The sequence below is a fragment of the Astyanax mexicanus genome, chromosome 20 (assembly GCF_023375975.1).
Source record: "Astyanax mexicanus isolate ESR-SI-001 chromosome 20, AstMex3_surface, whole genome shotgun sequence".
NCBI classification, from domain to species: domain Eukaryota; kingdom Metazoa; phylum Chordata; class Actinopteri; order Characiformes; family Acestrorhamphidae; genus Astyanax; species Astyanax mexicanus.
This window is the reverse complement of record NC_064427.1, coordinates 8565006-8637094: the sequence shown is the minus strand read 5'-3', so window position 1 is coordinate 8637094 and position 72089 is coordinate 8565006.

Below are 72089 nucleotides of genomic sequence, written 5' to 3'. Positions count from 1 at the left end.
ACTGAATGTACCCTTTGGCTGGTTAAATGGTACAAATTTGTACTTATTGCTGTTAGAAATGACTTTGTACTTCAGAGGGAACAAATCTGACCCCGTAAAGACCAGTATTGTACCTTTGAGGGTACAATTATAAAGAGTGTACCTTCGAGTACAAAAAAGTACTCATATCGTACCTCTGTTTTTTAGAGTGTACCAGACCTGTAGAATCAAGAAATTACTTAAATAGACATGTTTGTCTGGTTTTAGTTTAAGCAGACTGTGTTTGTCTATTGTTGTGACTTTAATGACCAATTTTTTAAGAAATCCAAGTAATCCCAAAGGGTTCACATACTTTTTCTTGCAACTGTATATATATATATATATATATATAATAGCACTACACTAATGCACTGCTTTCATTTTTTAAAATCTGATTTTTCTGCTCCACTGTACGTACAGACTCTCCAAGTACACCGAGCTCACGCTGAGACAAAAAATAGCTGCTAATAAGCAAGAGCTGAATGCAGTGCGGTGGCCTGCCAGCTAGGCCTTTTCATCTTCTAGGTCCAAGCCATGTTCGCGTGTCGTGCTGAGTTCCTTCCATATGCCCAGCCATGGTGCCATGCTTTGTTAGCTCAGCTAGCATGTCGCGTTGCGTTAGCGCTCTGCTGGTGTGCCATGTTTTGTTAGCGCTCTTGTGCTTGCGCTGTGGCGTCAGGGGACTGCGAGAGCGACTGGGAGAGCTGTGCTAGCCCGCTACGCTACACACTACCTTTCTGGACAGCTCTTTTGCTGCACAAGCAAACTGGGACACAAATCATCGATTATCTGGTGCACTGGCACGACGCCGGGCGAGCGGCGCGGACGCTACTTCCTCCTGTCTGTCTGTCTGTTATCAGCAGCAGGAGCTGAAGTGAGTGAATTAGTGCAATCACGGACACACAGGCAGCCACACATGACGGCCGTCACACTCTCGCGCTCATGCACACAAACACACTCGTGCGCAAACACACTCACACACACACACACACACACACACTCTCGCTGTGGGCGTCTGTTGACTGTGGCACTGACCTCCTGCAAGTGAGTGTTTTGTTTTTCGTGTTTTTTTTTTGTGTGTTTCTGCTCTCGCGCTCAGCTTTTCCAGTTCGCATAAGACTGCAGCCCTGCTATCGCGCAGGTTCTGTGTTCAGCTTTGAGGCAGTCTTGCTTTTCTCACAACGCACTATCGACTGTGTGTCATTATCAGAATTATCAGAATTATCATTTTGATTATCGTTTTTATTATGAAGACTTCAGACTACATGAAATCATATCATGTTTTCTACCTTAATCCCTTTTTATTTTATTTTTTTCATTTTTATTTATGATCCGTACTGCCATGACAGCATTGGACAATTTTAGTTTTTTAGTATAAGACTATTTTAACAACTGGCATTCAAAAAAAAAAAAGTAACACTTTACTTGGATGGTCCATTTGATGGCCTCTTTGATGCTCAACTGACATTCAACTAACATTCAACTACATGTCTATTAAATGCAAATGAACTGAAATGTGAAAGTTAATGATTCTCTAGTGAATATAACCCTACATTCATCTCTAATACAAACGCTTATCTTAATATTTTAGGATTGGGTTTAGGTTTAGATTTTAATTTTAGATTAAGGTTAAGGTTAGGGTTAGGTGTAGGGTTAGATTTTAGGATTGATTCAGGGTTAAGGTTAGGGTTAGGTGTAGGGTTAGATTTTAGGATTGATTCAGGGTTAAGGTTAGGGTTAGGTGTAGGGTTCGATTTTAGGGTTGATTCAGGGTTAAGGTTAGGGTTAGGTGTAGGGTTAGATTTTAGGATTGATTCAGGGTTAAGGTTAGGGTTAGGTGTAGGGTTAGATTTTAGGATTGATTCAGGGTTAGGGTTAGGGTTAGGTGTAGGGTTAGATTTTAGGGTTGATTAAGGGTTAAGGTTAGGGTTAGGTGTAGGTTTAGATTTTATGGTTGATTAAGGGTTAAGGTTAGGGTTAGGTGTAGGGTTAGATTTTAGGGTTGATTAAGGGTTAAGGTTAGGGTTAGGTGTAGGTTTAGATTTTAGGATTGATTAAGGGTTAAGGTTAGGGTTAGGTGTAGGGTTTGATTTTATGGTTGATTAAGAGTTAAGGTTAGGGTTAGGTGTAGGGTTTGATTTTATGGTTGATTAAGGGTTAAGGTTAGGGTTAGGTGTAGAGTTAGATTTTAGGGTTGATTCATGGTTAGGGTTAGGGTTAGGTGTAGGGTTAGATTTTAGGGTTGATTAAGGGTTAAGGTTAGGGTTAGGTGTAGGTTTAGATTTTATGGTTGATTAAGAGTTAAGGTTAGGGTTAGGTGTAGGGTTTGAGTTTATGGTTGATTAAGGGTTAAGGTTAGGGTTAGGTGTAGAGTTAGATTTTAGGGTTGATTCATGGTTAGGGTTAGGGTTAGGTGTAGGGTTAGATTTTAGGATTGATTAAGGGTTAAGGTTAGGGTTAGGTGTAGGTTTAGATTTTATGGTTGATTAAGAGTTAAGGTTAGGGTTAGGTGTAGGGTTTGATTTTATGGTTGATTAAGGGTTAAGGTTAGGGTTAGGTGTAGGGTTAGATTTTAGGGTTGATTAAGGGTTAAGGTTAGGGTTAGGTGTAGGGTTAGATTTTAGGATTGATTAAGGGTTAAGGTTAGGGTTAGGTGTAGGGTTTGATTTTATGGTTGATTAAGGGTTAAGGTTAGGGTTAGGTGTACAGTTAGGTTCTGTTTTGAATCATTTACATTCAACATAGGGTTAAGTTAAATTAAATGGACATTCAATTCGGTGTTAGTTGAATGTCAGTTGAGCATCAACGAGGCCATAAAATGGACCATCCAAGTAAAGTGTTACTGAAAAAAACAAACAAAAAAAACGATTTCACACCAGCACTATTTGGTTAAAAATAGATTCTATTTTAATTGTATGCTTAATATGGTTTAATAGAGCAGGTGTGAAAGACCAAGACCATCTAGTGGAGGTGGTCTCGGTCTGGTCCCAAACGAACTCTGAACGGTTTGCTTGTGGTGAGAACGTGATCCGACCTCAATCAAGTATGCTCCTTTTATTTAAGCTAAACTGCTTTTAATCTGATATATTAGCCAGATAATGCTTATTACCACAGCTATGAACAAATGCTGTCCCTGCTCCATGCTGTTTACACACACGTTATGTGCAGCGTTCACTGTTCTGTGTTAAAGCAGCTTCACACTACACAGATATACACATTAAAACACAGAATCTTTATGCTGTATTTACTTTCTTACTTCCGTGCAAGAGAGCTCTGACCAATCAGAGAAGACAAGGTGCTCTCATGGTTTATAGGTGCGCATTTTGTGTTGAGTTTGTGTTAAGGTTTATGCCTGTGTGAAACCAAACCAAACACAGGGGGGGGAAAAAAACTCAAAGTAAACAAACTCATCAACATATTCAGACCATAGAAACCAACTACAGGTGTGAAAACGCCCTTAAAAAGTGTTAAACAAATCAAAATACCATGTAAAGCATCTTTATGTCTTAAGGTCTTAGCTCTTGATCTTCCTTTTTCACGAAAATCCTGATGAGAGCCAGTTCCATCTTAATATTTTTGATGGACTGTTGATGTTTTGTAAGATTTTTTCTTCTTTACTTAGTTGAGTAGTTCTTGCCATAATATAATGGATTAGAACATTAATCAAATATGGCTGAGCTATTCACTGTATACCTGTGACTCTACCTCTTCCCAACTTTACAACTGATGCTCTCAAACATTAAAAACATTAAACGGCAATTAATTCAAGTAATTAACTCTTGACGAGTTCAGCACAGCTGTTAACTGAAAGCCTGAATTCCAGGTGACTCTACTTCATAAAACTGACTGAGAAAAAACAGCCAAGATGTGCAAAACTGTCTCTATCTAAGCAAGAGGTGCAACTTTGAAGTATCTACTTTTCTGTTTACTAAACAATTCCATTCGTTTTTTTTTTTTTTTTTTTTTCATATTTGATGACTTTGGTATAAATCGCTGCATTTAAGGTGTGTCCAAACTGTTTTTTTTTTTTTTGTATAATTTCTTTGACTAGTACTATATATTAAAAATGCATAAAAACAACAACTATTATGTAAAAGAAAACTGTATGAAGTGTACAAAAAGTGCATTAAAGTGAATTGATTGATTACACATCCTCTATAACTGTTTAAACATGTTTATTCTTATTCTCATGTTTGTACATGATTTAAACAACCATCCTGAGAACACAAAAGGCGCATTATATTTTGATATTGACCCGTACCTTTTTCATCTTTTTGTTATTTATTTCTTCGAGAGCTAATATTATCCAAGAGAAAAGCAACTCACTTCCTGATACTTTCCCTTTTTTATTGATCGCCTTGATAATTGCTTTCATATTTTTCTTATCTCCTCATCTTCCTCCCCGTCGAACTCTCGCCCGCTATTTTCTTCTTGTTTTCTTTTTACCGTCCGTGGAATAGAGCCAGAGAGAGCGTTGAAGAGCTTTTTTTTTTTCTTCTCCTTTTTCATGCAAAAAAAAAAAAATGCGCGCCATCCAATTCAGACTGCATTATGCAGTAATATATAAGCAGGAAGCCACCGCTTACACAGGCTACACAACAGGTTATTATTATGAGGGCCGGTACTCTCTTATGATTTCCCATGCTTTCTGACATTTTTCAAACGTAACGTGCATATTCTCACGCACAGCGCCGCGCTCTTAGTGAGAAATCGCTTTAATAGTCAATGCAAAGCAGCAAAAAGTAATGAGAGAGTGTGTATTCATGATTTTCTCATATCGCACAGTGTGTGTGTGTGTTTTTTTTCTGTGTGTGTGTGTTCAGAAAAAAAAAAAAAAAAAAGTTTGACTAGGCGAGGCGCTCTGCGGCTAGAGCTTCGTAACTGATGCCTTTGTCTCAGATCCTGTTTTGCTGCTAATAAGGCCTGGAATGTAATGAATATGGTGAATATGCGGCGCGATTGATGACTACACTGCAAAGGAATGAATTACAAAGTGTTGAACCAGGATTGTTGGAGCAAATTAATGTGCACTTTTCATGTTCAGACAGCCCGAATCAGATTTTCGGAATATCCAGACTTATTTTGATAGTGTGGACAGACAGAAACCAAAATAAATCAGGCTACAAACCACATTTGGAGGCACAATGCTCATGGCACAATATAGAATTTTGTGGCTGACTGTTGACTGCTGTCAGGGTTTTAATCAGTCAGTGGCGCACCTGTATTTCCCACCAGCAAAACAGAAAAAAAAAACATGTTTAGATTTATTTTTATAGTCTGGACAGTCAGAAACCAAATTAAATCAGGCTACAAACCACATTTGGAGGCGCAATACACAGGGCACAACATAGGATTGGGTGGCTGACTGCTGACAGTTGTCAGGGCTTTAATCAGTCAGTGATGCACCTGTATTTCCCACCAGCAAAATAGAAAAAAAAAATGTTTAAATTTATTTTGATAGTCTGAACAGTCAGAAACCAAACTAAATTATGCTACAAACCACATTTGGCTGCACAATACACACAGCACAACATAGGATTGGGCGGCTGACTGTTGAATGTTGTCAGGGTTTTAATAAGTCAGTGGCGCACCTGTATTTCCCATCGGCAAAATAGAAACATGCCAGCTATATTGTATTTAGATTGTATCTACTATTTTGGTAGTGTGGACAGCCAGAAAGCAAATTAAATCAGGCTGCAAACCGCATTTGGAGGTGACCTAAAATGTGATTACAATCAATTCTGGAACATGATCAAAGAAAAAAATGTAAAAGTTTGAGAAAATAGAGAGTATAATAAATAATAAAATTAAATAATATACATACTTCAGATGTTCACAAAAACATTCACACAGTTCAAAAATGACATAACACTCACGGTAGCCAGGTTCGCAGAGCAATGCTAACTGGCTAACTGTGAAATCAGGACAGGACCATGACATTAGATATCTAACAGCAGTAACTCATAGTCATAGTTATCATGAGACACTTCCTGGTCCTGATTCAACTCGACAGCTAAGATACTTAGAGGCAGGACTGGCTGTCCAGAACAGTCACTGCTAGTTTATCACTGGTTAAATGTGCTAGAAACATTTTCTTCCTTCTTGCCTTAATGAAGAAACCCCCAACAGATGTGTCTCAGTTTGGATCAAAGTTCACCAACTGGGCAAAATGTATTTTAATGCATTGTAGAGGCATGACTACCAATCTCCCACAAAGAGGTACACCACCCAATAGTCCCTTAATAGAACCTTAGAACCTTAAAATAGGTACTAAGGACCTTCGTAAAAAAGATTAGATGCTTTAAATAAATGTAGTAGAATTTTTGTCATATTTTAAATTTGTCAAAAAATAATCAGTAAGGTTTCCTAACTCTCACACACTTCCATAGTTCCAAACATAGTTCTCTATGGATCAGAAAAAAAAGAAATGTTCTTCTATAGCATCGCTCAACAAAACATTTATTCAAACGATGGAATTGATTTCTGCTGTTAAAACAATGTATTCATGTATGCAAGAGTCTTGAGGGAGTGCCTCTGCATCTGTGCAAGGCTGACCAGAAGGGGGCACTGTAGCACCGCTCTCTCTCTCACCACTCACAGGAAATGGAGAGGGGGAGAAAAGAAAAAAAGGATAAGCAAGGCCTGGCATAATTGAAGTGGGAGGACTATTAGTGTTGCGTATAAAACAGAATCGAAACTTCTGACATCGACTGAACTCGCTCACATTATTATCAAACCATGACTGACAGACAGCCAAAAGCCCGGGACCCAAAGAGCTCCTCTATATGATGATTGTATGCGGCGAAAAAGTGGCAGGGCTGCAAGGTTCACAGCGTCCAACAAATGACTTTTGCCTTCCCGAGTTATGTATCGCTTTTAAAAAAACAGCGCTCTCTGGAGAAGTAGCTCTTTTTCTTTGATCCGGTCTTGCTGTAGGCATCAACTAGACCAAATAAAAAGCGAATGCGAGTTTGTATAGAACGAATGTCTATAGATATTCAATACAATAAGAAAAGTAAAGCGCCCGCTGATTGCGTTCAGTTGATGTTACACGCCGTCAACTTGCAATTTCATACAAAGGAATGTTGGGGTGCCATTGAGCGGTCAGCTAGACGAGCACTGGTGTACGGCTGCCAAATTGCTGAGAAAAATTATTTGAACATTGCAATCAATGAATGATTTCTGCTGTTAGATGAATGCTTTCTGTCACTATTGTATATGTGTTTGTGTGTATATATATATATATATATATATATATATATATATATATATATATTGTGGCGTGAGGAGGCGGGGGAACCGTGGGTCCGCCCCACGCCGGAACTCACAGCCATGTCTGTCCCAGCCGGTGGGCATTCAGGACTGATTAAGCCGCCAGCTGGGACAGGCATAAAAACTCTGCCTCAGCTCACACTCGAGAGAGACTTGGACTTGGGAGGAGTGAGCCGAGGCCGCACGGACCTTTAAACGACCACTAAGTGATTTATACAGACTCTAGAGCCCCATTGGGCCGAGTTATGTTTATTTAAGTTTGTTTTTGGGTGTGGTGGAGGGCATTTTCGAAAATAAAGGTACGTTTTGAGTTAATTTAATCCCCGTGTCTGTGTATCTCTGTGTGCTTCCTCCTTCCGGGTCACAGTGGTCACGCCCCTAACCCCAGGGGCCTACCACAATATAAATATATATATATATATATATATATATATATATATATATATATATATATGTGTGTACATATATGTTTAAACATTGAAGCTACTAATCCAAGTCACAGTACATTTCCTTTTTTTGTCATTTTTTTGCCTTAGTAAAAATATATTGTAGCATCCAGCTGGACGTGATGAAATGATGGACGAGAAGGACGTTTAAAGTCATTGCTTTATTGCTGGAACATGCTGGAATGTTGTGGGCAGCTTCTGAATTTAACTTATAAAGTAACATTTAATTAATTAATTAACTTAGTTACATTAAAGGTCAAAATCAAGTATTGTAATCCATAATGTAACATAAAGTTTTTTTTTTTTTTTTTTTTTTTTTAAGAAACTATACCATCACTGGCCTGAGTGAGCAGCAAGGCCCTTCTAACCCTTCAATAGGGGTGACAATAGGTGCATGTAAATCATTACTAATATTTAATCAGGAAATATATATTATAGTTGTTCTAACCTATAAGAATATATTTTATAAATTAACTAAATAAAAAAAAAAGACACTAATTCAAAGCATTAGCATAGCAAAGCATAGTTTTTCCGTTGCCACGGGACTCTTATCTGACTGACAGCGGTTCTAACCAATCAAAAGTTTTTTTAAAATGGCCTCTGCCTCCTTGTGTTGAGAAGGGTGTAGTAATGAGTCTGTTAGCAAAGTCGCAGGACAATCTAACCAATCAGATTCATGATTTTCACTCTGGGGGCGGGGCCATGGCTGTCTAACCCCTTCTCAGCGCTGTGCTGAAGGGGTTACATGCATTGCTTGGTGTTAAACGGAGCTCATGCTGCATTAATTCAATAGTTAGTGAACTATCATGGAATTGCAATGGTAAATCAGACAAATATTGTCATATCATCATATTAAAAAGCCTTTTTAAAGGCTGCCCTTCAATGTGAAACTAGTTCACAATAATAGGCCGTCTGACTGGTGAGTTTTTGTGTGTACTTAATGTTTTGGCTGACCTGGCGTCTTGTAGGCATACAAATGAGTGATCTTTGTTGGCCGGCTGTACTTGTAGGAAAATGAAGCATTGATTTTGTCGTTTGTAGTTGTATTTTTGGGCTGTTAATGTGCATTTAACTCATATAAGTAAGTTGAGAGAGTGTAAATGTAGTTCTAATATAAATGTATGTGTAGGTCGGCGGTTGAAGGGGGCGGGGGGGGGGGGGGTGTTGCAGAAGGGGTACCCACTATATTAACTGCACACCATATATATATATATACTCACACATAATTTTTTTGATGTGTTGTTTTTATACTTGTTGCATGTTTAACAGACACAGTCTATCACCAAGAAGTACAATACCTAAAAGCACTTTTTTACAATCAGTGTCTAATCAGACCACATACTCGTAATTGGTAACTGCCTGAGACTATATATATATACTCACACACATATGCACGCACGCACACACACACACACACACACACACATTAATTGTTACAGTAACAGTATCCTGCTTTGGTTGGTGTAACTGTGTCTACTGAATCCATTCTACTAAGCTGTTGGAGAATTGCTATGATGATTAGCCAGGATGCTAACCAGCCAAACCAATACACGGCCACATTCAACAACACGAGTGGCCTCAAACACACTCACAAAATACGAAACAAACCATTTGTTGCCTATTTTCTTTATTGCATGTCTATCAGACAACAGTTTCTCAAAAAGTGGAACACTACCCAAAAGTAGCTTTCGAGTGCCCTTATATAAAGCCACAGCCAAAGTACATTTTACCCCCAGTGTCTAGTCAGACCATACATATATTACACTATATGGACACTAAAAGTACTTGTACACATTCAAATTCTTTGCTTAATAGTAAGAGTATTAAGTTTATTCTGAATTTGTTGGTGTAAGTGTGTCTACTCTCCAGGTGTGTGATCATTTAGGAACATTGCTAGCAGACAACAGTCTCTCACCAAGAGGTACACTACCCGAAAGTAGCTTTTGAGGGCCCTCATTATCTTGTTTTCACTGGAGTAACTGTTTTTATTGTCCAGGATGCTACTACTTTTTGGAGCATTGCTTTGAGGATTAGCCAGCATGCTAACCAATCACATCAATACATGCCCACACATGACAACCTGAGCAGCCTACTTCTGGACACGTATTACAATACATCTCTACTGTCCAGGGGAGGGGTTCTACTTGTTTTTGAAGCATTTTCTGTGAGGATTTGATTGGATTCATTGATTATTGAGCATAAGTCATGTTTAGGACAACCCATCCCAAATTTATTTGGATGAAGCACCATCATTCTAGAGAACACAGTTATTTCCACTGCTTCACACCTCAGTGATCACGGCCTTTCTAACCTCTAGCTCATGCCCAGCATTAGAGATGGCACCAATAGGTTCATGGTTATCAGCTCAAGAGAATAGTTTTGCTTATTTTATTTTCAGTACAGAGGTCTTCTTTCCCAAACCTCAAATATAACCTGAGTTTGTTGCTAAAGACAATAGTTCCAGTCCATAGCATAGCAGATATTTATGTTTATAGGCAACACTGCAAATGAAGACGGTGGTTGCTGGCTGATTGGTGGCTGATGGTCAATTTGTCCCAATGGCCATTTTGGTTCCCTAAGTTCACTGATTAGCCCCTTCTCAAAGTCTGTCAACTCATGCCTCTACAATGTGTTTGAGTGCGTTGTAGAGGCATGTCTAGAATTCCAAAGATATTTCACCAAGAGGTACACTACCAACAAGTACCCTCTGAAAGCCTTTGTATTGGGCAGTTTGAAGCACTTTTACTTATGGCCAAACCCAGTCTAGTCAGATTACACCTGTAATCATTTACATATCTGCTTAAAACATAATTGCACGCTGAGTTTTGCTTCAATCTGAGTGCGATATCATTAAGCTATGATTATACTGAGGACGAAAGCGAGGCATAGTACACTCTAAACCCATACATTGTTTGAACTCAAATGATTTAAGTGTGTTTTACATCAAATTGGATATTTCTAAACAAAACTCAACTATTTTAAGTTAGTTGAACATTTGTGTGCACATATACTGTACTATTCAAACTGAGATCTTTGAGTTGAACCAACTCATAATAACTGAGTTTAGTGTGTTGCTATTATCTATTTGCATACTGGGTGTGTCCAACAGTTTCTGACCAACACTCACCATCAGTGTGTAGTGATTCCCCCCCTGGGCTACCTTAGAAATAAAACAAGTTCCCCTTTAGTTGTAATAACTTGATCTTTTAATGTATGCTAACTCAAGTTTTTTATTCCCTGATTACTTAAAAAAGTTGAGCAAACCGGCTGCCTTAAAAAAGTGAAGTAAACTCAACTTATCCGGTCTCACAGTATAACAGAAATAAAAAGGCAAATCAACTTTCCCTTTAGTTGTAGTAATAACTTGATGTTCTAAGTTATGCTAACTTAAGTTTTCATTACCCATTACTTAACTTTTTTAAGGCAACCGGTTTCCTCTAATTTTTAAAGTAAATTCAATTTATCCGGGTTTACAGTGTAGTTAATGGCAGAGTCTGTGTTTTAGTGTGTGTATATCTTTGCAGTGAGAAAATGCTTCAGAACACAGAACGCTTAAAACACAGTTTTTTCCATGTAGTAAACAAAGTCGACCGGCTGTGAGCAGTGAATGCTGCACACACCGAGTGTGTAAACAGCATTGATAAGCAGCAGAGACAGCGTTGGTTCATAGCAATATATTATCTGGCTAATATATCGTAATAAACCTTGCCTTATCTGCAGTTGTTTAGCTCAGTTAACCCTTGTGTGGTGTTCATATTTTTGTTACTCGTTTACTTTGTTACTTGTATTTAATTCAGCAAGATTAAGCAATTTTACATTAAACTGCTTTACACATGCTTGCTTCACCTAAATTGCAAGCAATATAAACAGCTTACATGGTTAATATTTGCCCTTTACCTTTCTTATGTTACATTTCTTTTAAAAAGTGCTACTCTTTTTTTTATTAGTTTTTAATAAAATGTAAAAGAAAATGAATTAAACTCAAGATATGAGTAGAAAATTTGTTTAGTTTCAAATTTACAAATGAAGCAATGTTTATCAGCCCTTGGCCAAACATACTGTATGTAATATAAATGTGTAGGGGGGGGCAATGCCAATGAGTTTGAGTTAGAAAAAATATTTTTTTTGTATCATTTGATGAAAAATGAAAACGGGTCCCACAGACACGAACACCACACAAGGGTTAAAAAGTACTATATTTGATAGCTGGGTCAGATCGAGATCAGATCACGTTCTTACCAAAAGTGGTCAGGTCAGATTATAGCGGGGGTAGGAGTCAAACTTGGTTGCGTATTGTGTTTAAAAAAATGCTACATAAACATAAATTGCATATATTAACGCTTTTAACATTGACATTCCCTAATTTTAAAATGAGTTTTTTCTGCATATGCAGAGTCTGATATTTATAAGACAAATACAGTACTTTCTTTTTTACTTTTAACTTTTTACTTTTTTACTATTTATTCTGTATTTATGTCTACTTACGTCTGTTCTAATGCGATATGGTGTCTCTCTCTCTCTCTCTCTTTCTCTCTCTGTGTATTTTTTGTATATGTGTGTCTATCTATCTGTGTGTGTGAGTGTGTGTGTGTGAGATATAGGCCCACTTTTGCCACGCTGCTGTTAGCAAAGAACTCACAGCGAGTGTGTTTGTGTTCCAGAGCTTGGTCAGTGGTCAGGCTGTCCTTCACGCCGACAGGATGAGAACAGACGCGCCGTTGCTCGGCTGTAGCCGGCGATTCCGTGACGCCGGACACTGTATTACACCGGGCTGCTTTTGAATGATAACGCGTGGCGAGAAGAGCGCCGACATATGTGGCTATTGATTTGTGGCTTAGCTAAACTGCATTGAGAATCTCTGCTCGAGTAAAATATCGAATCGTATTTGTAAAGCCCGCGGCCGCGACCATAAGCCGCGTGTCAGCCGAACGCACGGCCTGTCTGTCCCCGCTTGCCTGGGGAGCTCACGGCGAGTTAATGAACAGGCAGCGCACCTGTTTGTGCCGCTTTGCCGTGGCTCCGGAGCTCATGCCGGGCTTTGTTTTTGAAGCATCCTCCCTCACGGTCCGGCACAGCCCCTACAGGACGAGACGAGGCACTGCAGGAACTGCAGGCCTGAAAGAATGGAATTACGCTTCTGATGACACATCTCAGTAACAGGAGCTTCACATCTGGCCTCCCGGCTCTCTCTCTCGCTGACGGCTCTGGCTCTGTGTCCGTCTGATGACATCGGCGGGTAACCCCGCACCCTCTCTTGTTTTTGTTTTCGGAAATTAGCGGCGCGTGATGCAACGAGTGGCAACGGCTTATGCCTTTTTAAAAAAAAAAAAAAAAAAAAATTAATAAATAATACAATTCACCAGTGAAATCTTACAGAATACCTAAAGTGCAATGTCAAGATTAGGGCCTTTTAGCACCAGCGCCGGCTGCTCTCTCTCTCTCTCTCTCTCTCTCTCTCTCTCTCTCTCTCATGTCCGATTTTAATGACTTGGACCCTGGGGCTATTTAGTCCGGTTTATTCTCTCTTCATCTTGGTCCTTTGAACCGACACATTTTTTGTTGTTCCCCATCCATGTGCTGCTTTTCTCGCCTTCTCTGCACATTTAGGCCCAGCGTGCTGCATGTGATGTCGGTTAAAAGGGGTACAGATTAAAGAGGATCTGATTTGTAGTCCACGTGCTTTCAGTTAAAGGAGAACTCTTGTGTAAAATTGACTTTGGCTATAAAAAGAAAGAAAGAAAAAAAAAACATGATAAAAGGTACTTACTTTTGTTCATTGGATGGATAGCCCACCTCCTCTCTCCTATAGCTTTCTGAGTTACAGTAATTTTGTGCTCTTTTGCCCAGCACTCTTTACAACGGCCGTATTGCTTTTTACAATCGCTTTTTACACTGTTATCCAGGCTCAAAGTAGCCTCAAAAAGTGCACAAGAAGCTTATTAAAAGCCACTGTTTACATTAAGGGATTACTCTGGCAACCCATTGTCAAACCCAGCAATTAAAAATACTCAACACCTTTTGTTTTTTTAATGGGCAAAAAAAACATAAAAAAACTTTTTAACCATGTCCAGAAGTGGCGCCAACTTTTCTAAACTCAAAGACAACTGGAATGGACCATCACACAGTGGAGAGATGTCTTGTGCACTTCACCATCACTCATTCATTGGCTTTTTCCTTCCTGCCTTGTTTAGTCCGGACTTTTTAATCCGAACCAAAGTAGCAGGTGTGAAAGGGGCCACAAACCATGGTCCAGACCAAAGCACCAGAGTCTGGTCCGACCAAGAGAGGTGGTCTCAGTCTGAACTACAGTCCGGTTTGTCTGCAGTGTGAACATACTTTTCAAGATGATTCAGATTATTCTTTTGGACTAGTTACAGGAAGTTGAATCAGTTTACAAACAAAGCAGAGGAAAAAAAGACTTAATTGGTTTAGTCTCTCTTCATCTTGGTCCTTTGAACCGACACATTTTTGTTGTTCCCCATCCATGTGCTGCTTTTCTCGCCTTCTCAGGCACATTTAGGCCCGGCGCGCTGCATGTGATGTCGGTTAAAGGGGTACAGATTAAAGAGCATCTGATTTGTAGTCCACGTGCCCCCAGTTTAAAAGGAGAACTCTTGTGTAAAATTGACTTTGGCTGTAAAAAAAACCCAAAAAACATAATAAAAGGTACTTACTTTTGTTCATTGGATGGATAGCCCACCTCCGCTCTCCTACAGCTTCCGGAGTTACAGTAATTTTGTGCTCTTTTGCCCAGCACTCTTTACAACTGCCGTATAGGGGTATATTTTTCCCCTGCAGATAAATCACTTTTTACACAGTTTATCCAGCTCAAAGTAGCTCCACACCTCATTGGTAGAATCCAGAGAGCCCTGACATTTAAATCGAGGCATTAATAACTTTTAACTTATTAAAACCACTGTTTACATCCCATAGCGCTAGCTCTCAGCTCCGAGCACTGCCATTACTGTACTGATAGTAAGATAGATATCTAACTCTCAATTAATCTCAATTTTACACCGGAGTTCTCCTTTAAGCTTTGTCTTGCGCAAGTTTTGATTGTGCTTGGTGACTATATTAACTCTCCTTGCAACGGCTGTATGGGGGCATATTTTTCCCCTGCAGATAAATTGCTTTTTACACCATTATCCAGACTCAAAGTAGCTCCAAACCTACTTGCTAGAATCCAGAGAGCCCTGACATTTAAAATGAGGCATTAATTCTTAAAAACGTTTTAAAAAATGCCCAAGAAGTTTATTAAAAGCCACGGTTTACATCCCATAATGCTAGCTTCAGCTCTGAGCGCCGCCGTCACTGTGTACTGATAATAACATAGAAATGTATACTGTACATAGACGCCAGGAGGCAGGCTAAGCGGAGTCTATGTGTACATCTATGTATATATCTTCTTGTGTCAGATTCTACCAAGGAGGTATGGAGCTACTTTGAGCCTGGATAATGGTGTAAAAAGCGATTTTTGGGGGCAAAATATGCCCCAATATGGACGTTGTACGGATCTCAGAAAGCTGTAGGAGAGCGGAGGTGGGCTATTCAACAAATGTAAATACTTTTTTTTATCATGTTTTACTACACCCAATCTCAATTTTACACCAAAGGGCCCCTTTAAGCTTTGCCTCGCACTCCAAAAAAAAAATGTTTTGATTGTACCAGCCCAGCTTGAGTTAATTTAACACCATATGGAGGCATATATTAACTCTATGTAACTCTCATCAGTGTTAACATATTTTAAGTTTATTGAATTTATTTTATTTGTATATAAGCTCTATTTAGAACAAGAGAGGCCATTAAAATTTACAGAAAAAGCAGTGCTTCAACCATAACACAATAACTCTTGTGTGGAGACCCTTATCCACCATCCAACCCAACACCAAGAGGGTGAATAATGCTCCATCAGGGAAACCACCACAATAAATTAAAACCATATACCTACAAACACATAAACACGAGACATGCACAAACACACATAATTACCCTAAAGAAATGATGAGACTGAAGTAGAATCAAGACTCAGAGCCTGTTAGACCTGTTAGACAGTTGAATTTTAACTCTGAATTGGATAATAACAACAATAACACCTGTGGATTGTTTATCACTGAGAGTTGTTAGAAAACTTTCTCTCTCCTAGAGAGTTAAAACATGTTTACACTGTGATTTTCACACCATGGATGTTGCTGTGTGATGCCACCTGACCTATTCCTCTGTGGTGGCAGCATTATTAGTTCATTAGCAGTGCAGAAATAGAACATTACAATACACTCCATATAAGGTTATATATGTTTTCCAGGGATGGAATATTTTATTTTATTTATATTTATATTATACAATATTGTATCTTTTTTTTAAATAGAAAGAAATCAGCAAGAGATTGCCTTGACAGCCATTTGTCAAGCACAATGGGCCAATGGTGCAACACTAGGAAATATTCTGGGATTGGACAGTTTGTACATTAACTGAAGGGCAAGGCATTACTCTGGCAACCCACTGTCAAACCCAACAATTAAAAATACTCAAAACTTTTTTTTTAATGGGCAAAAAAAACTAACTAAATAAAAAAACTTTATCTAAATACTTCAGAAGCCTTATGTTAACCATGTCCAGAAATGGCGTCAACTTCTCTAAACTCAAAGACAACTGGAATGGACCATCACACAGTGGAGAGATAAATTGTGCACTTGTACACCATCACTCATTCATTGGCTTTTACCTTCCTGCCTTGTTTAGTCTGGATTTTTTGGTTCAAACCAAAGTGGCAGGTGTGAACCACGGTCCATACCAAAAGGACCAGAGTTTGGTCTGACTAGAAGACGTGGTCTCAATCTGAACTATGGTCTGCTTTGTCTGCAGTGTGAATACACTTTTCTAGATGATTCAAATTATTCTTTTGGACCAATTAAAATGAAGTTGAATCAGTCTGCAAACAACCCAGAACAAAAAAGACCCTATTTGTGTTGGACCAAAATTCGACCCCCTGTCGACATGTAGGCGCATTTATTTACTTACTGTAACAGTAGATTAACCCTTATTTATGAATAGAAATAAAAGGAATCTGAGGAGAATCTTTTACTCTCATTCTGCTATGAGGTCCACATGCCCACAAAGGGGATTCTTACAGAGCGCTAAAACTGGTCACAACACCTGGCAAATGCAACTCATCGAACTCATAGCTAACATTCTACAAACCAGTTTATATGTAGTATAGAGATACTTCGCCTTTGTAGATGATGATGTTCTTTAGTCCGCTTACTAAACTGCAGTGTGAAACCATGGTGTCAACTCTACATAAGGCGCCAATATGAAGACCTTGTGTCATGGCTTCCACTGCGTTCCCTCCACTGGCTTTCTGATGCCGCCCGCATCAAATTCAAAACCCTGATGCTGGCCTACAAAGTCAGAAACCAGCTCCTTTTTACTTAATGTCAATGGTCAAAGCCAGAACTGTACCAAGAGCTCTTAGGCTTAAACCACCATCACTCAAAACCCACAAAAAACAGATTCCAGAATCTGTACTAGAACCAAGGTGGTAGAACAAACTTCCACTGGAGTCACTCACAGTCTTCAAACGCTGACTGAAGACTCATCTTTTCAAAGAGTTCTTAAACTAATCTATAAAAAAAATATTATCCTAGGGTATTCTCTCTAAACGTAATCAAGCTTAGTGTATCTCTCGATCCTAGTCTCTACAAACATCTGCTAAATGCCTTAAAAGTAAATGTAAATGTAAATTTTATACAATGCCAGATTGCCACCTTTGACCTTACTGTTTCCACCTCTGCTCAAGCAGACAAGACCACAGCCTAAACATGTTCCATAACTGCAAGAATCTGCATCAGTGGCTCAGCTTAATCAGCAAGAACATCCCCTACCTACCCAGTGTACCGTAGGAGTTGTTGCCGCCGCCATTGTCTATTTAATATTTGTATTATCTCATTCCTTTGAAATCTTGCTGAATGGGCCAATGGTGCAACACGAGGAAATATCCTCTTTAAAGGGAAAGGATGGGATAGTTTTCAAGGGCCTTGAAGTTTTCAAGTATATGCATTTGAATTGGCCATTGTAACGTCCCCCGGGGCGTCGGATGATTATCGCACTGTTTTTTGAATGAAGTCGACGCGGAGACCCAGCCACGCCAGCCCGGCAAAAATAATGATCACTGATAATTAGGATGTTCATTAGAGCTTTGCTGGTATCTGTCAGATCAACCCATTAAAGATAAATGATAATTGATCACAGAGGGAGAGAAATGCCTTGATTTGTTTGTCTGCTTCGAGTACAGACCATCTCAAACAGGAGGGCGGAATTATTTTAAGCATTCAGAGGGGTGATTGTTCTTGGGAATTACCAATCAATCTCGGAGATGTCGGCCGCGCAGATGAATCGCGGCGTCGGTTTTGTATGCAAGCTGCCACGCATTCATTAGCCGCCACGTTCCCCGGAGCGGGCGCAGCCGTAGAAGCTAATCAGTAACTGTAATGGCCGTTTATGGGCTATAATGGACACACTTCATAACTGTCAGTCTTTGGGACCCGTGTACGCCGTCTCATTGGCCGGCCACCGAAAGAAGGACTTTGTGGGAGAACGACGCTGGAGCTCAGAAGCAGCTGTGTCTGAAAGCGAAGCGTTCTCCATGGTGATAATGCCCCGAGATCCCAAACCGCTCGCCGCAAACCCGCCATAATTTTCACGCCGCCATGATAATGTGCCTTTTCTGCCGAACGGCACTTCGTCATAATTAAGGGGAACTTTTACAGGCGTTGCTCCGGAGCCGCTGCATGAGCGAGAGTACCTGTGTTAGATGTGTCATCTTTATTAGCCCGAGCATACTAAGCCCAGCTCTCCATGCGTTAATCCCCAGCTAAAGAAACAGCTTTCAAGGAATTAACATCAAAAGTAGAGCCTAGCGTGCCGGCGGGGGAGCTTTCACCAGCCTCAGCCTCGGCTATCTCGCAAGCCTCTCTGAGGCTCAGGGATGAAGTGGAAGTTAAACTTAACTTGCTCTGTGTTCTTCCCTAAGTCTTTGACCTTGTTCTCAGGTTCCCTTAATAATCCCTTTTTAGATGTGAGCCAATCCTTCGCCGGGGGTTTTTCCACGGAGATCCATCGTGGAGATGCCAAAAGGGGTTCCGACCACACTTTCTTCCGCGCGGGCCACCGTGTAGGATTTAATCCCACCTATGATCACCCGGTCAGGTCAACCGCAGTTGAAATGGGCAGCTTGTGCTGGGTTTCTTTTTGGAGAAAGCGGTGCTGATACATCTAATCCCTTAGTCCTGTTACTGTTGGTGAAGAAGCCCTGTGTTTCTTCTTTTTTATTTCTTATTAAAGCTGTAAATGTTTGTTCGAAAAAGCCTGAAATCATGACAGAATTTCAAATATGTCCAGAACTTCAAATATGTGCCTGAATTGAATCAGCTTTCTACAGTTTTTTACATTCCAGTTAACCCTTTGAACCATAGGCTGTTTTGGTGTTTTCGCTTCAATTTTGTTTTGTTTCAGTTCCTCTTTCAGGTCTTATAACACAGTAATTATATCAGACAGTCACATGCCATGAGCTCTTTTACTCCAGAAGCCATACAGCTGCTCAAAAATATAATCATTTAAAACGTAAAAGGAAGCAGAACTGTTATATTTTCCTGGAACTGATCATGTTTTGGTCAAATTTTTTACTTATTTTTGAATGTATAGACTTTAAATATATTCAAACCTAAGATATATTTCCAAAAATGCTTAGACTAGAGTGTTTATGAGTTGAAAAGCATAAGAATATTGATGATAGTTTATTACATGGCTTCTTAATTATAACTTTGATAAAATACATGGAGAAACAGCATCAGGCGGATTTATTTTTCTTGATAATCACACCTCTAGGATACATGTAGATACTAAAAACCTGACACTCAGAGCAGCCTATGCTTTTCAGTATTTTGATCAGGACACACACACAAAAAAAAACTATTTATTTAAAAAAATTAACTTTTTAGTCTGAATAAATAAAAATGTTTAGTGCAAAATAAGTACTTAGTACAAATGTGCAAGTAAAATAAAAACTATATAAAATAGTGCGCTCATCATAACTAGCTTTAGTTTGAGTAAAGCAGGTAGTTTCACACTTTTTCTGTGGACACTTTTGAGTCTTTATTTACTGATATTATTTGGTTTGAAACATCATATAAATATGTTTGGAGCACTAAAGGTAAATAATATTGGTTGGGGGAAGGAGATCTATCACTTTTTTAGGCGTTTTTCTCAATGGGTTTCTTGTAGATTTAGCTTTAGCGCACTGGGATGTCATTGCTATTTTTAGAAAGAGTAAGTTACGCCCTTTCTAACCATACATGGATTATGTTGATGTGTGAAGGGATTCCTGAGTAATTAAGCTGAGAACACAAGGTGCGATTTTGGACAAGAAATCCGGCCGTAGGTTTCTAACAAAAAGCAACAAGTGCAAAACAGAGAGTAAGGGCTAAGTGCTAGGGACTAGGACCTTTCTAGAGATGAAATGAGATTGGGCCTTAATCTTCACAATAGAAGCTCAATGTTAACCATGTCCAGATGTGGCATCAACCTCTGTGAACTCTGTGGAAGCATCTGGGATTTCTTAACCAACAGTGTTCCTTAGCAAAAGAAATACCCATGTTTTTACCTCTAGGTATCAAAAAAGCTTCCAGTTGCTTGCGGTCGAGATGCAATCTGACATATTTTTGTCAGGCTACGTTCGAGTTTGGCCCCACACAGGCCCTTTGATTAAAGCTCCACGCCTCACCACCATGCGGCCACCTCCCCGGTGAAGAGCCGGGCTGATTGAGAGAGCTGTCACTGCAGTCTGCAGTGGACTGCATTAGTTATTGCACCGCTTGAGACCCTCTGAATTGCAGCAAGGCCTATTAAAACGTAACACTCAACATCGCTATGTTTGGAAGAGTTGCGGCCAGTCCGAGCTAATTAAATTCAGCCACTCTGCTCCCTTGCAATTGACCGAGGGGAGCTGTTTCTAATCTTTTTTTTTCCCCCGCTGCAGGAACGCTTTCCGAATGAGGAGAATTGCCTCGGTGGTTTAAAAAAAAAAAAAAGAAAAGAAAATGACTCAATGCAACAAGATAAGCGTTCAGTTCAATTTCTCAAATGTTATGTAAATGGGCACCTGCGTGGATTATTCTATGCCTCAGCGCATTTGCAGAATCAGCAGCGCGGCCGTGCTGCGCTTTATGGTAACATCTCTTAACTCTCTTAGCTAGAAAAAACATCAACATTGCTTGCTACGTTCTGCTTGAATGCGTAACTGGCAGAACGATAGACGCCACTGTCTGGCCGTGCCGTCCAGTTTGTTCTTTAAATCATTTACAGTGTGATGTAGTCCACTGAATACCAACCTATATCTGAGATTAAATATTTGACTTTGCAGAAATCTAATGGACGGAAGATGAAAAACCCAATATGTACAATGTCATTCAATAATCTACAGACCTTATCGGCATGCTTATCCAGTCATATGAAAAAGTTTGGGCACCCCTATTAATCTTAATCATTTCTAGTTCTAAATATTTGGGTGTTTGGAACAGCCATTTCAGTTTGATATATCTAATAACTGATGGACACAGTAATATTTCAGGATTGAAATGAGGTTTATTGTACTAACAGAAAATGTGCAATATGCATTAAACCAAAATTTGACCGGTGCAAAAGTATGGGCACCCTCATCATTGTATTGATTTGAATACTCCCAACTACTTTTTACTGACTTACTGAAGCACAAAATTGGTTTGGTAACCTCATTGAGCTTTGAACTTCATAGCCAGGTGTATCCAATCATGAGAAAAGGTATTTAAGGTGGCCAATTGCAAGTTGTTCTCCCATTTGAATCTCCTCTGGAGAGTGGATGCAGATGGTGTCACTTTTCATCGGTCAACAATACAGCGCATTTGCACAAGAAGAAGCCGTATGGGACAGTTTTTAGTTTTTACACTTCACAACTTTACAACTGATGCTCTTGAACACATTAAGAGACAAGACATTCAGGTAATTAACTCTTGATGAGTTCAGCACAGCTGTTAACTGAAAGCCTGAATTTCAGGTGATTCTACCTTATAAATCTGACTGAGAAAATCCAGCCAAGATGTGTAAAACTGGGATCCAAGCAAGAGGTGCTACTTTTAAAGAATCTAAAATATGAGTTGACCAGATGAAACATGAAGCTTTTTTTCTGATTTTAGGTTTTGTACCTTGTTAGTACTACTCCAGGTAAAGATGAAGGAAAAGCGGAAACACTTGCTGCTGAGTGGTAGCACATATGGGTAGCCGCGAGTATAAATATTTTGTCAGACGATTGTCTTCGCTTGACAGCTTGACAGCTATATCCAGCATTCCTGACACCGACAAAGAGACCAACTTAGATTCTCAGGCATTCTTAGCAACCGGCAGTGCATCTGAGGTAGACGACCGCGGCCAGAACCTGAGCGATTCCTTGCTGGTTCACCTAATAATCATCAATAAATGCAAGCGCTCTTCAAAAGAGCTCTAGTATTCCAGACGTGGCTCAGAAAGCATTTGTCTGCCAGCTAGTTAAGGCAGGTTCAGCAGAGTTCAGGAACAGGAATTGATCTGAAGATGTGTATATACTCTTAAAAATGAAGGTGGTTCAAAGGGTTTTTTTGAGCAATGCCATGTATTAAAACCTCTGATATCAAAAAGATCTTAATTTGTAAAATAGATGAAGTTTTGTTCTTTAACCTATATCAAAGGTTTTTCAAACAAACAAACTTCCTTATCAAAACAAGGTACTTGTCCATTGCTCCGAGAACCCATTTGAAGCACCTGTGTTGGAGTATAGTAAAAACAATAAGAGACCACTTAAAAATTATGAATTTCTTGGATTTTACCAACTTGAAAAAACCTCTGGAATATAATAAAGAGGAAGATAGATGATCGCAAGCCAACAAGGATTCAAGGATTCAAGGATTCAAGGAGATTTTATTGTCATTCGCATCTTATGTGGTACATGAGGTGGAACGAAATTGTGATCTCACGATCCAGTTTACACCCAGGAGCTGTTATTAAATAGATATATAGATAAAAGTACAATGAAGGAATACAATAAAAATAGAATATACAAAATAGTTAAAGATAAATACCCCAATGAAATAAATAGAAAGAGTAGACAGGTTGCAACAACAAGTCCAGAGTGCAAATGTGCTATAGCAGCATGAAATGAATTAGAGCAGTAGAAAATAAAGTGTCTCAGTGCGGGTAAAGTGACCGTGTTTGTGCAGTAATTGTCCTTGTGTGTCAGTGCAGTGTGTTGTTAAGTGGAGTTTAAGAGTCTTACAGCTTCCGGAATGAAGCTGTTTCTCAGTCTGGTTGTTTTGCACTTGATGCTCCGCAGCCTCCGTCCTGAGGGAAGCGGGACAAAAAGTGCATGTGCTGGGTGGGTGGGATCCTTCCTGAAACAAGCCATCAAACCCAGCTGAACTGCCTGAATTTTTGCACCAGGAGTGAAGACATACAGTTATCCAAAAGCAGTGTGTAAGACTGGTGGAGGAGAACATGATGCCAAGATGAATGAAAAAACTGTGATTAAAAACCAGGGTTATTCCACCAAATATTGATTTCAGATCTCTTAAAACTTTATTAATATATGAACTTGTTTTCTTTGCATTATTTGAGCTCGCATTGTTTGAAAGTGCTGCATTTTTTTCTCTAATTTTTCATTTTCTGCAAATAAATGCTCTAAATGACAATATTTTTATTTGGAATTTGGGAGAAATGTTGTCTGTAGTTTATAGAATAAAACAACAATGTTCATTTTACTCAAACATAAACCTATAAATAGCAAAATCAATAAAATGAACTGTTTCAGAAACTGAAGTGATCTCTTGTTTTTTTTTTTTCCAGAGCTGTATGTTCATAAATTCAATAATAAATAATTCATTAATAAATTATTAGGCTGATTAGGAAAATTAGCTAGCTACTTATACATAAATAATTCATAAAATCACACAACCACATTACCTCTCACTCTTTCTTCTCCTCTCACTCTCCCTCCCTCTTCCTCTCACTCTTTCTCCACTCTCATTTCTCCACTCTTTCTCACTTTTCCTCTCAAGTCCCTTTCTCACTCTTCCTCTTTCTGTCACATAATTCATCCACCTCTCACTCTTCATCCTCAGTGCACTGTTCCTCCCCTTCTCACTCGTCATCCAACAGCTCTACCACTTCCTCTCACTCTTTCTGCTCTTCTCACTTTCCCTTCCTCTTTCACTCTTCCTCTCACTCTTTCTGTTCCTCTCACTTTCCCTTCCTCTTTCATTCTCCCTCTCACTTCTCCTCCTCATCTCACTCTTCCTCCTCCTCCTATCACTCTTCCTCCAGCAGCAGCCAATTAGCTCATGTTGTGTCATTTTGAATGGCAGTGTGTTTTGATATGGAAACGTGACTTTGTGTCAGATTGATATGTTAAAAAGGTGCGGTTAAAAATGTAATTTATTTGAAAACAGAGAACCACTACCTGGGTAGAGGTTATTCACTCTGTGTGTCAGTTTAGATAAATGTGCTATTCATGACATTTTGAACAACAACAAAAAAAATGTATTAGCCCCCACCCCTCCCCAATCCTCATCATCTGTTAACAGACACCCAGTTTCCTACCACAAGCCATCCTTTAGTCTCTAGACCAGGGGTGTCCAAACTACGGCCCCCGGGCGATTGCGCATTTCTAGCACAGAAAAACGGGCCAAAGAGTCTAAAAGTGGAGAGGGTGCGCACTTATAGCACAGAAAAACGAGCCAAATAGTCTAAAAGCGGAATGGGTGCGCAGTTGTAGTGCAGAAAAACGGCCAAAGAGTCTAAAAGCGGAGTGGGTGCGCAGTTGTAGTGCAGAAAAACGGCCAAAGAGTCTAAAAGCGGAATGGGTGCGCACTTATAGCACAGAAAAACGAGCCAAATAGTCTAAAAGCGGAGAGGGTGCGCATTTCTAGCACAGAAAAACGGGCCAAAGTGTCTAAAAGCGGAGAGGGTGCACAGTTATAGCACAGAAACACTGGCCAAAGAGTCTAAAAGTTGCCGTAATTAAGGAGTTTAATATTAAGAGACATCATGAAATGAAACATCAATTTGAAAAATCTTAGTTTACACAAGACTGTCAAAGATAGATAAAGATAATTAGTCAAGTAAAATGGTGTGTAAATGAAAGTAATCAGGAAAATGTATTATTTAAAGTGGTATATTTCATTATTTGTTTTATTACAGTCTGTGGCCCGTGACTTCAAATATATTTCTCCTTCTGGCCCCCAACAAAAAAACCTGCTCTAGACCTTCATTGGTGGTGAATATCTGAACACAGATCTATTTGCAGTCACATGTTGGTTAGATGAGATACGCTCAAGCACAGAACTGTAGTTGAGTTTCTTTATTTTTTTTTCGTGTCTAGACGCAGAGAGAGCAGAACCTACATTCAAAGAACTAATAACAGTATATGGGAAGGGTTTTATTTATATGTCTGTTTATTATTATTATTATTTTTTTTTTTCCTTCGTAGAGTGGATGAAATTTTTTTTTTTTTTTTTTTTTCTATTTTAGACTCTCTTTCCCGTTGTGTGTGGAGCTCGCTCGACGCAGCGGTGACCTCTTTGAGTCAGCGAGGCAGTGGCTGCTCAATAAACACTTCTACAAAAATAAGCTGTAAGTAGTCAAATACAATAACCGTATCGACTGAACTCGGCAGTGGCGTCTCTTCTGATGTCTGAGGTAAATTGGAAGCGGGAGGAAGCGCAAAATGGATCTGTTTAGCGTTTCTTCGCAGCGGAGCTCGGTTTACCTGCCTCTGCTTCTCGCCGGCCGTATTTTTCTCCCTTCTGGATTGTTTTTGCCTTTTGTAGGCCTCCTAAAATGAAGATAAAAAAGGAGTGGAGGCGGTTTATTAAGGCTATACCTGAGCTGGAGGTACGGCCCGAATGAAACGGTGTCTCTGGAAATATTTGTTGCTTGATTTATAGCTGCAGGGGAAGTCTCCGGCCAGGTAGGAGATTACCGCATGAATCCCTCACCGAGCCGCACTTAGCTGAGTGGGACGGGCTCCCTGAAGACGGCGAGATGCATCCTGCTGTTGGAGCGTGCCCATTAGGCAGCCAGACTCGCATGATTCTTCCCTTCATTTTCATCTCGGGCCTCGACTAAAGAGAACCCTGGGATGCACGCAGAAACAGTGCCGGTTTGAAGCTGCATCAATATAGAATTCCCCAACAGCTCTGCTCTCCTACCAAGTTTACAGCAAATCCCTTTTTCTAGGAAAGCAGTGGAATTGTCTTAACAGTAGTTTTGCTCTTTAGCAGTTGGTTGGGTAACAACAGTAAGACAACAGTTGCTATGGTATTTGTGCTGGTTGCTAAGGGGTTATAAGGTGGTCGCTAACATGTTGCAAAGCAGTTGCTAATGTGTCGCTATGGATTTGGTCTCAGTTCCTAGGGTTTTTGAGTTAGTTGCTAAGATGTTGCATAGTGGCTGCTAACATACTGGAAAGTGGTTGCTCAGTTGTTGATATGGATTTGTTGTTGGTGGATAAGGTGTTGCTTGTGTTTTTGGGTTCGTTGCTAAGGTGTTGTAAGTTGGTTGCTAACATGCTGCACAGTGGTTGTTAAAGTGTTGGTATGGATTTGTTGTCAGCTGCTTTGCTATTGCTAGGATTTTTTTGTTGGTTGCTAAGGTGTTGCAAAGTGATTGCTAAGGTGTTGCTATGGATTTGGTGTCAGTTGCTAAGCTGTTGCTAGGGTATTTGGGATTGGCTACTAAGATGTTTTAAGGTAGTTGTTAACATGTTGCAAAGTGGTTGTTGTGCTCTCGCTATGGATTTGGTGCCAGTTGCTAAGTTGTTGCTAGGGTTTTTGGGTTGGTTGCTAAGATATTGTAAGGTGGTTGCTAATATGTTGCAAAGTGGTTGCTAAGGTGTTGGTATGGATTTGGTGTCAGTTGCCGAGCTGTTGCTAGGGTTTTGGGGTTGGTTGCAAAGGTGTTGCAAGATGTTTTCTAACATGCTGCAAAGTGGTTGCAAAGATGTTGCAATGTGGTTGCTAAGATGTTGCGAATGGAATTGGTGTTGGTTGCTAAGATGTTGCTGTGGTATTGCGGTTGGTTGCTAAGGTGCTACTGTGTGGCTTCTAAGGTGTTCTTATGGAATTGGTGTTGGTACTAAGGTGTTGCTATTTGATTGCTATGGTGTTGTTGTGGTATAGCTGTTGGTTGCTATGGTGTTTTAAGGTGATTGCTAACATGTTGCAAAGTGGTTGCTAAGATGTTGCAGTGTGGTTGCCAGGTAGGAGATTACCGCATGAATCCCTCACCGAGCCGCACTTAGCTGAGTGGGACGGGCTCCCTGAAGACGGCGAGATGCATCCTGCTGTTGGAGCGCGCCCATTAGGCAGCCAGACTCGCATGATTCTTCCCTTCATTTTCATCTCGGGCCTCGACTAAAGAGAACCCTGGGATGCACGCAGAAACAGTGCCGGTTTGAAGCTGCATCAATATAGAATTCCCCAACAGCTCTGCTCTCCTACCAAGTTTACAGCAAATCCCTTTTTCTAGGAAAGCAGTGGAATTGTCTTAACAGTAGTTTTGCTCTTTAGCAGTTGGTTGGGTAACAGAAACAGCAGCAACAACGTGACAGAGAGCACTTCCTGCAGAAACTGCACGAGAGTGCTCCGGTGTGGCTATCGTATTCGTCTTGGTTGCTAAGGTGTTATAAGGTGGTCGCTAACATGTTGCAAAGTGGTTGCTAATGTCTTGCTATGAATTTGGTGTCAGTTGCTGAGCTGTGGCTAGAGTTTTGTGGTTGGTTTGAAAAGTTTTGTAAGGTGGTTAATTAGGTGTTGGTATGTATTTCTTGTTGGTGGATAATGTTGCAAATGTATTGCTATTTGATTGTCATGGTGTTGTTATGGTATTGATGTTGGTTGCTAAACTTTTGCTAAGAGGATGCCAACATTCTTCAAATTGGTTGCTAAGGTGTTGATATGTAATTGTTGTTGGGTGCTAAACTAATGCTAGGTGGTTGCTAAGGTGTTGCTATGGTTGTGTTGTTGGTTGCTAAAGGTGTTGCAAGGTGGTTACTAACATGCTGCAAAGATGTTGCTAAGGTGTTGCTACAGATTTGGTGTAAGTTGCTAAGCAGTTCCTACGGTTTTTGAGTTGGTTGCTAAGGTGCTGTAAGATGGTTGCTAACATGCTGCATGGGGTTGATAAGGTGTTGGTATAAATTTGGTGTCAGTTGCTAAGTTGTTGCTAGGATTTTTGAGTTGGTTGCTAGAGTGTTGCAAGGTGTTTGCTAAGGTGTTGCTATGGATTTGGTGTCGGTTGCTAAGCTGTTGCTAGGATGGTTGATCATTTGTTGCAAAGTGGTTGCTAAGGTGTTGCTATGGATTTGGTGTCAGTTGCTAAGCTGTTGCTAGGGTTTTTGGGTTGGTTGCTAAGGTGTAGCAAGGTGGTTGCTAAGGTGTTGCTATGGAATTGGTGTTGGAAACAAGGTGTTGCTATTTGGTTGCTACTGTGTTGTTATGGTATTGCTTTTGGTTGCAAAGGTGTTGCAATGTGGTAGCTAACATGTTGCTGTGGTATTGGTGTTGGCTGCTAAGGTGCTACTGTGTGGCTTCTAAGGTGTTTGTACTATGTGTTTCTATTTGGTTGATATGATGTTGGTATGGTATAGCTGCTGGTTGTTATGGTGTTGTAAGGTGGGTGCTAAGGTCTTGCTATGAATTTGGTGTTGGTTGCTAAGGTGTTGTAAGATGATTAGTAAGGTGTGGCTTTGGTATTTGTGTTGGTTGCTAAGGTGGTTGATAACATGCTGCAAGTTATTACTATGGTGTTACTATGGATTTGGTGTTGGTTGCTAATCTTTTGGTAGGTCATTGCTTAGATGTTAATATGGTTTTGATGTTGGTTTCTTAAGTGTTGTAAGGTGGGTGCTAAGGTGTTGGTATGAATTTGTTGTTGGTTGCTGAGGTACAGCTATGCAGTGATCGGTTGCTAAGGTGTAAATAGGTGGTTGCTAACATGTTGCTATAGAGTTTGTGTTGGTTGCTAATGTATTGCTATTTGGTTGCTATGGTGTTGTTAAGGTATTGATGTTGGTTGCTAAACTGTAACTAGGTGAATGCTAAGATGTTGCTATTGATTTTGTGTCAGTTGCTAAGCTGTTGCTAGGTGTTTGCTAAGGTGTTGCTACGGTTTTGTGGTTGGTTTGATTAGGGTTTTGTAAGGTGGTTGCTAACATGTTGCAAAGTGGTTGCTAAGGCGTTGGTATGGATTTGTTGTTGGTTGATAAGGTGTTGCTTTGATTATGGCATTGGTTGCTAAGGTGTTGCAAGGTGGTTGCTAAGGTTTTGGTAAGGATTTGTTATTGGTTGCTAGGGTGTAGCTAATGAGTTGTTCGTTAAGGTTGTTGGTGTTGCTTGCTAATGTAAAACGGTGAAACTGGTGTTGGTCGGAGGTTGCTAAGGTGTTGTGATGGTTGTGTTGTTGATTGCTAAACTGTTGCTAGGTGGTTGCTAAGGCTTTTGTTTGCTATCATGTTGCTGTAAAATTGGTGTTGCTTGCTAATGTGAAACGGTGAAATACGTGTTGGTTGGAGGTTGCTAAGGTGTTGCTAGGTGGTTGCTAAGGCTTTTGTTTGCTATCATGTTGCTGTAAAATTGGTGTTGCTTGCTAATGTGAAACGGTGAAATACGCGTTGGTTGGAGGTTGCTAAGGTGTTGCTAGGTGGTTGCTAAGGCAGTTGTTTGCTATCATGTTGCTGTAAAATTGGTGTTGCTTGCTAAAGTGAAACAGTGAAATTGGTGTTGGTTGGAGGTTGCTAAGGTGTTGCTATGGTTGTGTTGTTGATTGCTAAACTGTTGCTAGGTGGTTGCTAAGGCATTTGTTGTATTTAAAAAGTCTTTATTTGACCTGATTGCGAAGAAGATGAAATATAAATGTTAAACTTGCTAAAACACTTTGAATAATTTTGATTTTTTTTTTATCTGTATCTAGTTGATATCTCGAAAATGGCCCAAGTTAACCAGTCAAAAATCAACAAGTGGGATAATTTTATTAATAAAAATAATATGACATAAGAAGAACAGCACACTGCTATCACACTAACAGCAGCACACAAGCTACCAGCTCCACACATGCAGTAAGAATGCTTTCAGAGCCCTCGCTAAATCACAATCACATTACAGCATAGCAGTACCGAATTCATCATCATCTAATAGCGTTGCTAATGAGCGTTTGCCTTTATGGACGTGTTATAATGAGAGCCACATTCAGTAATTAACAGAGCACTTTTTTTTTTTTTTTAGTTTTTTTCCCCCCTTCATCACAACATTGCAAATTATCGCAAAGATGCAACTAATGTTTTCCTAACAAAAACAAGAAAGAAAGCATCCATTTTTAATATAAAATATCCAAACTGATGATTATAAACGTTGCACGCTTAAAACTAATTCAATATTGCTGTAACAAGGTTTGGCCTCATGCGCTTGTTTAGCTGCACAAATTAACATGGTGGCAAAAACAATCACACTCAATAAAGCAACTAAAAGGCAGGATTTATACAGATTGCATTTAAACTGGGTGCAAATTAAACTGTATAGACAAATTCATTACGAATTAAAAATAGTATATTATTTCACGCCAATCAAAGCGTCTTTTAGTGCAGTTTAGTGCAGATTAGCAATGCTAGTTCATACTGATGACAAGAAGCCATGGGTGGGAACAGTGGTTCAGGGTGGGTGGGGGTGGTTGCTAGGCGGTTGCTAGGTGGTTTACACTAAGTGGCTTTCATACTTCCGATAACTGCCGTAGTATTCAACATGGTTCTACAGTGTCTGCTGAATCTTCCTGATTCTGCACAGTTTTGGTTTGATTGGTTACAATATATATCCAGCACAACTGGTGAAGTTGTAGAGGTTCCTAATGGTGTCCTGTCATAATGCATATAAATGCAGTTGCAATATTCATGCAGTTGCTGCAGGTTTTGCAGTAGAGGTGGAGTTTTGATCCAATAGTATCCCACACATTTTTCTGGTTCAAATCCCGGTCATGCAGCTTGCCATCAGCTTTCTTCCAGAATAACCTTGTATGTGACTTGATTCATGCATTCTTCACAAAGAATATCTGCCATTAGACGACCAGGTGTTGGGCAAAGCTAAAAATTGGTCATCAGAGAAGATAATCTTACTCCAGTCCTCTATGGTCCAATCCTTAAAGGTATTTTGCAAACTTTAGCCTGGTTCTTTTTTTGCTTCTCATAGATGAGGGCTTTTTTTCTAGCTTTAACCCTGCCTCTAGAGGCCTGTTTTCAACTGTTCTTTTTGTATATTTCACCCCAGCTGCAATTTACCATTCTTTTTGTAGGTTACTTGGTGTCAACTAGTGTTTGCTGACTAACATTCAAATAAATTGACAGTTAATCTCCAGATCTGAACCTCATATAAAACATAAAAAGATGGATGATCATAAGGCATCAAACAAAGATGAAGTTGTTATTTTTTTTTACACCAGGAGTGGCATAAAGTTATCCAAAAGCAGTGTAAAAGACTGGTGGAGAGCATGCTGAGGCCCGTGATGAACTTAATGTTAATGGGGCTTTACAAAAGGATGCTAGATGGTTGTAGTAATAGTCTACTGTTTTTCAAATGCTTCACTTGCTTGAAGGTCGATAAAGATGGAAGATTAAGGATTGCTTGATGGTTGCAGAGATGTTCAAGATAATTGCTGGAATGTTGCTGTGTTTGTTGTAGAGGGAACTGCTTGGTTTTGAGAACTGCTGTAGTATTCAATGTGGTTCTTCATTGTTTGCTAAATCATCCTGATTCTTTTCCAGCTGAACGGGTATACCAAAAAAATAACCTTGCTAATGTTAGCTCGATTAATATAACCGAAAACATATTTTTCAGGCTATACACTTAAAATACTTAAATTTTCCCAAAAATTGACAGCCTTATAATCCGATAAAGCTTCTCCAGCACTAAGGTTGGGTTCAACCTTTCAGAGTTGAGCAGACTGTAGCCTGCGAGTTTACCATTAAAAACCAACTATGTGGGACTAACCGCTAGCTAATATCGCCCTGGGTTACCAGAACACTCAGGGGTCCTCAGTCTAGCACTATCCGGTGACATTTACTAACGCTAACTGCAGCTAGTGCTTGTGGCTAATGTTAGCCAATAGCAATAGTCCGACACACTCACCTCTGAACGGTGAAAGAGCTAGCTAGCACTGCGGTTAGTGGCTAATGCTAATGCTGCTGCTCCCAGCCTTAGTGCTGGAGAAACTTCACCAAAAACTCACCCTTAGACAAAATATTGGATGTCTAAGCTTATTGCAGGGGTGTCCAAACTTTTTTTGTTGGGGGCCAGAAGGAGAAATATATTTGAAGTCATGGGCCACAGACTCTGTAATAAAACAAATAATGAAATATACCACTTTAAATAATACTTTTTTCCTGATTATTTCATTTACACACCATTTTACTTGACTTACTATCTTTATCTTTGACAGTCTTGTGTAAACTAAGATTTTTCAAATTGATGTTTAATTTCATGATGTCTCTTAATATTAAACTCCTTAATTACGGCAACTTTTAGACTCTTTGGCCCGTTTTTCTGCACTAGAAATGCACACCCTCTCCGCTTTTAGACTCTTTGGCCCGTTTTTTTTTTTCACTAGAAATGCGCACTCTCTCCGCTTTTAGACTCTTTGGCCCGTTTTTCTGTGCTAGAAATGTGCACCCTCTCCGCTTTTAGACTCTTTGGCCCTTTTTTTCGCTAGAAATGCTCACCCTCTCCGCTTTTAGACTATTTGCCCCGTTTGTCTGCGCTAGAAATGTCCACCCTCTCCGCTTTTAGACTATTTGCCCCGTTTGTCTGCGCTAGAAATGTCCACCCTCTCCGCTTTTAGACTCTTTGACTCCTTGCGTTTAAACATTGAATCTCACATTATAAAATCCTGCTTAACAGCGGGCCAACTTTCATTCTATTTCTAAAATACCTCGCGGGCCGCTCCAAAAAAGGAAACGGGCCGCAAATGGCCCGCGGGCCGTAGTTTGGACACCCCTGGCTTATTGTAAATAAACGAAAGCGCATTACTCTTCCAAATAAACCGATTTCAGCAGAGAAATCAGTGTAGATTAACGTCCAGTGCTCGTTTTCACTTCAATGTTGGCATCCTTATTAGGGTTGCTTTATGTGCCTTATAATCTATTGCACCTTATATATGAAAATAGTCCAGAAAATAGATGTTTGATTATTAAAAGTGCAACCTTATAATCCGGTGCTCCTTATAGTCCAAAAAAATACAATATACTGTACTGTTGGGTAGGCCCTACAAAAACGAATTAACTAACTAAACAGAATAAATTGGGCTTTAGACAGATACTAGGGGGTTGTAGTAGTAGTCTGTAGTAGACTGTTTTTTAAACTGCTTGTGCTGCTGCTAGGGGGTTGCTCGGTGGTTGCTATGGTATCCTACAAGGTACAATGGCAACATACAGTAAATGGACTGCATACATGTTTTTAGCCCACACAATGGCACCTGTTGAAACTCACAAATTGCTTTCTTTGAGATCAGACAATCAGGTCTTCCAGACTACAACTCAAGCTCCACCATCCTGTTTTGTTCACTGCCATTTCTAATAAGCGGCAAAATGTCAACGTTTAATGGAAGTTTACTCACCGATTCCTGTCAGTCGTGACTCCCTGCTGCTGCCTGATGAAAAGACCCAGTTCTAATCAGCGTCCTCAGGTGCTGTTAATTAACGCTGATAATTGACCCATTGGCTAGGTAGTTGCTGTGACAGTCACTAACCCCAGCAGCTGGGGTGCACCAACAATTCGTCCTCTTTTGAACTCTGGTATGTCACCCATAGTGTTGCTTTAAGTGCATTGCAATATTTTGAGCAAAACTGTGCTCTTACTCTGATAATTGAACCTTCACACTCTTCTCTTACTACTGGTGCAATGGGCAATTAAGGATTAAAGATTGGCCACCAGGCTGCTCCAATTTAGCCATGAAACCTCCCACACTAAAATGACAGGTGTTTCAGTTGCATTGTCCAACCTCTGTATATGGGTCTACAATGGAAGAAATTGACAGTGAGTCTCCAGACTTGAACCTCATTGGAAACCTCTGGTATTGGGCAGCTGGGCAGCATGAAAACAACCCAGTAATGTGGGAAAAAAAAAGAAAACATGCTCACATAAAAGTGAAAGTTAGTGTAGATAAAAGGTGTACCATATACGGCTCTACAAACACATTACTTTGTAATTACTTGATAATAAGCCTTAAGATTAATAACTAAGCCTTAAGCTCTAAGCCTGGAGTTCTGGGGGGGTCACATAATTGTGTACGAGAAGCCGTGGAAGTGTCTGGTTTGCAGGAGTGCAGAGCACAGATGGAGCAGTGGTGTGAGTGAATGCATGGAGACTGGAGTGTAGGTGTTTGTACATGTGCTGGGCTCCACACTGACCTGAGCCGTGTGTGGGCAGATGGGTAAAGCCGACTCGCAGAGCTGAGACAAAACTCATTACTGCGAGCTCCCACGCTGCCTAAACAGATGGAACGCACAAACACACACACACATACACACACACACACACACACACACTCTGAAACCATGGGAATGCACACAGGAACCATATACACACTGACATCATCCCCAGTAAGACTTAGGTGGGTATGTAGGTTGACCAGCAGTTTCATTTTATTCTGTGTTACAGTAAAGTAATGTGAAAAAGTGTTGCTCCTTAATGATTTTATATTTTTTTGGATGTTTTTTTTCACTCTTAAATTAGTTTCAGATCATCAAATAAAATTCAATATTAATCAAAGACAACACAAGTCAACACAAAATGCAGTTTTTAAATTATTAAATTAAAACAATTTTCATTATTAACAGAGAAAAAAAAAACAGAGAAAATTCTAATCTACATGGCCTGTGTAAAAAAAAAGTGATTGCAGCAACAACTACAATCAAGTGGTTGCGGTAACTTTCAATGAGTCTTTCTTAACAGAATTGTTGTAATTTCTCGACATTAAAGGGTTTTCAAGCATGAACCGCCTTTTTAAGGTCATTTCACAGCAACTCAAAAGGATTCAGGTCAGTACTTTAACTAGGCCACTCTAAAGACTTCACTTGCTTCATTTGAACTTGCTGGTTTGTTTTGGATCATTGTCCTGCTGCAGAGCCCAAGTTCCTTTCAGCTCGAGGTCAAGAAGAGATGGACGTTCAGCAAATCTTTTAGGTCCTGAAGCTGCAAAACATCCCCAGACCATCATCAGACTACCACCATGTTTTACTGTAGGTATGATATGCTTTTTCTGAAATGCAGTGTTTATGGGAGCTTTTGGCTTGTCAGTCCACGGACTGTATACTCAAAAGTCTTGGGGATCATCAAGATGTTTTCTGGCAAAATCAAGACAAGGTTAATATTGTTTTTGCTCAGCAGTGGTTTTCGTCTTGGCACTTGGGCTATTTTTGCCCAGTCTCTTTTTTGTATAGTGGAATCATGAACACTGACCTTAACTGAGGCCTGCAGTTCTTTGAATATGGTTGTAGGGTCTTTTGTGACCTCTGAGTTGTCGCTGCACTCTTGGGATAATTTTGGTTGGCCAGCCACTCCTGGGAAGGTTCACCACTGTTCCATGTTTTCGCCATTTGTGGATAATGGCTCTCACTGTGATTTGCTGGAGTCCCAAAACTTTAGACATGGCTTCATAACCTTTTCCAGACTCAATTACTTCAATTACATCCTTTCTCATTTGTTCCTGAGTTCATTTGGATTCTGGCATGACATCTAGGTGTTGCAAAATGATTGCTAGGATGTTGCAAGATGGTTGCAAGGGAGGTAAAGTTCTTTTTTCCAGAAAGCTAGAGTGTTGCAAGGTGGTTGCAATTACAGTCTAAGTGGTTGCTGGGGTGCTGCTATATTGTTGCACTGGTGCTTACATTTTCCGAAAAGCTGGAGTGTCGCAATGTCGCAAAGTGGTTGCTAGGATGATGCTAGGTGGTTGCAAAGGAGGTTAGGTTAAAAGGTGGTTGCTATGATATTCTAGATTGTTGCTAGTGTGTTGCTTAGTGATTGCAATGATGAAGTCAGGTTTTTTTTTTTTTTTTTACATAGCTCCAGTGTTGCTTTATTCAGGGGTGTTAGGTGGATGATATGGTATTCCATGTTGCATCATGGTAAACAAGTGGATGCTTGGGATTATGATTGCAATTACAATTGTAATTGTAATATCAATTGAGTGTTGTTGTGAATTGTTGTGAACATTGTGAATGTTGTAGCATTTTATGCAGTTTATATGGTGTGGCGAGGTGGTTGCAATGGTATAACGGTCTAACATATTGCATGAATGTACTAAATGTAGAATGCACAAATTAAGGCACATATTAATTAACCTAATCATGGTGAAACTAGCTCAGTTGCATAATTGCAAGCATAAGGGTTTGAGGCTGCAGTGACATTAAAAGTTATTAAAAGAGTGTAAAAAGGTGTTTGCTTTAGCATTCACCATGGTTGATAGGGAGTTGCTAGATGGTTCACTTTATATTCTACTAATACACTATATGCATGAGTACAAATTAGGTCACATTTTGTATTATATAACTGTTATCTACAGTTTATCTAGCCTGACAGTGTGGCCTTACAAAATAATTGGTGTCCCAGATGGACTTTCCAATTGTTAGTGTTGCAGTGTAATTGCTTGGGTGTTGCTAAGTGGTTGCTTTGGTATCCCCAAAGTGGTATGTGTCATGGTCATACATTTTCTTTTTAGCCTATACAGTAGTTCCGCCTGTGAAAACAACTGACACAAAAATCTCTGGTGGATGAATGGTGGTAAGTAATTAGGCTAATCGAGATAACTACAGCATTCAGTGAGGTCCAGAAATATTTGGACAGTGACACAATCTTCATGATTTGGGCTCTCAAGCTACTACACTGATCTTGAAATAAAAAAAATAAAAAAAAACTGAGAGGAAATTAAATGTAGACTTTCAGGTTTAATTTAAGCCATTTCTCTAAAAAGTCTTATCATTGCAGGGGTTCAAAGGTAATTGGAAAAATGAACTTTAGCATACATACAATGTTCATTTTTAACATCCTTTGCAGGCATTGACGGCCTGAAGTCTGGAACCAATGGAAATCACCAAACACTGGGTTTCCTTCTTTATGATGCTTTTCCGGGTCTTTACTACAAGGTTTTACAGGTCTTTAGTTGTTGCTGGTTTGTGGGTCTTTCTGCCTTTAGTTTAAGCTAATGAAATGCTGCTAGATTGGGTTCAGATCTGCTAATTGAGTCGTCCACCTACAAATATTTCACTTCTTTACCTTTAAAAACTCCTGGTTTGCTATTGCAGTATGTCTTGGGTCATTGTCCATCTGTACTGTGAAAGAACATCCAATCAACCTTGTTGTACCTTCACAGAAATTCATCCTTCTGCTTCTGTCATCATTATCAATAAACACTAGTGACTCAATTCCACTGATAGCCATGCACATCCATACCACCACCACCACCACCACCATGTTTAACAGAGGATGTTGTGTGCTTTGTGTTGAGCCAGTATAAGCCTTCTCCATGCGTTCTTCTTCCCATCGTCTTCCATGGACGTTCAGGACTTTTTGAGCTCCTGAGCTCACCACTGTGCTTTTTTTTTTTTTTTCTAAAAATGTACCAGATAGTTGATTGGGTAAATTCTAACATGTTTACTATCTCTGTAATGAAATTTTTCTTTTGTTTATGCTAATAATGGTCTGTTTCACTTTCATTGATAGTTGCTTTACCGAACGTTGTCAGTTCACAACAAGCCTCCAAATGCAAATGCCACATCCGGAATCAACTCTAGACCTTTTACCTCCTTGACTGATGATGGATCAATGAGGGAATTGCCAATAAAACCCATAAAATAGCTTTTTAGATAAACTGTCAAATTACTTTTGTGCCCCTGAAATGGGGAGCTTTTGTAGAAAAATGGCTGCAATTTCTTTAAATGCTTCATAGTTTGTTTTTAAATCCAGTGTGGTGTCATGCGGAGCCCAAACCAAGAAGATTGTGTAACTGTCCAAATATTTCTGGACCTAACTGTATATACTGTATCTTAGCAGTGTGGCCTTGTAAAACTAAACAAAATAATTGGTACCCCAGGTAGATGCTTAAGGTTGCAGTGAAAATCAATTTAATTGCCAGAGTGTTGCTGTGTGGTTGCTGTAGTATTTTTAGAGTGGTTCCAAGGGTGAAAAATTGATGGGCGTTTGCTGAGGTTTGCTGTGGGGTGTACCAGCTTTTGCCCACATACTTCTGCCCTTTATTGCTAGTAAGAAAAACATGGTTGCTGTTCACAAACCATATATCCAGTCAAAAAGCAAAAAAAGGAGGTCTGGAGTGATTGACCCTGCAGAAAGTTGGCAACCTCTTGTTTCTAGTAGCTTCCACTTTGATATAATAGCACGGATAGTTGAGTGTGGAATATTTAGTAGTGAGGACTTTTCACAACTGTGCCCTTGAGATCTTTCAGTAATGTTTGTAGGAACAGTCTGCATGCCTAGGTGCTTGGTTTTAAACACCTGTGGCCATGGCAGTGATTGGAATCTTCAGAAAAGTTAAATCATTTGGATAAGTGAGCAAATACTTTTGGAAATATAGTGTATTTATGGGTGCAGCATGGCTATGTCACTTGTTTATCACTTAGATGGAGATGCTCGGCCATGGAAACCCATTCCATGAAGCTTTCTAAACTCTACAGTTATTGAGCTAATCTGAAGACCACATGAAGTTTGGAGGTCTTGGGTGATTGACCCTGCAGAAAGTTGGCAACCTCTTGTTTCCATCCACTTTGGGATCCAATGGGATATCCACTTTGATATAAAAGCACTGATAGTTGAGTGTGGAATATTTGGTAGTGAGGACTTTTCACTACTGTGATCTTTAGATCTTTCAGTAATGTTTGTAGGAACCGTCTGCATGCCTAGGTGCTTGGTTTTATACACCTGTGGCCATGGCAGTGATTGGAATCTTCAGAAAAGCCATGTCAATTGTTTATCACAACAAATATGCTGCAATCTTTGGATTAACTTCTATTACAGTGAGTCTACATTGACCAGAAAGTGAGAGTACGAGGTAGTCCATGCACTTCCCGTAGTCAGGGAGAGTCAGGAAGTGCACTGGGGCTCAGGTAAATGAAATGCCAGATTCGGCCCAAGCGGCCGACTCCCCCAGGTCAGCTTTACCGACCCTTCAGCCACCACGGGAGTTCCCTGACCTGGATGCTTTTATTTCTTGCTCTGCTTGGGGGTCAAGAGCCACTTTAGAGTTCAGACAGCGCAAGGCAAGAGAGCGCTCACCCGCCACTGCCCGCGCCGTGCCCTCTAACCGACAAAGCACAATAATCCATATTAGCTGCTCCGCTGGCGCTCGCGCCTACTGGGGGCCACAGTCGATTGGCTGTGCTCAACCCTCCTTGGACGCGGCCCCATGCCGGGTGATTGACAGCCAGATTGTTGTAGTCCTGTCTTTTTTTCCCCGGCTTGTTTTTCACCAGGCGCAGTAGGAGACACTCTCTGCACGCCTGGCTGTATTGGATGGTGGAGTGGGAGGAGTGGGGTGGTGTAGATGGAGGGGGATGTAGACCACAGGAGAAGTGTTTACATCTGTAGGGGGGAGAGTTCTAGCACACTGAGGCTTGTAGGCGAGGTCGAGACTCTGAGAGAGGTGATGTGATGTTGAGTGTGCTGCCAGGAAACTAGATAGAGGAAAGATAGAGCGTGGATGGACAAGCCCAGGCCTGGGTCCAATCTTGTTTCTTGTTTGTAACCCATGCCCTCTTTTTCGAGTGTCACCCTTCCTTCCCCTTGAGTTGAACTTGTTGAGTTAGATTGAGTTGGAACCCAGCGAACTATTTTTTGGTTTGTAGAATGTTTTCTAAACATTACATGTACAAATTCTTAGAAAGTTTTCTGGATGTACTTAGAATGTTTTTATTTGACATTTTTTAACATTCTGGTAACGTCATCACTATGTCACTTGTGCCAGTGTCCATCCATCAATTCATCCACCCATCGTCCACCGCTTATCTGAAGTCAGGTTGCTGGGGTAGCAGTTCCAACTCTGACCAGGGGATCCCTAGGCGTTCCCATGCCAAAGTAAAGATATAATTTCTCCACCTGGACCTAGGTCTGCGCCATAGTTTCCTCCCAATTTGACATGCCAGGAACACCTCCTTCTAAGGTGCCCAAACCACCTCAACTGGCTCCTTTCAGCGCAAAGAAGACCTCAGCCACCCTTCTGAGGAAACTCACTTCGGCCGCAAGACCTATCGCTCATGACCATAGTTAAAGGTAAGAACGAAGATAGACCAGTTGATTGAGAGTTTTGTTTTTTTGCTTAGCTTCCTTTTTGTCACAACAGTATGGAAAAGCGAGAGCAATTTAGCCCCTGCTGAGACGATTCTCCGGCATATCTCATATTCCATTCTTCCCTCAACCGTAAACAAGACCCCGAGATACGTAAACTCCTTCACCTGGGGCGAGCACTCATCCCCCACCAGGAAATATTGCCACAATATTGCCACCTTTGTCTAGCTGTGAACACAATGCAAGAAATGTTCTAATTGTAATGCAAACCATCATTTTGTCACACCATTTTCGAACATTCCCGGATAACTATTTCTGTAAATTCACAGGCTAATGCTCAAAATGCTGCTAAACATTCTTCTAATGTTCTCTGTTCACTGGGAAGGGAAAGTGGTTGACAGTCTATGCCTAACAAATGTGAGAATCCTTCAAGTTAATAATACGTTGTCAACCCAAATAAATAAAAAGAGCTTTAGGATTCTTCCTCACCTCATTGAACTAGCACCTCATTGTACTGCTAGCGACTGTTTACACGTCTTATGAAGAAAAGGATCATGGTACAGTGAAACTACATTAAACTAAGACACGGCCAATGAAACCCCTTTTCTACGTTTGGGGTAACTAGTTTTCTCCACAATTACATCACACTGTTCAACCGAAGCCAAGCTTGGATTGTCATCGCCGCACTTCACTCTCTACCCCCTTCTAGCCTAGCATTATTCTTACAACACGAAAGGGTAGGGCTAAGTGGGAAGGGGAAAAAAAACGTGGAAAGAAAAGGATCTTGTCATATGAGACCATGCAATGCAGGTTTGTAGACGCACTGCTGCACACCTGATTCAACATTGCGGGCCTGATAATTAGCTGACAAGCTACACTGAGCTGAGCTGAGCTGAGCTGAGCTGAGCTGAGCTGAACCGAACCAAACTGAACTGAGCTGAACTGAGCTGAGCTGAGTGCTAGGGCAGGAAAACACTCAAATGGCTGTCATCTCCGCCGGCAGTTATTAAAAATAGTTTTTTTGTTTTTTTATGTTATTATTATTTCTCTCTCTCTCTCTCTCTCTCTCTCTCTCTCTCTCTCTCTCTCTCTCTCTCTCTCTCTCTCACACACTCATGTCAACATCAGTGAGCACAGGCTTTTAAAAGTGGCGAAATGAAAGCTGTGACTGAACCATGGAACGGACTATAAAAAAAAAAACAATAAAAAAATAAAAAATACGCTTGAGTTTAATCAGTTTGAACAAACAAATAGTCCTCTATAAAGCTCACACTTTGTGGCTGGAGGGTTTTTTCTTTTTTTTTAGTATTTTCTCACCACATCAATTGCCGTTTCCAATCATAACTATTTATTTTTTTTCCTCCCCTCTTTGAATCGAATCCTAAAGTCCGCCGAAGCTACAGCTATGGAGCTATGGAACACAAAGGGATACCTTCCTCCTACAAACTCTGTAATTAAATATAGGCAGTGTCAAAAGAAACCAGATTAGGGGAAACCAATTACCTCCTTGTTCAAAGAAGGGAGTTTTTTTTTTTTTTTTTTACTTTTTTTTTCTCTGTCTCTCTCTCTCTCTTTCGTCGCCTCCTCTAAAAAGCCAAAGAATGGATGATTATGATTTTTTAAATGGTGTCTATTGACATGCACGGAGGGATGTGCGCCTGCCTTTTTCTTCAAAGGTCTTCGATTGGCATTCAATAGCATTGTTCCCCATTTGGGCACGGTCGCCATGGAAACCACTGTAATAATCACACACCAACAGTTACAAGGTTTTCCACCACGGGGAGAGCTGTGCGGTAAGATAACCGAGGCCTGCGCGAATGAGTGAGTGCGAGCGCGAGTGTGTGTGTGTGTGTGTGTGCGTGCATGTGTTTGTGTGTTGTGTGTGAATGCGGCTGTGTGCGGCGTGCCGACAACTGACAAACCAGCGTTTTAAAAAAAAGAAAGAAAAAAAAAAGCACAAAACGAATGGAACGCAGTTCCAGAGTTAGTCCTCAGACACACTATCGTTGCCGTGTTTATTCTCTGGCACCGAACCAAGGATCTAGCCCTCTGGTGCTGCGCTAGCTTTATGAGAAAGCTAACACGAGCGCATATTGCTCTGAGTGGATCTGGTGTGGATATTTGGTTGCCTGCGAATGCTTGGTGACAAAGGCGCGAGAGAGAAAGAGAGAGAGAGAATTAATAATGAGAATTATGCAGCAGTTTTGACACCTCGGGGCAGTTGGGGGACTGGCAGAGGAGCGGCGTTATTAATACCGCTCCACCGTATGAAAATAATTACGCAGCGATAGCCGTGTTAATGAGAGGTTTCGAGTCCTCTGCTGGGTCCAAAGAAGCTTGATGGGAACTAAATGAACCTCCAGCCTCCAACCTTCACACCGACTCCCAACTTCTAGATTAGTACACTATTCATCACAACTGAGTGGATAAAGCTGTAGGGCAGGGCCACAATAAAGCAAAAACAAGGTACGTACAGTCAGTCACATGCACATACTTGGCAAAGGGAGTGGTAGCACAAGAAGCTCAAGCTGATTTCTATATTAAATTCAGCAGCCGGGGTGTTGGCATGAGAAGCTCAGGCCAATTGCCATATTACACTCATTAACCGGGGTGCTTGTCATTAACTGCCTGGAGCGAGGCTAGAAACTCTAGGCCACTGAGAAAAAAAGCAGTACTAAAAGTTCAAATTTGGCATCCATTATAACCAGCATGTTCCAGGGCTTCTAGGAAGCTTTGAGCTAGTGTTACATTCAATTATACAACCAAAAACTACGGCATTAGTAGCATTAGTAGCAGTAGCATTAGTAGATCAGTAGTATCTCCTTTCAAAACTAAATCAAATAATTGGTAACCCAATTGGTGAATGATTGGGAATCACTAAGTGATTGCAGTGACATTCAATATAATTGCTGTGGTATTAAGGAGTGTTTCTATATGGCTTCTACATGGTTTTCCATGTGGTTCATAGAATATTGGTAGGTTTCCAGGTAGTATGGAGAATGACAGCGTCAACTAAGACTCGGCAACAGCCATCCAGAATTGGGCCGAATCTGCTTTATACTTGGCAACCAGGGTGTTGGCACAAGCAGCTTGACTCAATCCCCATATTATACTCAGCAGCCGGCCAATTCCCATATTACACTCATTAACCGGGGTGCTTGTCATTAACTGCCTGTAGTGAGGCTAGAAACTCTAGGCCACTGAGAAAAGAAACAGTAATAAAAGTTCAAATTTGGCATCTATAGTAACCGGCATGTTTTCAGGGCTGTTCTGAAGCTTTGAGCTTGTGTTACATTCAATTATTTCAACAAAAACTATGGCATATACAGTAGCATCAGTACATCAGTAGTATCTCCTTTAAAAACTAAATCAAATAATTGGTAACCAAATTGGTGGATGATTGGGAATTGCTAAGTGACTGCAGTGACATTCAATATAATTGCTGTGGCATTAAAGAATGCTTATATATGGTTTCTACATGGTCTTCCATGTGGTTCATAGCATATTGGTAGGTATCCAGATAGCATTAAAAATGGCAGCGCCAACTGTGACAACTGAGAGTACTTCAGTGTACTTTATACTTGGCACATAGGGTGTTGGCACAAGCCTTGTGGGCGGATTTCCATATTATACACAACAAATGGGGTGTTGGCACAGCTGTTTTGGCCAATTCCCATATTATACAAAGCAACTGGGGTGTTGGGACAAGCAGCTTGGGCTGATTCCCATATTATACTCAGCAACCTCAGCAATTGGGGTGTTGGCATGGTTAGCTCAGTCTGATTCTCATATTATACTCAGCAACCGGGATGTTGGCACAAGAAGCTCAGGTCAATTACCATATTATACTCAGCAACTGGAATATTGGGTCAATCAGCTCAGCCGATTCTCATATTATACTCAGCAACTGGGGTGTTGACACAAGCAAATTTAGCCAATTCCCATACTATACCCAGCAACCAGGGTGTTGGCATGAGCAGTTCAGGCTAATTTCCATAATATCCTCATCAATAGAGCTGTTGGCATGAGCAGTTCAGGCCAATTCCCATATAATACTCAGCAACCGGGGTGTTGGTATTATTGGATTGGGCCAATTCAAAATCTATACTCAGCAACCTCAGCAACTGGTTTGTTGGCATGAGCAGTTCCATGCCAACCATGTAGGGCAGTTCCCATACTATACTCAGCAATGGAGCTGTTGGCACAAGTAGCTTGGGCTGATTCCCATATTATACTCAGCAACAGGGGTGTTTGAATGAGCAGCTTGGGCCGATTCCAATACTATACTCAGCAACCATAGCAACCACGGTGTTGGCGTGAGCAGTTTAGGCAGAGTCCCATATTATACTCAGCAACAGAGCTGTTGGCACATATAGGTTGGTCTGATTCCCATATAATACTCAGTAACCGGCATGCTGGCTTTAGGGGTGTGGGCTGATTCCTATATTATACTCAATATTATACCGGGATGTTGGCACAAGCATTGTTGGCTGATTCCCATATAGGCAGCTCGGACTGATTTCCATATTATACTCAGCAACCGGGGTGTTGGCATGAGGAATTTGGGACGATTCCAATACTATACTCACCAACCTCAGCAACCATGGTGTTGGCATGAGCAGTTCAGGCCAGTGTCCATATTATACTCAACAATCATGGTGTTGGCATTAAAAGTTCAGGCCAGTTCCCATATTACACTCAGCAACCATGGTGTTGGCATGAGCAGTTCCGGCCAGTTCCCATATTAAACTCCACAACCGTGGTGTTGACACAAGTAGCTTTGTTTGATCCCCATATAATACTTAGCAACCGCCAAGCTGGCTTGAGGGGCGTGGGCTGATTCCCATATTATACTCAACAACCGGGGTGTTGGCACAAGCGTTATTGGCTGATTCTCATATAATATTCAACCACCAGTGTGTCGGCACGAGTGGTATGAGCTTATTATCATTTTATACTCTTTTATAATCTGGATGCTGGAACCTGCAGCACTCGACCAGGATGTAAACTGAGCATTTGGTCTAGAATCAGGCCAAGATTCAATCGGGTGGCAGGGCGATGCAACTCATGCCTCAGCCTGTCATATTTGGCCCGGAAATTATTTTTGCTATCTGGGTAATGGCAATGGTGTCCCACATTGTATAATGATAATACAAGTGTTATTAGTCATTCGGTCTTTTTCGAGTCCAACAATACCAGCTGCTTGTGATCAACTGCCAAGGGTGAGGCTAGAAACTCTAGGCGCCTGAGAAAAGAGAGAAAAAAGAAAAGCCTCGCACTTCAAAACCATAGGAATACATACAGTAATAATAGTTCAAATTGGCATCCGCAGTCCCTGGCATGTTCCGTGGCTTCTGTGAAGCTCTGAGCAGCTTGAATCATTCAGTCTAGCTTGTCTATTACCTCTGTGCCAGACTGTGCGGGTCTGAAAGAGAATGGGACACTCTCTTCTGCAGGTGACTCTATTTGCCCCATGGTGCTTTATTCAGTACCACCTTGGCAAGCCTCCTAAACATTCAAAAGCAATTTAACAGAGCCATTGTAACAGTGGCTTTGATCGTGGGTCCTTTGCCAATTTCCGGCGAACGCGGTGTGGCGACTGAGGCTGGTGCACAGGGTGGTCCTGGCCCTGTGCCACTGGGCCTACCACAGCCTGCCAAACATTTGATTTCAGGGTGAGGCCAAATAATGCTGAATATGTGGTCAGGTGGAGAAGGAATTGTCTGATATTGTTTGGTTTCCTCATGTCTAGTGGTGGACTCTGTCTGTTTAACCCTTAGAACCCTACGGACGGATTTTACGTCTAAAATCGCACCTTGTGTTCTCAGCTTAATTACTCCCAGTGCAGTAAAGCATCTTAAAGAAATCCATTGAGAATCTCCTTCCCCAACCAATATTATCTACCTTTAGTGCTTCAAACATATTTATATGATGTTTCAAACCAAATAATATCAGTAAATGACTCAAAAGTGTCCACAGAAAAAGTGTGAAACTACCTGCTTTACTCACTACTTTATATAGTTTTATATTATTTTACTTGCACATTTTTACTAAGTAGTTATTTTTTACAAAACATTTTTATTTATTTAGACTAAAACGTTTACATTTTTGTATATTTATAGTTTTCTTTGTGTTTCCTGATCAAAATCCTGAAAGGCATAGGCTGCTCTGAGTGTCAGGTTTTTAGTATCTACATGTTTCCTAGAGATGTGTTTATTGATTATCAAGAAAAATAACTCTGTCTGATGCTGTTTCTCCATGTATTTTGTCAAAGTAATAATTAATAAGCCGTGTAATGAACTCAAATCATCAATATTCTTATGCTTTCAACTCATATAAACTCTAGACTAACCATTTTTGAAAAGATATCTTAGTTGTGAATATATTTGAAGTCTATACATTCAAAAATAAGTAAAAAAAAAAAAACAGGCGCTTGGTAAAATGGCCAGTTACAGAAAAATATAACAATTCTGCTTCCTTCTACATTTTAAATAATTACATTTCTGAGCAGCCGTATGTCTTCTGGAGCATATAATTACTGTGTTATAAGACCTGCTAAAAGAGGAACTGACAAAAACTGAGAAAAAATAAAACAAAACAAAAGGCCCGTAGAGGCTGTGACTAAAACAACAATTTATTATGTCATTTTCCACCAAATAAAGTTTATTCCATTGTGATTGACACCAATAAGGCACCACATCCCATTAATCTTCTATTGTGGCACCTGTAGGATTATTCTATTATTTCTACTGGAAAGGTTCTACTGGGACGCTGTCTAGTAGAGTTGGTATAAGAGGTACTAACAAGGTCATAACAGCACTCTTTTCTTCAGGAATGAAAGAAGGGCATGCATAGATGAGCGTTTATTAAGTCCCCTAGCAGGCACTCATTCACATTCTAGGGCACTTTGTCCCTTTTTGCCAGACAAAAATGAAACTTTGTCAAAGCTTTTTCAACAATGGGGCACCAGTGGGAGCTGGATTTTCTCAAGTCAAGTTTATTCCTGTAATGCTTTTAAGAATGGGCATCGTGACTAAGGTAGACGTGCCACTCCCCCACCCCCTCCCCCCTTAGAGTAATTGAATTCAAGGCAAATGTAATTATATGGCACTTTCAAGAACGTCACATGTCACTTAGCAGCTTCACAGAGATTCGGGTCTAAAGCAAACCAGTGTGAGCCGACCAGAATATACCAAGACAAGATAACCCCCCTACTGATGAGCAATTAACTCATCAAAAATGTTTGTAAAGCAACATCAAAGCAGCTTTACAGAGATTTACAGAGATTTATACTTTAGACTTTTCAGGAAGCCAATTGCAGTTGTTGCTAATGCCATGGTTGGCTAGTAGCTAGCATGCTAATAAAAAAAAGCAATGGTTTAGTAACATGTTAGATAAGGTTGCTAATGTCAGGTTAACATAATTTTAGCCCAACAAAACCCTCTGCGCTCATTCAGTCATGGGGTGTGAACTACCCAACATCGCTGGCGAGTTGCAGACACCCAGCAAATATTTGACATGCTAAATATCTGCTGCAGTCGATGACTGAGAGTCAAGGGCAGTTACTATCTAAAGCCAATGGGATCACATAAAAAGAGAGAGAGAGAGAGAGAGAGAGAGAGAGAACCACGGTGCAAAACGCATCTTCTGCATGGCCAGAGCCATTTATGGAAAGTCTGACCACTTTCTGTTTCCCCTGTTAAATCAGGAAATGACTCTTAAACACTGGAGGGAGCCCACGAGTGGGTCCCCTATGAATGAAGGTGAATAGAACTAAAAACTAAAAGCCCTTAGCTTAAACTAAATTTAAGTAAAAAATAGTAATTAACACTATTTCTAAGTATTCCTTTAATTGTATATATATGAACAATTTATATTTTTGCTACAGCACACAAGTTTTACACTGTACTGCTACTGAGAGTGGATCGGTTGGTAAGCTGATGCTGGAGTTACAGCTAGAACACATTTAAAAGGCTTATAACTGGAGTTTAAAAGCTTAAACTATTAAACATTATGTCTGGTGTGATTAAACACGTGCTATTAATCTGTGTTGAGGGCAAAAGTTCATATTTCAGTATAAAAATGATCAGATAAATCAGATTTACGAATTTATGAACTCTGATTCAGTCCCTTTAAATGTTTCATACATTTTGGACTCACTTTAAGTGGGTAATCTCCTCTCTAGAGACTCTGGGATGGTATTGCTATTTATCACGTGTGATTTCCCACTGTGAAAAGTTTTGTAATTTGTCACCCTGTGTCGCCGATCAGACATGTAATGTAAAAAATCACTACAACTGATGGACTCGCGATTACAACATAACCAGTTGTGCAGTGTGAAGAGCATGATGACCTGATGATTAAAAGGTGGTGTAGTCTGACCCAGACATGAGCTTTTGGAAGAAGGCTAGTAGACAGTGTGGAATTAAGCTGGAAGCTAGCATGCTAATATAATTGTAATAATGTTGGATGAGGCTGTTAGCCATGTGGTATGAGGCTGGTAGCAAGTGTGGTAATGCTGAGGTATCAATGTGGATTGAGGCCAATAGCAATATGGTATGGGGCTGGTAGCAGGGGTGCTAACACAGTAGTAGTGATGCTGGATGAAACCTGTAGCTGTCATGAAAACTTACAGTTCTCTGTATTGATTTAACAACATATCAAATACAAAAAAAATAAATTAAAACCCAGATACCTGTTCAGCTTCAGTGAGGAATGGTACGAGGAACGTTACGACACTGCTTTAGAGTTTATCGGGGTAGTAAAGACTTTAGTATCAGTCTGTGCTGGATCGGTCTTCCATTTTTAATGGTCCACTTTTTAGAACAGAATTACATTGGGCGGTAGACGAGTTCAGATTGAAAGCTCGGGGCTGTGGATCAGAGTGAACGCGGAATGGAGGTGGAATGTTCTCAGGTACTATTTTCAGTTATGTTTCAAAGTTTCAGGCCTGGTTATAGCTCAGGGGAGATTAGCATCGCCACCGGTTTAGCGGGGCGAGCGGAGCGGCCCGAGCAATCCGAGAGGCTCGGATAGAAAAAGAGCGAGCGCTCCATTTCTCCGGTCCAATCAGATAAACAAAAGCCAGAGGAGCTGTGATTTATAATGGCAGCCGAGAGCCTGACAGCTCTTCTTCTCATCAGGAGAGGAGCCGAGACGTAATTAGCAGAAGCGAAGGCAAGGGGAGCGGGACCGATCTGCATATGCAAAAGCAAGGGATGAAGGGGGAAACCAACACAGGTGGCATTGGGAAACCTGGTCTTTAGGGACCAGCACCGAGAGCCTCAACTCCCAAACATACTCTACTGGAGGGATAAAAAGAAAAAAAAAAGAAAGAAATAAAGAAAGGAGAAGGAGAGAATGAGAGTGAGGAGAGTGAGTAAGAGAGAGAGAGAGAGAGAGAGAGAGAAAGAGAAATAACCTGGAGACTAGTTCCATTTCACTGAAGACAATGAGGGATTATATTGCTTTCAGCGCCCTCAATCTCTTCACTCTCTTTCACTCTAATATTCTCACTCCCTCTTTCTGATTCTCCTCTCCTTCTAATTCCCTCACTTGTTTTCCATTCCAATTCCCTTTTGTGTGCTTGGAGAGAGCGGGCTGATGGGTTGGTCAGGTGAGCCGGCGAGCAGCGAGTGGCTGCTGGGTAATCCTGCGAGCGGCCCCGCTTCTCCCCGGGCCTGAAGGGACCGCTCCTCGCCTTTTCGCCCGGGCGGATGAATTTTGCATGACGTGATTAGGGAGGAAATTGTCTGGGTGCCTCTTCAGCATGATGCCGGCGTTTCTTTGTACACTCTCCTCGGAGAGAGCTGGCACGGGATGGTCAACAAGATTAATGAGGGCCTGCGCGCGGGACGCTGAGCCATATCGATCCGCTGCCCGGTCCAACCCCAACCCCCGCTCCAGCGTAGGAGGAGTAGACTGGCAGGGGCTGAGGTGGCGAGGTGATCCTATACTGTACCTGTACGTCTTACTCATGCCTGGGTACGCTTTGACTCTGTCCACATTACGAGCCTTATTGTTCAGTTTTCGATTTTTGCTCCGAGCTGATTCTTTTGCCTTTCTGCTCTTACAACTTAACTAAGAACTGCCGAAGTAAATCCCCTCTACTGGAGAGCCCCAGGGCTTAGTTCTGGGTCTGTGTCTGTTTTTCGAGTGTTCAGTGCAGTGAAATTATCCAAGAAATGTGAAAAGTAAAGTGAAAGTAACCAGCGTGTTTTAACATTTTGTGTGTGGAAATTTACTTCTCATGAGCACAAATGTAAAAAAAAAAGGACTGTTTGTATTGTAGCAGAGCCAGCTAGCTAACTCCTGCCGTCCTTCTTTCCCCGCCCTCCTCCGGCTCCTCCATCACAAACCCCGGAGATATCAGCCAATAGCATTCACTGAGGGAGGTGACCCTGATCCCCCCCCCCAAACTGTCAAAACTACCCCTTTCAAAACTCGAGCGCAAGAAACTCAGCGAAAACTGCAGCCGCAGGTAATTTGCATGGCACGCAAGGAGAACTGTGAATTCAAGAGGAAAAAAAAAACACCCGAGAGGAGAAAAATGAAGCTCAAGAACGATATTCTGTTCAGCCTTTTTTTTTTTTTTTTTTACACATTTGTTACACATTTGTTACACATTTGTGCATACAAGAAGTTAAATTACACACGCAAAATGCTAAAACACTGGTAATTTTTTTTTCAGCTGTTATATTTGCGTTCACGACTTTTGACATTGATATGACGCCATAGACCATACACTTTTACACTGATGATACCAAAGTTGTAACCCGATGGATCCCATTGTAGCGATCTACAGCGTACCAGCACATGTCTTTGGTTTATAGTGAGAGCACAAAAAATATGCCTTGAGTGTCTTAAAATGGGCAAAAGACATACTTATTCTCGTAATTATTCATTGGTGTGTTTTGGGCGTGGCATGAAATAAACCAGTCAGTGTGGCAGTTGTCATTCCAGGTTATGGTTTCAGTCTAAACTTAACAACTGACTCTAGCAAGTACTAATATTTGGGAAATTCTAACAAACAAGGAGATACCAAAACTTTCACAACATACCTTCAAAAATGCCAATTTTGCTGCAATTTCCCAAAAGTTTTCTTAGTCTCCAAAATTATGAACTAGTTTAAAGAAGTTCTTTGTTAACTCCGCCTCTGCATCTGCAGTGGAACGGCACAGAAAACAAAACCACCAATTTACATACAAATTCTTATTGATATACAACAATGAGCTTATTTTTCTGTCTTTCTGCTTACAACTTAACTAAAAACTGTCAAACACGAATCCCCTCTACTAAAGTATCTCAGGGGCTACGCCTTGCATAGCTTTGAGCATGCAAAAGGCATAACTTATCTATTTTAATTAATCATTGGTGTTTTTTAGGCGTGGCATGAAATGTACCAATCAGTGTGGCAGTTGTCATTCCCTCTTAAGAAACAGGTGAGCACTGACTTTGGCACGTTGATATCTTAACAGTATGCTTAACAGCGCTTTGTGCGTCTCAGCAGAGGATACTGACTTGCGCATTTACGCTGTGAAGGTACGCCAGATGCTAAATTAATAGAACATCAATGTTATTTTAACCTTTTTCCTCTGTTTATTGTTATATAAAATAAAATCTGTATATTGACGTGAAAGCTTGATTGGCATCCGTATGTGTGTGTAATGTGTTGAGCTGTACATGTGCTGAGTGTGTGCACGACACTCCTTCATGCTTAAGATTGGTTTGGATTGGTTAACTGGATCACTAACTGTTGACTGTTGTCAGGGTTTAAATCAAGCAGTGGCGCACCTGTGTTTCCCGTCTCCGAGATAGAAACACAACAGATATCTATCTATCTATCTATCTATCTATCTATCTATCTATCTATCTATCTATCTATCTATCTATCTATCTATCTATCTATCTATCTATCTATCTATCTATCTATCTATCATCTCAACTGACTCTAGCAAGCACTAATGTTTGGGAAATGCTAAGAAACAATGAGATTCCAAAACTTTCAGAACATACCTTTCAAAATGCCAATTCCGCCACAATTTCCCAAAAGTTTTCTTAGTCTCCAAAATTATGAACTACTTTAAAGTAGTTCTTTGTTAACTCCGCCTCTGCATCTGCAGTGGAACGGCACCGAAAACAAAACCACCAATTTACATACCACTTCTTATTGTTATACCACAAAGAGCTTATTCTTCTGTCTTTCTGCTTATAACTTACCTAAAAACTGCCAAACGCGAATCCCTCTACTGGAGTGCCCCAGGGGTTAGTTCTGGGTCCATTTCGGTTTTCTAGTATATACAGTACAGGGATAAGTCTATTCATCACTATTCATCACATCACTGATGAGACCAAGTTGTATCTTACAGAAGATACTAACAGAAAATTCTGGGCTTCATTATTGATATGTCTCATTGGATATAAACCCAATAATTGAAAAAAAAAAAAAAAAAAAAAAAACGAAAAAAAAAACATATGACCTGTCTACTGGAATACATCTGTGCAAATCTATTTTACATGAAATTCATGTACTTGAAAAAGTGCACAATGCATCTTCACTTAATCAGAGATGCACCATGCTATCTTGTCTAAATCTAGGCATCTTGTGTGTGAATGGTGGCTGATGAGGAGGTGGAAGGTGATGGTTTCAGACTAAACCTGTACTAATGTTTGGGTGGGAAATGCTGAGGAATGCTAAGTTAGCTTTTGAAAAGAAATAAAAGTACAGTTTTGGAAAAACTGCTACACCATTTCCAAGCTTAAACAGCCAAACAAGGAAATAAATTTGTTTTGTAGGAACTAAGTGACTACTGCTGTTCATTTAGGCTTTGACCTTTTTTTTTTTTACAATCTTATCATTGTTAGAATCAGCAATCAACCTATCTAGGCTCCATGTGCAATGAGTGGGGATCAGACACAGCAGTGCTTTTGGTGTTTTTAAACATTTCACTGCCTCTGTTAGATTGAGAATACAGTATTCCAGCAAACAGACATATCCAGCCAACAGCATCCTATAGGCAGAGGATTCAGTCTCTAACTTTACTTTATCTACATGGTGAAGCAGCTATATGTAGGAGGGACAAGTAGTTTGGCATAGACAATGAGTGAACACAGTGTTTAAAAACTCCAGCAGCACTGCTGCAGTACATGATCCACTCATTCCAACACAACACACACTAACACCTCATCACCACCATCATAATGCCAGTCAGTTCTTACAGTTAATTCTGACAATTAAAAGGAACATAATAAAGTTTGCAGAGAAACAGATACAGGATACTTACAGTCCATTATAAGATGGACCATAAGTGTAGAAACAAGGAGGTGGTCATAATAATTGTTTTTAGGTGTTTGGAGAGAAATCCTGATGGCTTTCTGCATTTGCTTTTTTTAAGTAAATTTAATTTCACATAAATTTAAGTAACTTCAACTCGGTTTCAAGACTTAAATGTTACATAGAGTAAATAAGTGAACTGAACTTCAGTCAACCCTTTCTTTTAGTAAACTTTACTTCATTTATTTTTGCTGAATCAATCCTTTCTTTTAATAACCTTTACTTAATTTCTGCATACAATATTACCTAATTACAATTACTTAATTAATACAATATTACTCAAATAATTTATGATACATAATATATTATAATTCCTGAAATCTAAATATTTCTAGTTAAAACACACGTATTACACTGTCTCAACACATGGATGGCATGTAATACATTCTTTATAGTATAGTAAAAAGAATGTATTACATGTCATCCATGTGTTGAGACAGTGAGATTTGGTCTGTTTAAAAAATATATCTTTGAGATTATGTAAATATTTTAAAGTGTGTTTTAACTAAAATTATAAATAATAATATTGTATAAATTAAGTAATTATAATTAGGTAATATTGTATGCAGAAATTAAGTAAAGTTTACTAAAAGAAAGGTCTTGAAACCGAGTTGAAGTTACTTAAATTTATCTGAAATTAAATTTGCTTTAAAAAAAAGTGCAGAAAGTTGCGAAACTTTTGTTAAAATAAATTTTACGCATCATTTTTTTCAGTATAACATTACATTGGCGCACCTCTAAAATATGAATATCCTTGTAAGGAGGTCACTGGTTCAAATTCTGGTCATGCAGCTTGCCATCAGCTGCCGGAGCCCTGAGAGAGAACAATTGGCCTTGTTCTCTCTAGCTGGTTAGATGGCACTCTTTCCCCTCATCACTCCAAAGGGTGATGATGATCAGCACAAGGCATCTGTGAGCTGATGTATCAGAACTGAGTCACTGCGCTTTCCTCCAAGTGCTCTGTGATGATTCTCAGCAATGCTACATCAGCAGCAGCTCAAAAAAGAGGTGGCGGACTTCACATGTGTCGGAGGATAAATAAATAAATTGTACATGTAAATGTAGTCTTCAGATTAGCTTAAAAAAAGAGTATTTTTTGAGTTTTGAGAGCTTTATGGAGGGGATTTCCACAGCAAACAGCTCCATCCAAGCCTTATGCAGGCAAGCAAATACTTTTGGCGATATAGTGTATGTATTGTTTTAAATCATCTAGATACCTTCCTTTTATAATGACGTGAGAATGTTCTAGAAACTAACCTGAAATAGGCAGATTTTGGGCTTTGCAATAAATCAGATACTGTATGTGTCACACTCGCGCTTCTTTATTGCTGTAGTGTGAGTGGAGCCTGTGTCAGCTCTGTTCCGTCTCCAGACTCCTCTGACTAAAGGCTGCCGCTGAGACTTTTTAATCAAGCACCTGCCTAGTCATTATCCTGTATCTTCACACCTTGGATAAAACGGGAATACTGCACTCTCGGCAGATCAAATTTAATATGACAGTGTGGCATTTACTTAGAGAGACTAGCTCTTCAGCTGGATGATATGGCATGGGCTTTGAGTCACCCCCACCTGCCCCTCCCCCACCTCGTGATCAGCTATTGAAAAAAAAGTGGGTACCACTTTATAATAAGACTACCCTTATAAACGGTTTATAAACGGTTTATAAATTAGATTAGTAAGTATTGTTGATTAGGTTGTAAATGCTTTAAAACCATTGATAAGCAGTTACAACACATCAACTGAAAAGGCAAAAGTGATCTGTTGTTTGCTTGGTCATTTCATTTATAGTAAATAGTTGGTAACACTTTGTGATAACTTTCATTAGTATATTTTTAACTAATGATCACTAGATGTGAACAAAGCAGTAGTTCATCAGAATTTAAATATTAACAGATGCTCACACATGACACTTATTTATCAGCATGGATATTCATATTAAAAATGGTAGCAAATCATAAGCTAATCAGAATTTAAACGTTAATAAATCGCTAGTAAATAAGAATTTTAAACCGGGCAAATGTTTTATCAATTGCAGTTCATGTTGCCAATGCGTTCATTAGTATTTACAAATGTGATAGCAACTTTTAGTTTCTTAAAATGTGAAAAAATAACAGTTATTCATCAATAGTTAAACATACTTACAAATATATTAAGTTTAATTGATGGTGCTGATTGATGGAAAACACAAAGTAAGATCAGTATCTAGAAAGATCTGAGTTTTTTTTTTTTTTTTTTTTTTTTTTTTTTGCCCAACCACCACCCCCCCTCTTCGGAGGACAATTAATACTTTATTTTTATTTATTAATTTATTTATTTTATTTTTTATTATTATTATTATTATTATTATTATTATTATTATTTTTTATATATATATATATATATATATATATATATATTTTGTGTGGATATAGTTGTGGGAGTTCAGGGTTGGAAGGATCGGAGTGTGAGGTACAGGAGGGGGGTACTAGAAGAAGAAAAAGAAACGAAAGAAAAAAAAAAAAAGAAAAAAAAAAACTAAACAAAAAACAAACAATCAAACAAAAAAAAATAATAATAAGATAAAATAATCATAAAATAAACAAACATACATATATACACATACTCACATATCTAACTATACATATGCTTATACATATACACACATACATAAATATACATACATATTAATACATACACATAAATACATACACACACACGCACAGTTACTTCTATTCTATTGTTTTTTGCAAAAATATGTCATGTGTTACGGATTATGTCATGAAATGCCTATCACAATGGAGGCAAGAAACCGCCACCATGCCCCTGCGATCCAGAGGCAGATAGGGAAGAACCCAGTGGACCCAGACCATCCACAGCCCATTAGGAGCCCAGAAGACCCGCGGCCACACATCCCGATGGTAACCATGTGCACACCCCAGATGAGGACGGGGGAGACTCCAGACCTGAGGTTTGACAGTAGAAATGAGTGTGGAATCACTTCTTTGCCATTTTTTTTAACTCATTGTTGTCATTTCTATCTATGTTGTGTATCTATGTGTAACTGCTTATTAATGAGTTTTAAAGTATTAGCAGCGTAATTTATAACCAGCAATAATCTCCTTTATAACCCCTTTATAAAGGTAGTCTTAGTTTAAAGTGGTACCGAAAAGTGTATGGAGTAAGTAAGTCTGATACAAGAAATATTTTTAGAGAGATTATTTAGAGAGATTTTTTATTTATAATTTTTTTGCAGGACAAATAAGACTTTTTTTTAGATTTGGAGTTCTACTTTAGCTTTAACATGGGCAGTATGTGTATATCAGTAACTAACTGTGTGGGAGGGGCTCAGCGTGGACCTCTCACTTTCAGATCTTCTTTGAAGCTGAGAGACTATTTACTGCAGCACTTGTATTTAAAACAGAAAAATGGGACCACCAAAACTGGGTTCATGTTTACTAGTCACAATCAGGTCTGATTACTGCCAGACCTGTAGAATTAAGAAATTCTTAAATCGAACTTAAATAGAATCTTCCTCACAACATGAAGCAAGACAAAAATGCCCTGAACTGAAGAAATTCAAGAATAGATTAAAAAGAAAAAAAAATAATTGACATGAGTTAGAGTTATTATTCACAAATGGAGAAAACCTTGAACACTGCTGAACCTTCCCAGGAGTGACCGGCCTACCGAAACGGCAAACTCCAAAAGGGCATAGACAACTCATCCAGGAGGTCCCAATAGAATCCAGAGCAAGATCTTAAGTTAAGGTCAGTGTTAATGACTCAAAAATAAGAAAGAAACTAGGTGTAAATGATATTCATGGGAGAGTTCCAGGGTGATGTATTGATAGTGTAGTTTTAAATTTTATACAAGAAATACTGCACATGCCTTTTTATTGTACTTGTTTTGGAACAAGTCGGATTTCTGCTTTAGTTTTAGCTTGGAGGTTTTTTTTGTTTTATATGTGTGTGTGTGTGTGTGTGTGTGTAAGTGTATGAGTGTACCACAGAGCAGCTTCCTGTGAGGTGAGAGGAAACTGGCTCCTAATTAACATGTGGGAATTAATAATGGCAGTATTATTAGTCTGCCTCAGAGTAATTAATTAGTCCCCGGATAGCCAGCCCTCCTAACATGCCGAGGCTTAACCTGGCCTCCTCTGTCACTCCGACTCCGAACGTACACACTCGGCGGACCCCCGGAACTAATAGCAATAGTCTCCCACGCTCATATCTCCTTCAGCAGAGGAGCGAGGGATCAAAGGAGCTTTGTGAAAAGGAAAACAAAAATGAATGAATGGATGCAAGAAGAAGAAGAAGAAGGAGGACACACACAATTAATCAGGAGAATATTTGGAGGGCTTCACTGTAGCCCCTCATTTTGTAATCTGTCTCAATATGTCAACTACAATAACAGAGGCATTCACCATAGTGCTGATGCTGACAGCGAGGTTGGGTATTCAGTCCGATACTAATTTAATAGTTTCCGCTCATTCCCTGCGGGAGCGGCAATAAAAGCCTGGTCGGCACTATTGGCAACACCATGCTGCTATTTCTGTGCTTTTTCTTTTTTTGGCCCCCCCTCACACAAACCCCCCCACCACCACCGCCGATGCCGCCACTCCAGCTCTCACCGCATGTAAATCCCTCAGTAAATATGCAAAGTAATATCCTCTGATGTAGATTTGAATTATGCTGCCTTTCTGACAACCAATGCGGATGGCAATCGTCTGATTAGCGCTAAAGACTGGTGCGCCGTATCACTGCAATTTTCACACATTTCCAAGAAGAGCAGGGCTCAGGGCGGCCGGAATCGTCCACATATTAAAACGGAATAATCACGATGCGGTGGGAGTGATTTATTACCGCTCATTACCATAATAACACATTATGGAGTGGATAAAGCGCCTCATATTGGCGGAGATCACGCCGGCCGTGCATTACACGAGTTCATTCGCTTCATCGTATAGTTCGCCGAGCGCATTACCATATCACAACGCGGGTGCCTGGGCGCACTCGTAAGATCCATTTGAAAAGGATTTCATTTCCTTTCTTTGCGTCGGGTAATCCAGACCCTCGCCACATCCACAGCACGTCTCCACAGTTCAAGCAAAAAAAAAAAAATAAATAAATAAATAAATATATGATGGTGGGTTGGAAGTTTTGCTTTATGAATGAAATCTGATTCATCACTGATCAAAGATGTAGAGTAACAAAGTAGGACGACCTCACTACTGTACTTAAAGACTTAAAAAAAAAAATTCTGTATCTGTATCTACTGGAGTATTATTTTTTTATCCAAGAATGTGAACCCTTTGGGATTCCTTGGATTTCTGCATGAATTGGTCATTAAAGGTGTTCCGATCTTCATCTAAGTCACAACAATAGACAAACACAGTCTGGTGGAAAAGTATGTGAATCTTTGGATTTAATAACTGGTTGACCCTCCTGTGGCAGCAAAAACCTCAACCAAACCAAACGTTTCCTGTAGTTGCAGATCAGACCTGCGGGACATCGGAAGATCGGAACACTTTTAAAGTGTTTGGCTTGGAATGCTGTTTTCTTTTTCAGTCAAATAACTCTATTTTAGGTGCATCAGTCCACAGCAGCACCTTATTCAAAAATGAAGCTGGCTTCTCCAAATGTGCTTTAGCTTTAGCATACCTCAAGCGACTCTGTTTGTGGCGTGTGCTCAGAAAAGGCTTCTTCTGCATTAATTTCTCTCCAATACAGACTCTCCTTGTGTAAAGTGTGCTGAATAGCTGAACGATGCACATTGATACCATCTCCAGCAAGATGATGATGTAAGTCTTTGGAGCTGGTCTGTGGTTGTGGTTGACTACAACTGTTCTCACCATCCTTCTCCTCTGCTTATCTGAGATTTTTCTTGTTCAGCCACTTCAAGCTTTAACTAGAACAGTGCCTGTGATCTTCCATTTCCTCACTATGATCCTCACAGTGGAAGTAGTGATCTGTTTAGGCTGTAATGTAATCCTTGCTTGTGATCATTCTTTGTATTTTTATAATATTACTGCAATCCTTTTCGCTATAATTATAAAGGGCTACAATCACTACTTTTTTTGTATCCTGATTATGTAATGCCCTGTTTATACTCAACACTAATTTAAGTCTAAAAAGTGTGAACAAATCTATATTCCATCCCTTACTCTTATGGTTTTTCACACCTGTAGTTTGTTTCTCTGGTCCGGATCAGTCGATAAGTTTGTTTATTTGGAGCGTTTTTTCCTTTGTTTGGTTTGGTTTCACACAGGAATAAACCTAAACGCACAAAAAGGCATACCAGTAAACCACGCGAGCAGGCCTCTGATTGGTAAGCTATCTGGCATGGGAGTATAAATATTTTGAATATAAATATACAAACAAATAAATATAGCGAGAAGATTTCTGAGTTCCATCTCGTAAATCTGTGCTTTACCACTGAACTCTGAAACTTGCTTTCAAACACAGTGTTTAGACAAACAAAGTAACCCGCGTCACGTGTGGTAATTAGCATTATCTGGCTAATATATCACTTTATCAGCAGTTTAGCTCAAATAAAAGGACTATATTTAATAGCTGGGTCGGATCCAGACCGGATTACATTCTCACCACAAGTGAACCACTCTCATTCAGGTGGTCTCAGTCGGGTTCTTTTGATCTGCACCCAAGTGCAATTACTGTTTTCACACCTGCTCAATCGAACCTCACTAAGGTTACAAACAGACCATTAACTATGGTACATGACTTTCACACCATTGTCCGTATGCCCATTATGCCAATCTCCTAGAAGGTTCTGGAAGCTTGCTGTGTTGTGTACTGTTGAATAATCTCTAAATAAGCTTTAAAATGGAATAAATCACCTAATAACATAATAATGCCAAGAGATCACTGCGATATTACGCATATGTAACCAGACCGCATACATATGTTTATGCAGCATAATGCCTAGAGCTCCTAATACTATGGTGAATCTTTCGAGGAATCCCTCGCTATTCGCCTTTTTTATTTATTTTTTTGCTTCAGAAGAAGTGATGCATTGCTATAATATTCTGTCTGACGCATCCTCAAATCCCAAAGTACCCAAGTGGGGGGAAAAAAAGCAGAGCATCTTAACACACGGATCAAATGTTGCAACACCTCTATGGCAAAGTGGCAAACAGCTACATTTCCCCAACGCATTCGCCGCCTCTTCGCAAGCGCCACTCTTCCCGAGCTTCATCATTTTCCCGCTGACATTAGCATATCATTTCTTGGGCTCGGCTCGGCGAATGAGAGGCGAGCGCCTCACCCCTCGCCTCCGTCGCAGATGGGAAGGGATGGGGCGACGCGTCCCCATCAGCAGGTGAGATGGAAGAAAGCAAGCAGGGTCGCAACCAATCAGCGAAATGAGAATCAGCCTGTCAGCCGACGTATGCGATGCTAAGACACTGCATTTCCATCTCATCCATCTGCTTTCAGCCGCACATACAGTCCCCACCACCACGAGCTGGCCTCCTTATTCAACCCAAGGCCACGAGAAACAAGTGGACCAGCCATTTGTGAAAGATGGAGACGTGGGAGTAGTTGGAATGGGGAAGAAAAACAAAGGTCTAGAAGTGGGCGGTATGCAAAAGGTGTCACGCTGTTCAGAGATTCAGACTGGTCTCCAGATTCACTAACTCAAGTTACATCAAGGTTTGATGTGCCTTCAAACGACCAGGCTTTCATTTCACAACCCCAGTTCCAAAAAGGTTCCAGCAAGTTCTAAATGAGTTCATTACTTTAAATTACTTTAAATAACCAGTATTCAGTACTAGTAACAAAAAAAACTCTTTGAAATAAGAAGACTTTAGGTCAGCTCTTATCTGAAGTGCTGTTACTTTTGCGGTATCTGAGGCTGGAAACTCTAGTGAACTCTAAAGGGAACTCTTGGTCTTCCTTTCCAGGAGAGAGACAGTTTTATCATAATGTTTTTGATGGTCTTTGTGACTGCACTTCAGAATACTTTTTGAAATTCATGATATTTTTTGGGTTGATTTTTTTTCTTTCTTTACTTAATTGAGACTTTTTTGCCGTAGTATGGCATTGGGCGGCACGGTGGCTTAGTGGTTAGCACGTTCGCCTCCCAGCACTTGGGTTCAAGTCCCTATCTGAGTGGAGTTTCCATGTTCTCTCCATGTCTGTGTGGGTTTCCTCCAGGGACACTGGTTTCCTCCCACAGTCCAAAAACATGGAGATCAGGTAAATTCTAAATTGCCCAGAAAAATTGAATACTCTAAATTGATCTGGTAAATTGAATACTCTAAATTGATCTGGTAAATTGAATACTCTAAATTGATCTGGTAAATTGAATACTCTAAATTGATCTGGTAAATTGAATACTCTAAATTGATCTGGTAAATTGAATACTCTAAATTGATCTGGTAAATTGAATACTCTAAATTGATCTGGTAAATTGAATACTCTAAATTGATCTGGTAAATTGAATACTCTAAATTGATCTGGTAAATTGAATACTCTAAATTGATCTGGTAAATTGAATACTCTAAATTGATCTGGTAAATTGAATACTCTAAATTGATCTGGTAAATTGAATACTCTAAATTGATCTGGTAAATTGAATACTCTAAATTGATCTGGTAAATTGAATACTCTAAATTGATCTGGTAAATTGAATACTCTAAATTGATCTGGTAAATTGAATACTCTAAATTGATCTGGTAAATTGAATACTCTAAATTGATCTGGTAAATTGAATACTCTAAATTGATCTGGTAAATTGAATACTCTAAATTGATCTGGTAAATTGAATACTCTAAATTGATCTGGTAAATTGAATACTCTAAATTGATCTGGTAAATTGAATACTCTAAATTGATCTGGTAAATTGGATGCTCAAAATTGATCTGGTGTGTATGTGTAAAGTGTGTGGTATGTATGTAAGTTTGTATGTGTAAATGTATGTACGACTGTGCCCAGATATGGATTGGCACTTTGTCCTGGGTAAATGCTGTAGTGCCCGATGCAGTCCTCCAGGTGGACGGTGGTTTCCGGTTGAGAGTACGCTGTGCGCTATAGGCTGCCGCTTCTCTACGGTGTGTGGATGAGTGTTGATGTGTAATTTGTTTGTTTGTAATTTGTGTGTCCACAGTGTCTGGTGGTACTTTTACTGGTACTGTATACTATGTGATACACTGCAAAAAACTAAATCTTACCAAGTGAAACTTTCTAAATTTAAGGCAATAAATCTTATTTTCTTCTCTGATGAGGCTTTTTGTCTTACTAAGCATTGTAAGTGTTAGATTATTTTGCCTATTTTAGGGATAATTATCTTAATCATTCTTACTTAGAATTTGTACCAATTCACAATCAAGCAGCAATCAAGTTATTCTGAATCTTGTGTCCAAAAACAGTGACTTTGTTGCTTGATTTAGGTGTTACTTCACTCATTTTGAGACTTTGCCATTGCTGTTTGTAAGAAATCTTACTAAGAAAAGTTTGCTTACCCCATTGGCAGATTTTTTTTTACTTAATATACGTATATATTTGTCTTAATTTGCATATATTTTGCCAATGGATTTTTTGCAGTGTAGATTGTGAATAAATTATGAGTCTATATTATTTGCAAATCACTGCATTCTGTCTTAATTTACATTTATCACATTGTCAACTTTTGTAATTGGGGTTGTAGAAAAAGCTTCAGTCTGAAAAAAGTGGAATTGAATATCAAGTATTTTATCTTGGTAGCTTGCATAATATTTAATGATTATTATTTAATGAGGATATTAAGGTAACAGAGCTTCGGATCAAAGTTTTTAAAAACAGACTGAAACTTCAGCTTGAGGATTTAGTGTAACGCTGGCCCACATGCAGCACAAATCACAGACTGACCAGCCATTTCAAGTTGTTCCCCCCCCCTTTATTATAAAAACTGTATTTACTGCATGTAGCATTTCAGTTCTGTCCCTGACACTGCAGGCTTTTACAGTGTGTGTTTATCGAAAATGTGTTTTGGGTTGTTTTTTCACAAAAAAATGAGCCAATGCCAATGAGTTTGAGTTAGAAAAAATAATTTTTTGTATCAGTTGATGAAAAATGAAAACGGGTCCCACAGACCCGAACACCACACAAGGGTTAAAAACTAGATTGCAGGAATCCCAGTCAAAGACAGAAACATAGACAAGGTAAAAAAATAAATAAATAAATAAATAATTGTTGAATTTTAGGTCTGAATCTAGTTTAATTACTTACTTTAGAAAGCTTATGTTATTTTTTTTTTATGTCCTTCTGATCCCAAATGGCAAAGACTATTTTTAAATGTTAAAAAAAAAACATTCTTACTGTACAATAACAAAGTTAACTTTTTATACAGTACTTGTTAGGTCCTACTAATCTAAATTAACAAGTAAAAAAATTAAAATGCAAACCAGGTAAAAGTCCAGGTCTCAGGAGGCAAAGTGGATAACACCACCAGTCTTTCCCACTTTTGCAAGTCATGGTTTTGTTGATTTTAGCCCATTTATATTTTTTTTGTCAGCAACAGTTTTTCATTAATGATCACCAACAAAAAATCTGCTTGGAAGCAAATCAGGGATCATTTGGCGCTCGCTCAGTCATGTAGTGTGAACTCCTGAAAGAAGATCGCCAAGCCACTGCTGACTGATCTCCAACCAGTCGGAGATGCCCGGCAATTATTTGGCATGCTAGATATCTGACCCAGTCGTCGACTGGGAGTCAAGAGCAGCGGCCAACCTACAGCCAATGGGATCACAAAACGAGAGAACCATGAGTCCAAAATACATCTTATGCTTTACCAGGTCTGTTTTTAAAGAGTCTGACCACTTTCCTTTTCTCTGACATATCAGTAAATTACTGCTAGAGGGAGCTCACCAGAGAGTGCTCTATGAATGGGGGTGAATGGAGCTAAAATATATATATATATATATATATATATATATATATATATTTTATTATTTCTAATTATTTATTAAACATAATGAATAATTAGTACATAATATGCTGAGTATGCTGTTTTTACTCTGAAAAAGTAATAAAAAGTGTAAAAAAACTGTAAACTTCAATTTTTCTACAGAAAACAGAGTTTTTTCAGTAAAGACGCTAGCTCCTTACTGCCATGAACTGATTGGTTGGTGAGCTAGAGCAAGATCACTGAGTTTAAAAGGCTTAAAAAAATTATTTTTTGTGGTGCTGAAACATTTGATATAGTTCTGTGTTGAAGATATAAGCGCATTTTTAAGTATAAAAGTGATCAGACATGTATAAACTCTGATTTTACTCAATTGCTTCATATGAACGCATTCATTTTGGACTCACTTCAAGTGCGTATTCTCCTCTATACACAGCAAATTTTTGGAGTTAAAAAATCTGGGGTTTTTTATTATTTTTTATTAATATTAGTTAAATAGGACAATTTTTGCATTATTTGTTAACACAGTGAAGGAGTTTATGGTAAAATAAACTCTAGATGGGATAAATATTTAAACGCCCACAAAAGTTCAGATTTAACTCCTGAACAGAGTTAAAAGTTACTTTAGTTACTTTAACTCTGTCATAGAGTGTATTCTATGGTCACGCATATACACTTAAAATTAGTTTAAATTAACTCTCAGGGGGTTTATTCCAAAAAAACAAAAAAAAAAAACAGAATTTGCTGTCTAGAGATTCTCTGGCATGGAATCTCTAGTTCTCATGTGTGTTTAGTTCTGGCGTGTTCTTGTGACGAAACATGCTTTTGGTGAGGAGCCAGGTGAGTCTGCCATTTCCCATTGGGAAAAATTGTGTAATTTGACAGCCCGTGTCACGGAGCAGTCGTGCAAAGTGTGAAAGTCATCAGGGGTTTGTGGAGGACATACTCTTATTTTGCTTACTACATAATTCCATGTAACCCTTAATAGTCTTCATGTCTGTACTATTAAGCTACAATGTAAAAAAAAAAAAAACATTTAATAAAGAAATAAAGAAAAACATAAAGTCAGAAAGTGTGTGCAAACTTTTGACTGGTACTGTAAGTGAAATTTTAAGTCTTTATTTCACCCACATCAAGCCTTTCAAGCAAGCTTTCCCACCGAGAGCCGAGGATGCTGAGTCAGGACCGAGCCAGATGGAATTGAATTAGGTGGGCGGGGCGGTTCTCAGGATTCCCCCCCAGTTTTTTGGGACAGTACCACTCGCAGAGACGCGTGTGTCAGCAGCTCGTCTGCCAGCTCACGCTGGGCATCCGTTGGCCGTTTGTGAAGGATGGCAGGAGCTCACTCTTCCAGGAAGACAGGAATGAATCTCTATGATCTATCGCCGGCTGGAAGTCTGATCTATCGCCGGCTGGAAGTCTGATCTACGGCTGGCTGGAAGTTTGGAGGAAGATAAATCAGCGTGATTGGCCAGGTGGAAAATCAGAGAAGGACGGAATTCCATTCACCATTTTTAATGGGCCTGGGCCGTGATTTGTGTTCCAGGAGAAACGCGGCCACGGGAAAAGCCCCGTGTTGCTCTGCAAGAATATGTGGGAAGAATAACAGCAGTTAAAAAAAAAAGCAGTTTAAAAAAAAAAAAAAGGACCACTTAAAAATAAGACTACCCTTATAAAGGGTTTATAAATGGTTTATGACTCATTATGCTTATTATGTTTATGCTTATTAGACTATTAAGTATATATGATAAGCAGTTACAACACATTCATTGAAAAGTCAACAGTGATCTACTGTTAGATTAGTCATTTAATTCATTCATTTAATTTATAGTAAATAGTTAAACATACTTACAAATATATTAATAAGACAAGTTTAATGCTGATTGATGGAAAACACAAAGTAAGATCAGTATCTAGAAAGATCTGAGGTTTGACAGTAGTGTTTAAAAGTGTTTGCAGCCTAATTAATGACCATTAATAATAATCTTCTTTATAAACCATTCATAACCCCTTTATAAAGGTAGTCTCATTTTAAAGTGGTACCAAAAATAATAATAATAATAATAATAATAATAATTATATATATATATATATATATATATATATATATATATATATATATATATATATATATATATATATACATATATATGAATGAAATTCTAACGATGAATAGATTCTTTATAAAACTGTTTGTAAAAGAAAAGTCAATAACGTATATATTTAAACGTATAATTCATAGGAAATGTACATACTTGTGGCATTACAATGAACACATACTTTAAAACATACTGAATGTACTATTTTGGAACAACTTTGGGGAACTTAAATACTGTACATACAATTTATTATTAAGATATATATAAACGCAACTTAAAAGCATTAACTTCTTACAACATCAGCTCTTGATTCTGTTCATTCTATTGCATTTTCTTTCTTCATCTACTTTTCTACGAATGTTAAAAAAAAAAAAAAACACTTGATTGAAATCAAAGAGAACACTAAATAAAAATCTACACATTTATTTCACCTGACCGTGGCATTCAAAGTAGATTTATTATGCAAAGAAATTGAAAAAAAAAAAAAAAAAAAGAAAAGTATACTATCATATATTTTGTGTTTTGGTTAAGTTTCCAGAAATTATATTAATTATGCAGTTTTTACTTTTACTAAGGTATGTACAATAGTATTTACTACTTAAGAAAATGTATTTTGTAAAATAAAGTATACAAATGGGAAAAAAAAATAAGAGATCACTTAAAATGATGAGTTTCTTTAAAGTTACCCAATTGAAAAGCTCTGGAATATAATCAAGAGGAAGATGGATGATCACAAGCCATCAGACCACCAAGCTGAACTGCTTTATTTTTTGCACCAGGAGTAAATCAGCATAAAGTTATCCCAAAGCAGTGTGTAAGACTGGTGGAGGAGAACATGATGCCAAGGTGCATAAAAAACTGTGATTAAAAACCAGGGTTATTCCACCAAATATTGATTTCTGAACTCTTAAAACTTTATGAATATGAACTTGTTTTTTTGGCATTATTTGAGGTCTGAAAGCTCTGCATCTTTTTTTTTTTTTTGTTATTTCAGCCATTTCTCATTTTCTGCAAATAAATAATTGCTTTAAATGACAATAATTTTATTTGGAATTTGGGAGAAATATTAACTATAATTTGTAGAATAAAACAAAAATGTGCATTTTACTCTTTTGAGTTTAGTGAACTTATTGGGTTTTACAGTGTACTTTTAGTGCTGTTTTTTGTGATCAATTATCTGTTTAATTAGTTTCATTATCATCCACATTATATGCAATGGCAAACATTGCAATATAAACTAGGAAAAGATGGGGGTGCTTGTGCACACCTCAAACAAACCCCACCCCAAAGGACCCCTTCCCAGTGGCCTGTTTAATATCCCAAAAACAATGTGATATTAAAACCAGCTTTTAGTGATCTTAAGTACACTTATTTTTTTTTTTTTACAGGGATGTGTATAAACTCTTCTAGGAGGAATAAAAAGATGAGGAGTCATCGTCTAAGAGAACAGCTCTGATTGGCTGATTGTAAGATCAGGGCTAGTTGTTTGAGTTGTTGTAGGAGTGCAGTGTTTATCCCGCTGAATGACCCCGGCACTCCTCCTCTAGGCGGTTCACAGCTCAATAGCCACACTCTCCTGGTGGGCTTAAGTCTTTAAGGTTTAAGGTCAGCGAGGGTTCAGAACAACACGGCGTGCACAGTGTGCAGTTGTGTGTTTGTACCTGACGGAGTGTGTGTTTGATAGGGGTTCACCGACCCCCCAGCGCGGTCGATGGCCATCAGAGACAGGCCGGCTTCCCGGTCCCAGTCCAGATCAATGCTGTGGGCTCAGTGGGAAGGCACGTAGCCCCCCGCGCTGGGACAAGTGTCTGGGGCTGAAGCTTTCTGGCTGGCGCTCTTCAACTGGAGTGCACCCACGGGCCTTCGCTATCTGATGGAGCCGTTCCAACAGCTTTGCTCTTTGCACAGGCTAAAAGGCTTGGAGATGGTACAGGTTTACAATGGGCCAAAGGCTGGCGGAAGGTCACATGTTTACCTAGCCCCGGAGGCTTGGAAAGGCCACGTCGGCCGTGGCCAAGAATATTTAGAGCACTGGTAGTAGGCAGGCAGAGCATTGAGAACTTCCGCGAGGACCCCGGGCGCATTTATGCCAATTCCGATTCTATAAAAATTGCATTTAGCAATTCAGATTTACGGGTAATAAAGGAGCCGAGCAGGTGCACGAATAGAAGTGATTGACCTTGCGTAGAGCCGGCGAGCGCCGAGAACTCCATGAATTCATTTGGTCCATCTCTCTCAGGAGGGAGGGTGGTGGTGTGGGGAGGGGGGTGGGTCATGTGGTGGTATAAGGGTTGGGGGGGGAGGCTAAATGAAACCGTTTTATGGAAATTAGCATCACAATCTTTTTTTGAAGCAAAAGATCATGGCTCAGATGCAAAACTGCATCCATGCAAAGCGAAGCCTTGGGTACAATACGTTACTTTTAAAGTCAAAGCACATTATAAGCAGTTATAAAGAGGGTAGCTCACATTTCCCGCCTTTTTTTTTTTAACGTTTTCCTGATTTACATTTAAAAAATGTGAATGAAAAAATACCCATTGTACACTAAAAGATTGGGAATCACACACTAAATGACTTTAGACTTTAAAACTTTAAACACAACGCAAAACTAGGGCTGTTCATTGTTAATACTAAAAAAAATACTAATTAATTGCAAAATTTGCTGTAGTTAAGGGCCTTATTTTAGAGATTTATAGATGAGCCATCAACCGGAAAAAGAATGAAAGAGAGAGAAAATTAAGGAATGAGTTAGTTATGAGATTGAATCCATATTTCAGAATAAATAAAAGTAATATATCTTCTAAAAGTAAAATTAGAGACTCTGCATTTACATTGCTAAATAATGCTGCACTGCATTTAAACTGAGAAGTAGGAGTTTTTTAGTTCACAGTAGGACATTTTTACTGGATCATTCCTAAAGCTTGGAAAACTCTGAAAGTGTTCAGAGTTCAGAATCCAAGATGGCGACCCCATAAATAAACGGTAGTAAAAGCAGTAGTACTGTATTATCTAACTTTTGTCTGTGAAGATGTTTTAATGCTGTTTTGATGCACAAAACTCTCTACAGTAATGTGTTGTTATCAACTGGTATCAATAGCAATGCTAACCTGGAGCAACTTTGAAAATAATAGCAGATTTAACTGGGACACCATCACACGCCCAGCTCTGAAATCTGGCTACATCCTAAGTAAATGAAATGCTATATAAAACCGCTAATGTGTCCCCAATATGTCCCAAAAGAGTTAGCATGTGAACACCATCTCACCATATCATCATGTAGGACAGTCAGAGAAAGCATGGAAACACAACAGCTAGATACTATTTGTGCTGACACAAACAAAAAAAATAAAATAAAATAAATAAATAAATAAATAAATAACAGCAGCTTTTCTTGAGGTCCTGGGTGGGAAGGCAGGGTCAGCATGGTCTGTTCAGACTGCAGAGGTTGCTGGAGGTGAAGAAGCACAACGCATATTGCAGGCTACACTACACACAAGACTGTACATACAAGATATTGGCTTTATACATATATGAAATTCATTTTTTTTCTATAATTAAGGCTGCAGTATGGGACATGTATTAGCACCAGAATGTAGCTGCTGCTTTATTTAAATTGGATCATGAAATTAAAGCAACATTCTGTACGTTTGGGGGATTATTTAAGACATTAATAGTGATTTCAATGGATAGTGTGTAATTGCATGTGAAAAAATACTTTTAATGCAGGTTAATATGAATAAATTATATTTTGTTAATTTTTTTATTCATATAATTCTGTCAAAATGCAGGAATGTTGCAGGAATGGTCATGCCAGGACACTGATGCTATTAATTAGAATTTTTGTCTTTTCTCAACATGATTTAAAATAAGAAACCGCAAAAAAATGAACTTTTGCTCATTTTTTTTTTTTTGGCAATTGATTGAACTGTTTTAAACTGGGTTGCTTACCAGTATACCATTTAAATTACTAGATTAAAATATTAGTATGCACAGATTTTGTGCATTTTAAGCCGTGCAAGGTGTACTTTTCCCGATGTTATGATAGTAAAGCCACACTGACACGCCCTAAATTAAGCTACACATTCCAGGATTGATGGCTCACCTAATAATAGCTAAAATAAGGATCGTATTGTTTAAATTTAAGTGGTGTCAATTGACTAAAAAATTGAATCCGTTTAATCATAACACTATTTAGTGATTAACTGCGATTAATCACACTTGATTTAGAACTGGATATAGAAACAAAAGAATGAGTGTGAGAAATGTACAATGCAATTATATTTATATTATTGGTGTGATTTTCTGAAACATTTACCAAGCACTCAACATTTAAACAGCTGTAGCTGGACCTATGGTTTTGGGAAACATCATACTAACCTGGTTACCTCCACTGTTCCATCTACCTCTGCATTACAATTGAATCATTCACACTGAACAACTGTGCTTTTGGGAAACACACCCCTGATTAATTAGTTTTAATCGCATTTTAAAATGATACTAGTGTGTTTTTTTTATACACAATTTTCCCAAAATTGTATTTAAACAGTCACAGTACACAGACCAAGCATGGCATTATGACCACCTCCTTGTTTATATTGTATTTATCTGTTTTTTAAGCTCCACTGAACATGTAGGGAACTTTGTGATTCTATAATTAAAGACTGTATTCATGTACAGTATCTGATTCTCTGCTCTACATATTTTATGGTCCTCCTTTTATCCTTTTCTTCAATGATAATACTGTAGGTGTTCAAAAACTCCAGCAGCACTGCTGTGTCTGATTCACACGTACCAACCAGCACAGCTCACACTAACATATCTCCACCACCGTAACCACCACCACAAGTGTCATAGGCAGTACAATAAATGATCCTCCACCAAAATAGGACATGCTCTGTGGTGGTCCTGGGGGTCTTAACCATTGACGAACATACAGGATATATAGAAACAGATACAGGACTACAGTCTTTATTTCTGTATATTTAAGAACTACAAACTGCTCCTATATTCTCAATGGAGCTAAGAAAAATATATGTACGCATACTTTTACAGTAAGGTATTGCACAGATTATCGGCAACGACGCAACCTTGGGAGGCGAGCATATTGCGTGGTCATACCAGCAACAGATTGTAAAATGTTCAGATTGTGCCAGATACAAGATGTCTGTTCTAATTAAGGTGGCCACCTGAGATCTCTCTGCCTATCGGGGAGCAGCTGAGCGACATGTAATAGCTGTTGACTTCTGCAGGTGAGGCCGACCCCTCAACCCCTCCCCCCCGCCAACCCCCCGTCGCCAACCCCCCCCAACTCGTCCTCATTTCTTTTCTTTTTTTTGCCTGCGCTGACACGCTTGCAGACTGCCCTCAACCTGGTTGTCATGGGAACAGGTATCACATGACCCAAAGAAAGAGAAAGTTCAACTGCTCCGGAGGTTTGGGGGTGGCGTGCTCGGTGGTGGAGGTGGTGGAGGGAGGTGGGAGACAGCGAGGGGGGGGGGGGGGGGGGGGTGGAGGAGTCGAGGCAGGCGAGTGGGGACTCTGGACTGGCCCTGTGGAGGCAGTCAGTCCTGCTCTCATCTCCTCTGACACGTTACCTTGGAAACAAGCCGGGGAAGACAGGAAGCAAGGAGCAGAGAAAGCCGCTGTTTGTTTG